This window comes from Siphateles boraxobius, unplaced genomic scaffold, assembly GCF_051911475.1.
Source record: "Siphateles boraxobius isolate OS27281-9 unplaced genomic scaffold, OSU_SipBor_1 75, whole genome shotgun sequence".
NCBI lineage: Eukaryota > Metazoa > Chordata > Actinopteri > Cypriniformes > Leuciscidae > Siphateles > Siphateles boraxobius.
The window spans coordinates 688,326-760,000 of NW_027509203.1; the positions used below are offsets into that span (position 1 = coordinate 688,326).

The following is a 71,675-nucleotide window of genomic DNA, read 5'->3' on the forward strand; positions in this document are numbered from 1 at the left end:
GACGTATTGTCTGTGCGGACTAAGACGTGGTGGCCTCTGAGGTTCGACAGAAATGCCTTCAGGGCCAACCCAACTGCTTTCATCTCCAGACAGTTGATATGTAAGCTCTGCTCCGTGCTCGACCAGAGGCCGGATGCAGGCATGCCCTCATGCAGCGCTCCCCAACCCAGGTTGGACGCATCTGTAAGAACCACTTTCCTCCTGGAAATTGTTCTCATCTCGAGATGCATCCGCTCCGATGCATCTCGAACAAGCCATCAACAATAACGGACGTTGCAATACTATGGATGCTCATGGGTTTACAAAATACATCGGAGTCCAACGCGTTTGTGCAGCTCGCCGTAACTTACATAGACGGATATTTATAATCGAGCTGCTATTAGCTCGACTAGCTGCTATTTAAAAATGGCGGTCACAAGTTTCTATTCGTCTTGTTGGTCACGGTAACCCCGCCCCCAGCCCCTGACGCAAGTGGTTCTTACTTGGCTCTGTTCTAGACCAGCAATGATTTGGTGCTACTTAAGAACCACTTTTCCTGGTTCGGAGCTGGTGCTTTGCGTGTGGAAAACCAAAGAACCGAATTGAAACTAGGCTCTGGCTCCGAACCAGCACCAGCTCTGCCTTGGTGGAAAAGGGGTAATTGTCACCCCCTCGGGGTGCCAGTTCTGAGCCCGCCAGGGAATCAGGGTTCTTAAACAACCGTGATTCACCATAACGCGCAAGCTGCCTGACTGCCATGCATGAGTTGGCACACGGCGTTTCAGCCAATGCTGCATCGGGCGCATGCGCAGTAATCCCATCCGGAGTACTGGCGATGCTGCTGCCATGAGACCAAGGAGTTTCTGAAATTTCTTCAGTGGCGCGCGCTCGCGCAATCTGAAGGTGCCTGCGAGCGCTCGCACCGAGAGCGCGCGCTCTGTGTGAGTCGCACTGTCATAGCTCGACTCTAAAACTGTGCCCAGAAAGATCATGCTCTGGCTGGGGGTTAGTTTGCTTTTTGAAACATTGATTGTGAAACCCAGGCATTTTAGATGGCCGAGAATCAAATCCCTGTGAGCTAATAGCTCGATTCTCGACTGTGCCAGCACCAGCTAGTTGTCGAGATAATTTAACACGCGCACTCCCTGAAATCTCAGAGGAGAAAGCGCTGCCTCCACACACTTCGTGAATGTACGGGGTGCCAACGATAGACCGAACGGCAGAACGGTGTATTGATAAGCCCGGCCCTCGAAGGCGAATCTCAAGAATGGCCTGTGACGAGGATTTATTTGAATGTGAAAGTAAGCATCTTTCAGATCCATTGTGACAAACCAATCCCCCGGGCGCACTTGCGCGAGGATATGTTTTATAGTTAACAATTTGAACGGCCGTCTCATGAGAGCTTTGTTCAAATGTCTCAAATCTAGAACGGGTCTGAGACCGCCGTCTTTTTTCGGAATCAGAAAATACCGGCTGTAAAAACCCATATTTTTTAGCGCGGGGGGGGGGGGGGGGGGGGGGCTAATTCTATCGCCCCTTTTGCTAATAGATTTTGTACTTCGGTCCGAAGCACATGACCCAAGCTGCTTCTCACGGAAGTCACGAGAACCGACTGAAAATTTCGGGGTCTGCGAGCGAATTGGAGCGAGTAACCTCGCTTTATAGTGTTTATGACCCAACTCGACACATCGGGGATAGCTTGCCAGGCTAGAACCCGTGTGGCTAGGGCTTGACACACTGATTGGGGCTGGTCGCCTAACGTAGGGGGACCTGATACCCTTATATTGTGATTTGTGCACACATTGAGTATTGGACTGACTGTACAAGCATTTGCGTGTGGGGAAGTCAGTGTTACAACGGGGGAGGGGCCGCCTAGTCAAGGGGGACCGTGAACCCATATATTGTGATTTGTGCACACATTGAATGTTGGACTGACTGCACAAGCATTTGCGTGTGGGGAAGTCAGTGTTACAACAGGGGAGGGGCCGCCTAGTGAAGGGGGACCGTGAACCCATATATTGTGATTTGTGCACACTTTGAGTATTGGACTGACTGTACAAGCATTTGGGTGTGGGGAAGTCAGTGTTACAACGGGGGAGGGGCCTCCTGATAAAGGGGCACCGTGAACCCATGTGTTGTGCTTGTGAAACTGATAGCTAACATTTTGAACGGCCGTCTCATGAGAGCTTTGTTCAAATGTCTCAGATAGAATGGGTCTGAGCCCGCCGTCATTTTTCGGAATTAGAAAATAGCGGCTATAAAAACCCGTATGTTTAAGCACAGGGGGGACTAATTCTATCGCCTCTTTTGCTAATGAATTCTGTACATCGGTGCGAAGCATGTGACCCACGTTGCTTCTCACCGAAGTCTCGAGAACCGCCTGAAACTTTGGTGGTCTCCGAGCAAATTGGAGCGAGTAGCCTCGCTTTATAGTTTTCATAACCCAACTCGACACATCAGGGATAGCTTGCCAGGCTATAACCCGTGTGGCTAGGGCTTGACACACTGATTGGGACAGGCCGCCTAACATAGGGGGACCTGATGCCCTTATATTGTGATTTTTGCACACATTGAGTGTTGGACTGACTGTACAAGCATTTGCGTGTGGGGAAGTCAGTGTTACAACAGGGGAGGGGCCGCCTAGTGAAGGGGGACCGTGAACCCATGTGTTGTGCTCGTGTGCTTTATTTGGGTCGCCGGTCGCTGATCTCCCTCGAACGGGACCGGAGATGACTGAGCTGGAGTGAGTGAAGCACGCGCGGACGTGGCCGGCGTGCATTCACAAACGTCCGTGCTCTCTGGATGCCGTTGGCTGTGGCACTTCTTCTTCCTCGGCTGAAGTAGGGCAGGAGAAGGAAGCGCGGGTGACGCGGCGCCGCAGTCTCGAGAGAGAGCTAACGTTAGCCGAGTTCGCAGCACGGAGATAGGCATGCCAGCGCAGGCCGCACATCCGCCGACAGAGAGTGCATTCTCTGCGTGGTAGAGTCCCAGGCATGAAATGCAGCTCGCGTGTTCGTAGGCCTCGCTTAACACGAGGCATATGGAACAACGCTGATACAGATATAAACACATAACAAACAGATATTGAAAAGGATATCGCCGGATAGCCACAGGAGAGACGGCGTGAGGAGAAACACGGTTGAGATGTTTGGTTGCACAAATCATGACTAGATCATGTAGTAACACTTGAGTCATTACTAGTTAGTTCCCATGATCTTCACTTTAGAATACGGATCCAAAAAATTTGTAATTCCCATAGAAGTATGAAGTACCACTTTCATCTGTGCACTATTACTTCCTTATTCGTTAATCAGAGTTTCTTTTTAGTTAATAGTAGTTACTAGATTGTTAATACACTTTTTCAGTGGTTCTCTGGGAAGCATTAAAAAATAGTAGTTATTGATTAGTTAATAGTGAAGTACCACTTTCATCTGTGCGCTATTACTTACTAGTTCGTTAATCAGAGTTTCTTGTTAGTTAATGATAGTTACTAGATTGTTAATATTGTGTTACTCATTGGTTCTTGTGTAGTTATTCATTAACGAAGGAACCGTATTCTAAAGTGTTACCCTTTATTCTGAAAAAACAGAGTTTCTAATTATCAAAAAAAACAAAAACCTCCGCACGTAATAACATGGAATACTGTCTCGTTCCAATGAGAGCCCCAAACACTTCTGACGTATTCTGAAAAAGCCAATGGAATCGGTGTGTGAAATTTGCATGGCAGGCCACGCCCTCCGACAGGTGGGTATATAAGGTGAGCCGGCTGCACACATACTTAAGGTTTGTTCTGAGGAACTGAGACAGCATCTCAGACCCCTCATATGCAGTTCAAGTTTTGACAGGAGAAACAATGTCTCCGTTCCCTCCGTCAGGGAATGAGGGTTACTTCAATAACTGAGATGTTCCTTTTAAGTCGGTCACTTCCGACATTGTGTCGAAATACCGACACTAGGGGTCCCTATACTAAAAACAGCATGAACTGTGTCACAAGGCACGGCTGTGCAAATGCGGGCAAGCCTTCATGTGCCAACTGAGCAACTGCGCAAGTGCAACTACACTAACTTGTGACCGACCAATGCCCAGGGTAAGGACCTCAGGTCTTCCAACCAAAAGGATCATCTCACCTCTTCTAGGGAGAGGTCACTCAATCCATAGGCCTCTTCTGATGTTCCTCAAGAAAAGTTTTATTTTATGATGAGTAAACCTCGTGGTTATGGTTGGGAAGCATTCTCCTACAAAGACCCCAACCTACCCGTTGAGGGAGGTTAGCATGTGGAAAATACATACTATGGACTCACCAGAGGGAGTGCTACATAGGAAAGAGTTTCTGTGGTGGGCTCCACTTTAGGAGGGACAGACTAGCGGCTGCACAGCGACTGATGACAGAGCTTGCTCCTTCCAGGGGAAGACATTGGGTTTACAGACAAGGAAACTGAAAATACTGAAATAGTTCCTCACGTAATAACCTAGAATACTGTCGAACACTTGATGGCTGCTCTGTCAAGTCTTCGTCGTCGGTTAGGAACCTGTGTGTGTGTGTGTGTGTGTGTGTGTGTGTGTGTGTGTGTGTGTGTGTGTGTGTGTGTGTGTGTGTGTGTGTGTGTGTGTGTGTGTGTGTGTGTGTGTGTGTGTGTGTGCTCTTTGATACCAATCTTTCATTTGAAAGTCACGTGTCTAGTATCTGTAAAATCGCATTTTTCCATCTTAAAAATATATCTAAATTACGTCATATGCTCTCAATGACAAATGCAGAACAATTAGTTCATGCGTTCATGACATCAAGGCTAGATTATTGTAATTCTATTATGGATGGTTGCCCTGCACGCTTAATAAATAATACCTTGAATATAAAAATTGACTGCTGGCTAGGGATGGCCCGATTACTGGCATCGGGGATCGGGTCGATACTGTCCTCATATACTCGTACTCGTACTCATAAAAATTCGCCGATACCACGCCCCGATAACACGTACATTTTGCGAAACGAAACTGGCCGCCGCGAGTGCTTTGTCGAGGTGAACTGAGGCATAGGGACGTGCACTCCCAACGCAAAAGAGTGCGGCGCGGCACTAGATCTGATGGCCGAGCGCGAGCGCGGGCGCGGGCGGTAATGCACTCACTCTGTGTGTGCGGGTTCCGGGAGAATAAAACAATTCGCGGGACTCCCGCAAACTAGAAATATCTATGAATACAACATATTAAAACTAATAGATTTTCATTCATCTGTTGCAGAAAAGCAAGAAGAACAACTAAAACAAAATAGAAACGATTTACAGGCCAGAGTTTCTATTCATAACATGTTTGCAGCGTTGAGCGATGTAGCCAATCACAGACATGTGTGTTGATTTCTTGAACGCAATGGCTAATCAGAAGCATTTAAGATAGACTCCCCTCACTGCTCAAAACTTTTTTGTTCAGTGCTGAATTCTGTATGCTGGCAAATCCTCTAATTATAACAAACAAAGTGTGGATATTATGAAAGATTCATTGTGCAGTCAGCTTCATTGATAATAACAGATGTGTGAGATCACGATGAACTGTCAGCTTTTTAGGAATTAGACTATTAAGGGAGCGCACTTTGGGCGCATTCAGTCATGTCAGACCATGCACGCAGTAACTGCTTGCTTTTATGTTAAATTAACAGTGGTTTGTGTGTTAATACATTTATTATTTTACTCATTATTATTTATTTTTAGACTTGTTAAAACAAGCAGAGAAGAAAATAAAAACAGTCTTCTAACCTGTGTTCTAAAATAGTCTTCTGTCTTCTTTTCTGGGAGCCTATAGTTACTTTTGCGGTAGAAATATCGGTATCGGTACTGGATATCGGCAAGTACACAAATGTAAATACTCGTACTCGTATCGGTTTGAAAAAAAATGGTATCGGGCCATCCCTACTGCTGGCAGTAGATCCTTTTCCTATTTAGCACCAAAACTCTGCTTAACATTGTCCGGGAAGCAGACACAGTCTGTCAGTTCAAATCTAAACTAAAAACACATCTCTTTAACGTGGCATAGACAGAAAATTATACATTCCTGTTATTAGAATCAGTTAAATGATTATAAGGCTGCATAAATAAGGTCAGCCGGATCCAGGAACACTTACTATAACACCTACTGTACTCGCTAAATCATAAGAAGAATGGCATCTATGCTAATGTTAGTCTTTCTGTTTATTCCGAGGTTAACTGTAATCAGCCGGACCCGGGCCATATCCCGATCAGATGGTGGATCTGCGTCTAGACACGACCACATCGCATGATGTAGTCAGCCGTATCTGGGCCGTATCCAGATCAGATGGTGGACCTGTGCCTGGACACGACCACAAATCATGATGTAGTCAGTCGTATCCGGGCCGTATCTAGATCAGATGGAGGACCTGCGCTAAGACACAACCACATCGCATGATGTAGTCAGCCTAATCCGGGGCGTATCCAGATCATATGGTGGACCTGCGCCTAGACACGACCACAACGCATGATGTAGTCAGCCGTATCCGGGCCGTATCCAGATCAGATGGTGGACCTGCGCCTGGACACGACCACAACGCATGATGTAGTCAGCCGGATCAGTGCCGTATCCAGATCCGATGGAGGATCTGCCCCTATACATGACCACAGTGCATGATGTAGTCAGCCGGATCCGGGCCATATCCAGATCAGATGGTGGACCTGTGCCTGGACACGACCACAACGCATGATGTAGTCAGCCGTATCCAGGCCATATCCAGATCAGATGGAGGACCTGCGCCTAGACACGACCACAACGCATGATGTAGTCAGCCGTATCCCGGCCGTATCCAGATCAGATGGAGGACCTGCGTCTGGACAGAACCACAACGCATGATGTAGTCAGCCGGATCCGGGCCGTATCCAGATCAGATGGAGGACCTGCACCTAGACACGACCACAACGCATGATGTAGTCAGCCGTATCCGGGCCGTATCCAGATCAGATGGTGGACCTGTGCCTAGACACAACCAAAACGCATGATGTAGTCAGCCGGATCCGGGCCGTATCCAGATCAGATGGAGGACCTGCGGCTAGACACGACCACAACGCATGATGTAGTCAGCCAGATACGGGCCGTATCCTGATAAGATGGTGGACCTGCGCCTGGACACGACCACAACGCATGATGTAGTCAGCCGTATCCGAGCCGTATTCCAGATCAGATGGTGGACCTGCGCCTGGACACGACCACAACGCATGATGTAGTCAGCCGTATCCGGGCCGTATCCAGATCAGATGGAGGACCTGCGCCAAGACACGACCACATCGCATGATGTAGTCAGCCGTATCCGGGCCGTATCCAGATCAGATGGAGGACCTTCGCCTAGACACGACCACATCGCATGATGCAGTCAGCCTAATCCGGGCCGTATCCACATCAGATGGAGGACCTGCGCCTAGACACGACCACAACGCATGATGTAGTCAGCCAGATCCGGGCCGTATCAAGATCAGATGGAGGACCTGCGCCTAGACACGATCACAACGCATGATGTAGTCAACCAGATCCGGGCCGTATCCAGATCAGATGGAGGATCTGCGCCTAGACACGACCACAATGCATTATGTAGTCAGCCGTATCCGGGCCGTATCCAGATCAGATGGTGGACCTGCGTCTGGACACGACCACAACGCATGATGTAGTCAGCCGGATCAGCACCGTATCCAGATCAGATGGAGGATCTGCCCCTAGACATGACCACAGTGCATGATGTAGTCAGCCGGATCCGGGCCATATCCAGATCAGATGGTGGACCTGTGCCTGGACACGACCACAACGCATGATGTAGTCAGCCGTATCCAGGCCATATCCAGATCAGATGGAGGACCTGCGCCTAGACACGACCACAATGCATGATGTAGTCAGCCGTATCCCGGCCGTATCCAGATCAGATGGAGGACCTGCGCCTAGACGCGACCACAACGCATGATGTAGTGAGCCGGATCCAGGCCGTATCAAGATCAGATGGAGGACCTGCGCCTAGACACGACCACATCGCATGATGTAGTCAGCCTAATCCGGGCCGTATCCAGATCAGATGGTGGACCTGCGCCTGGACACGACCACAACGCATGATGGAGTCAGCCGTATCCGGGCCGTATTCCAGATCAGAAGGAGGACCTGCGCCTAGACACAACCACAACGCATGATGTAGTCAGTCGTATCCGGGCCGTATCCAGATCAGATGGAGGACCTGCGCTAAGACACGACCACATCGCATGATGTAGTCAGCCTAATCCGGACCGTATCCAGATCAGATGTTGGACCTGCGCCTAGACACGACCACAGCGCATGATGTAGTCAGCCGTATCCGGGCCATATCCAGATCAGATGGTGGACCTGCGCCTGGACACGACCACAACGCATGATGTAGTCAGCCGTATCCGGGCCGTATCGAGATCAGATGGAGGACCTGCGCCTAGACACGACCAAATCGCATGATGTAGTCAGCCTAATCCGGGCCGTATCCAGATCAGATGGAGGACCTGCACCTAGACACGACCACAACGCATGATGTAGTCAGCCAGATCTGGGCCGTATCCAGATCAGATGGAGGACCTGCGCCTAGACACGACAACAACGCATGATCTAGTCAGCCGTATCCGGGCCGTATCCAGATCAGATGGAGGACCTGCGCCTGGACACGACCACAACGCATGATGTAGTCAGCCGTATCCCGGCCGTATCCAGATCAGATGGAGGATCCGCCCCTAGACACGACCACAGCGCATGATGTAGTCAGCCGGATCCGGGCCGTATCCAGATCAGATGGAGGACATGCCCCTAGACACGACCACAACGCATGATGTAGTCAGCCGGATCCGGGCCGTATCCAGATCAGATGGTGGACCGCGCCTGGACACGACCACAACGCATGATGTAGTCGGCCGGATCCGGGCCGTATCCAGATCAGATGGTGGACCTGCACCTAGACACGACCACAACGCATGATGTAGTCAGCCGGATCCAGGCCGTATCCAGATCAGATGGTGGACCTGCACCTAGACACGACCACATCGGCTCTGATCCTCAAACTCGTCTCCATACGCACATGACTCCGATCTTCAACCAGATGAACTGCATAATAAAATGATCGTTCCAAACCAATCTGCCTGAATCATAATCATACACTGTTCTTCCGTTGGCCAGAGGAGAACTGAGCGACTGAGTCTGGTTTCTCCCAAGGTTTTTTTCTCCATTCTGTCACTGATGGAGTTTTAGTCCCTTACCACTGTCGCCTTTTACCACCTTTGTTGCCATTGGCTTGGCTTGCTTAGTTGGGGACATTAAATTTAACGTTTAATTTAATATTCAACAATATTATTGATCTGCCTGCATTTACACTATTATACAAGAACTGAACTCAGCTGGACGATGACATCATGGTTTACTCCAGAGCGGCTATATTTATATATATAAATGAACTAAATTAATAACCTTTTTAAAACAAAAATTAACCATCACTGAAGTAACTTAAAGGTGCTCTCAGAATCAGAATCAGAAATCAGAAAGAGCTTTATTGCCAAGTGTGCTTGCACACACAAGGAATTTGTTTTGGTACTGAGGCTTCCAGTGGACATATGCAAATACAACATGAAACATAATACTACAAATTATAAGAATAAAAAATAAAAATATAAATATATGAGAGTAAAACTATCACAGTTGGGTTTAGTCAGAATAGACATTTTCAGATTTACAGATTATGAACCTATTTACAGTGTTTTGAATATTATAAATAAATAAATCTACATATAAGTATCACCTGAGTTGTGGGATATTGCACTAAACAGTGGGAGTATTGCACTTACAGGCATATGCCTTGGGAGGAGTGTTAACTGTTCAGGAGGGAAATGGCCTGTGGGAAGAAACTGTTCCTGTGCCGAGATGTTCTTGTGGCCAGTGATCTGAGTCTCCGTCTTGACGGTAACAGTTCAAACAGGTGGTGTCCAGGGAGAGTGAGAGTCTGTGATGATTTTACCTGCTCTCTTCCTCACTCTGGAAGAGTACAGGTCCTGGAGGTTTGGCAGGGGGGCACCAATAATCCTCTCCGCAGTCCGGACTGTCCGTTGTAGTCTCCTGATGTCTGATTTGGTAGCTGAACCAAACCAGACAGTGATGGAAGCGCACAAGACAGACTCAATGACGGCTGAGTAGAACTGAATCAGCAGATCCTGTGGCAGGTTGAACTTCCTCAGCTGGCGAAGGAAGTACAGTCTCTGCTGGGCCTTTTTCACAGTGGAGTCAATGTGATTGTCCCACTTCAGGTCCTGAGAGATGATAGTGCCCAGGAACCTGAATGACTCCACTGCTTCCACAGTGCTGTTCATGATGGTGAGTGGGAGGAGTGCTGAGCTGTTCCTCCTGAAGTCCACGATCATCTCCAATGTTTTGAGCGTGTTCAGCTCAAGGTTGTTATAACTGCACCAGGCAGCCAGCTGTTCAACCTCCAGTCTGTAAGCAGACTCGTCACCGTTTCGGATGAGACCGATGACAGTGGTGTCGTCTGCAAATTTCAGGAGCTTGACAGTGGGGTCTTTAGAAGTGCAGTCATTAGTGTACAGGGAGAAGAGCAGTGGGGAGAGAACGCACCCTTGGGGAGCACCAGTGCTGATTGTGAGTGTCTTGGATGTGTGTTTCCCCAGTCTCACTCGCTCCTGCCGCTCCGTCAGGAAGCTGGTGATCCACTGACAGATCGAGGATGGTATGGAGAGCTGGGTCAGTTTGGCTGTGAGAAGACCAGGCATGATGGTATTGAAGGCCGAACTGAAGTCCACAAAGAGGATCCTTGCATAAGTCCCTGGTCTGTCGAGATGTTGCAGGATATAATGCAGTCCCATGTTGACTGCATCATCCACAGACCTGTTTGCTCTGTAAGCAAACTGAAAGGGATCCAGCAGGGGTCCAGTGATGTCCTTCAGGTGGGCCAGCACCAGTCTTTCAAACGACTTCATGACCACAGACGTGAGAGCGACAGGTCTGTAGTCATTAAGTCCAGTGATTTTGGGTTTTTTGGGGACAGGAATGATAGTGGAGCGTTTGAAGCAGCAGGGAACTTCACACTGCTCCAATGATCTGTTGAAGATCTGCGTGAAGACCGGGGCCAGTTGGTCAGCGCAGGCTTTTAAACAAGCAGATGAGATGCCGTCTGGGCCTGAGGCTTTCCTAGTCTTCTGTTTTTTGAAGACTCGGCTCACGTCCTCCACACAGACCTTAAGCTCAGGTTGGATGGCAGGAGGGGGGAGTGATAATTGGAGAACAGGAGGTGATGCTGAATGTGTGAAGTGCAGATCAGACCGGGTGTGTGGTGTGAATGAGGGCTTTTCAAACCGGCAGTAAAATGAATTTAAATCGTCAGCCAGGTGTTGATTGTCCACAGATCGAGGGGATGGTGACTTGTAGTTGGTAATGTTCCTCAGGCCATTCCAGACTGATGATGGGTCGTTGGATGAAAACTGGTTTTTCAGTTTATCAGAGTAGTTCCTTTTAGCAACTCTGATCTCCTTTGTCAATCTGTTCCTGGCCTGGTTATACAAGATTTTATCCCCACTTCTGTAAGCATCCTCTTTGCCATGACGAAGGTGTTTGAGTTTCCCAGTAAACCATGGTTTATCATTAGTGAATGATAAGAATGTCCTGGTAGGAATGCATGTATCCTCACAGAAACTTATATATGATGTTACAGTATCTGTGAGCTCATCCAGATCATTGGTAGCAGCTTCAAAAACAGTCCAATCAGTGCAATCAAAGCAGGCCTGTAGATTCTGCTCTGCTTCATTAGTCCATCTTTTCACAGTCCTTATTCCAGGTTTAGCTGATTTCAGTTTCTGCCTGTAGGTCGGTATGAGATGAACCAAACAGTGATCAGAGAGCCCCAAAGCTGCCCGTGGGACGGAGTGATACGCATTTCTTATTGTGGTGTAACAGTGGTCCAGTATATTACTGTCTCTGGTGGGACATGTAACGTGCTGTCTGTATTTTGGTAGTTCACGGGAAAGATTTGCTTTGTTAAAATCCCCAAGAATGATTAAAAGAGAGTCTGGGTACCTTTGTTCCGTTTCAGATATTTGTTCAGCCAGCTGTTGTAGCGCCGCGCTCGCACACGCGTCTGGAGGGATGTAAACATTCACGAGAATGAAAGAGGAAAATTCCCGAGGCGAGTAGAAGGGTTTACAGTTTATGAAATGTGCCTCTAAATTAGGAGAGCACATCTTCTTCAGTGTTGTTACATCTGAACACCAACTTTCGTTAATGTAGAAACACAATCCACCACCTCTCGTTTTCCCCGTTAGCTCCGCGATGCGATCCGCTCGGAACAGCTGGAAGCCCGGCAGATGTATTGCGTTGTCCGGTATGGCTTCACTCAGCCAGGTTTCAGTGAAGCACAAAGCAGCAGAGTTTAAAAAATCCTTGTTAGTGTGGGTGAGGAGAAGAAGTTCATCCGTTTTGTTAGGAAGGGATCGGAGATTCGCGAGATGAATGCTGGGGAGTGCAGTGCGCAGGCCGCGCTCGCGGAGTTTAACCAGCGCGCCGGCTCGCTTCCCGCGTTTGCGTCTGAACGCGCGTTTGAACAACAACGCTGCACCTCCGACGAGAATGTCCAGCCAAACCTCCGAATAATCAAAAACTGTAGAAAAGGTCTCTGGTGTGTGTTTCCTAATGTCCAGTAGTTCGTCTTTGGTGAAACTGATAGGAAAAGAATGACTAAACGCAGAACAAACGAACAAAAACAACACAATAGCTGGAGAGCTCCACACCGAGGCAGCCATCCGCGGCGCCATCTTGGATTGGATTGCTCTAAGCAGTGTCACATGTTTTTTAGGCCAAAATTTTTTTTGTCACATACAGCAAACATCTCCTCACTATCCGCTAGCTGCCTGTCCCCTGAACACACTGTAAAAACACGCGGTCTCTGCAGACACCCCAGGCTACACACACTGCAACAAAAACAAACTGAGCTAACCCGCACCACGAAACATAACAAACTGTTCCAGCCAATAACTGACAAGAAGGATTTGGGGGGTTAGTGCGCGGATGAGGAGGAGGTAGGGTCTAGCTACTGAAAGAGAGTCATAGATCCTCTTCTTAACATCATTAATTCGTCTTTGTCTCTAGGATACGTACCAAAAACCTTTAAGCTGGCTATGATTAAACCGCTTGTAAAAAAATGCAACTTGATCCTACAGAATTAGGCAATTACAGGCCGATCTCAAATCTACCTTTTCTGTCAAAGATACTAGAAAAGGCAGTATCCTCACAACTGTGTTCCTTTCTTGAAGGAAATGCTATCTGCGAGGATTTTCAGTCAGGATTTAGACCATGTCATGGCACTGAGACTGCTCTCATTAGAGTCACAAATGATTTGCTCTTATCATCCGATCGTGGTTGTATCTCTCTATTAGTGTTACTTGATCTTAGTGCTGCATTTGACACTATCGACCACAACATTCTCTTAAATAGACTAGAAAACGTCTCGGGTTATGACTATAACCCTTGTTCCCTGAGAAGTGAACGAGACACTGCGTCGAGAACTCGACACTTTGGGGACGCTCCCTTAGCGTGCGGCTCTGAAGTAAGAATGAAACTATTCCAATCCTGATTGGTGTTGCGTCCTGTAACATGTGACGGCATAACCGGAAGTATAAAGGTGACGCTGAAACACACACACACCAGCCTCGCGATGAAGCAAGATGCTCTAAGGCCTCGAGGGGCGTGGCAGAGCGACGCAGTGTCTCGTTCCCTAAAAGGGAACAAGGGTTATAGTCATAACCCGAGACGTTCCCTTTCGAGGGAACTCTACACTGCGTCGAGAACTCGACACTTTGGGGAACGAATGCCCACTAGGCCACGCACCGAAAAAAGGCCTGTCCTGGAGTGAAACTGATTCAGGCACTCAACTAGGACGAGAGCACGTGTACGCCAGGTGTACTAGGGAGGTGTAAACTGTAAAACCTAATAAAAGTGTGCGGGGTAGCCCAGCCGGCTGCCTCACAGATCTCCTGGAGGGGCACTTCCGAAAGGAGGGCCCTAGAGGAGGCCATGCCTCTAGTCGAATGAGCCCTAACGGCTAAAGGTGAAGGCAAGTCGCGCACCTTGTAAGCCGAGGTAATACCCTGAACAATCCAATTACTAATGGTTTGCTTGGATGCCGGGAGCCCCTTCTTAGGTGACCCAAAACACACCAATAATTGGTCCGACCTCCTCCAAGAACCAAGGACCTCTCGAGGTACACACTCAAAGCTCTGACGGGGCAGAGCAAATGAAGCTTCTCTTCTTCTGCCGACACATGAGGTGGAGGATGGAATGCCTGAAGGACCGTGGACCGAGCCGTACTCGTAGAAACCTTAGGCACGTAGCCCGGACTCGGGGGCAGAAAGGCCTTAACTCTGCCAGGGGCAAACTCCAAGCAAGCTGGAACCACTGCCAGGGCTTGCAGATCTCCCACCCTCTTAAGAGAGGTAATAGCTAAGACAAATGCCAATTTCAGCATAAGATCCCTAGGCGAAGCCGACTGAAGGGGTTCGAAGGGGGACAGGGATAACCCTTCGAGAACCACCGCCAGGTCGTCGGTCTCATCCTCCAAGTACCACGGAGAAAACGTATGACCAACTTCCAGCATGGAAGGGGAGAGACCCGCAGAGAAACGATCTTGCAAAAACTCCAGAACTGAAGCCACCGGGCAGTTTACTGGATCTAACTCCTGTTCTCTACACCAAGTGACGAACACATTCCACTTGAGGCCATATAATCTCCTAGTAGACGGAGCCCTAGAGCTAAGTATGGTTTCAACCACCCCAGCTGATAGACCATCATTTAGGTACTGAGCCCCCTCAGAGGCCAGACCCACAGTTTCCACAGCCTCGGGTGAGGGTGGAAGACTGCGCCCTCCGCCTGAGACAACAGATCCCTCCTCAGAGGAATCTGCCATGGCGGAGCTATCAGGAGTGTTATCATGTCTGAAAACCACACTCGGGTCAGCCACATTGGGGCAACCAGAAGTAGACTGATGCCCTCTTGACGGACCCTCTCCAGGACTTCCGGAAGCAGAGCGATCGGGGGAAAAGCGTACAGGCGAAGCCTCGGCCAGGCCTGTACCATGGCATCCAACCCCAGCGGGGCTGGATGTGAGAGGGAGAACCAAAGTGGGCAGTGGGACGTCTCTCAAAACGCAAAAAGATCCACTTCCATTGGTCCAAACCTCTCCCATATCAACTTCACCACATCTGGATGAAGTCTCCATTCCCCGGGCCTCAGCCCCTGCCTCGACAGGATGTCTGCTCCCTGATTCTAAACCCCCGGAATATACATTGCTCTGATAGACAGTATTTTCCCCTGGGACCAAAGGATAATCTTATGCGCCAGTCTGCACAGAGGGCGCGATCTGAGACCCCCTTGTCGGTTCAGATAAGCCACCACTGATGTATTGTCTGATCGTACTAAGACGTGGTAACCTCTGATGTCTGGAAGGAAGCTCCTCAAAGCCCTGAACACAGCCATCATCTCTAGACAGTTTATGTGCCAAGAATGATGATGGTCCTGCCACAGACCCCTGGCAAAGCGGCCGTCCATGACCGCGCCCCAGCCAGTGAGGGAGGCGTCTGTCGAAACGGATTTCCGGCGACATGACGCTCCCAACACTGGCCCTTGGGACAGGAACCAAGGTTTCTTCCATATTTGTAGAGAACAAAGGCATCTGCGCGTTACTCTGATCATACGAAACGGATTCCCCTTGGGAGAAAACCCCTTGGTTTTTAGCCAACACTGAAGGGGCCTCATATATAGAAGGCCCAAAGGTAAAATGTTGGATGCCGCTGCCATGAGGCCCAGCAATCTTTGAAATTGCTTCACAGTGATGGCCCGACCTAGCTTTACTCCTGAAACCATATTTAGGATGGACTGGACACGTGCGGGAGACATGTGTGCCCGCATCGTAATCGAATTCCATACCACACCCAGAAACGTTGTTTCCTGGGCTGGTTCCAACACGCTCTTTTTCAAGTCTCAACCCCAAATTCTGAATGTGGCCAAGGACGACATCTCGATGCCGAACCGCCATTTCCCGAGACTGAGCCAATATAAGCCAGTCGTCGATATAATTTAGTATACGAATGCCCTGGAGTCTGAGAGGAGCCAGAGCGGCATCCATACACTTCGTGAACGTGCGGGGAGAGAGTGCTAGGCCGAACGGAAGAACTCGATATTGATATGCTTCGCCCCCGAAAGGAAACCTTAGGTACCTCCTGTGACATGGAAGGATGGAGACATGAAAATAGGCGTCTTTTAGGTCTATTGTGACAAACCAGTCCTCGGACCTGATTTGGTTCACAATGATGGGTATAGTTAGCATCTTGAACCTGAACCTCCTCAGAGACTGATTCAAGTACCTCAAGTCCAAAATCGGCCTGAGCCCGCCATCCTTCTTTGGAACTATAAAGTATCGGCTGTAAAACCCTGACTCTCTGTCTGGTAGGGGAACACATTCTATGGCCCCTTTGACCAGCAGAGCCTGTACTTCTTGTTCCATAACCTGAGCCTGTTCTGGGACCACTGTAGTTGGTAACACCCCTGCAAACCTGGGAGGTTGGTGACCGAACTCCAGTCTCCTTTTCTATTATATTCAGGACCCATATAGAAATATTTGGAAGAAGGCACCACCGCTCCACAAAATTTACTAAGGGAACCAGCCTCTCGAGGCTGGCCTCGGGTGTTTCTCGAGCACTGTTCTCGACCTTCTGAAGCAGCGAACTGGCAGGAAGCGGACGAGAATGATTTTTTGACCATAGGTGGTGCTCTTTTGCAAGCTTTTGGGGCGAGCGCCACGGTGTGCGTTCGCTGAAATTTGATGCGACCCGAAGCGTCAGTGACGGCGGGACAGCATCTTTTTCCGAAGGGCTCCGCTGGGAAAACAACCTCGGTTGCCTCACTGCGGGGGGGACAGCCCTTAGAGGTCCTATCACTGTGGCTAGGACCTCTTTCCTGAAGCTCTCTTAGCCTGAATGACGGCCCTCAAGTCACCGTTCTGGCCAGCAGATTTAGAATGAGAGCGTTGCCAAGCTCCCGTAGGAGGGGCTCGAGAGTAAACGCTCTCCTTTTGCTCCACACGGGGCATCCTGCCATACCCCGCCTCTCTCGCACCCACAACGTTAGAATAATCACAGGATGTGCTGTGTGAGATGCGAGATGAGTGGGGCTTTTCCCAGGATCTAACTATCTCTTTATGGAGATCTGGGAAAAAAGGCTGAGGTTGTAAACGGTGCTGCAGGAATCTCTTGTCTAATTTACTGTGACGAGATTCTTCCTGCTCATTTTGTGGCCAGCTTATGTTGAGTCTGGCCACAGCACGCGTTACAACCTCGACCAGTTCCTCATAAGCGGGAACATGAGCCGGCGAGTGTGACTCATGTCCCGCGCTCCCGACGCTGAGCACATCCACTTCCTCGGAAGCAGATAGCTCAAGCACCGGGCACTCGTCACGGGCAGAAGAAGCCGCAGCGCGGGCTTCTGCACCATGAACGAGCGTTATAGAATCCGCAGATGACGAACGAGAAAGTGCCTCAGCAGTCTCGTTCTCATCTGCTAGATCCTTCTGCGATCCCCACGATCTAAGCCTCCGCGCTGCCTCAACAGACGCGGGACCTGAACCGCAAGGATCGCGAGCCTGGCCATCTTGGGAAAAAATAGCCAAGCGGGAGCGCAGCACTCTTAATGGGAGTGCTTCATAGTGTTCACAGGGCTCACAAGCAGCTCCCTCAGGAGCTGCCTGTGCATGCTGCACTCCCAAACAATTTACACATAACTGATGCGTGTCCCTGCCCGTAATAAATCTAGGAAAGGGGTGCACACATCTAGTAAATCGTTCACTCGCCATATCAAGGACAGACAACAATAAATAGGACAGACAGTTTCAACATAGAGCGCTTGCTGAAGAGCGATAGCTGGTGTGTGTGTGTTTCAGCGTCACCTTTATACTTCCGGTTATGCCGTCACATGTTACGTCAGGACGCAACACATATCAGGATTGGAATAGTTTCATTCTTACTTCAGAGGCGCACGCTAAGGGAGAGTCCCCAAAGTGTCGAGTTCTCGACGCAGTGTTGAGTTCCCTCGAAAGGGAACTATGTTGGCATTAGTGGAATTGCATTAGCATGGTTTAAATCATATTTATCTGACCGTTATCAGTTTGTAGCAGTAAATGAAGAGATGTCTTATCGATCACAAGTTCAGTATGGCGTACCACAAGGCTCAGTACTAGGACCGCTGCTGTTCACTCTGTACATGCTACCTTTAGGAGATATCATTAGGAAACATGGAATTAGCTTTCACTGTTATGCTGATGATACTCAGATCTATATTTCTTCCAAACTAACGAAACTCACCAATTCACAAAATTATCGGAATGCATAGTTGATATCAAAAATTGGATCACTAGTAATTTCCTACTACTAAATTCTGAAAAGAAAGAGATTCTAATTATTGGACAAAAAACTTCCACACGTAATAACCTAGAATACTGTCTAACACTTGATGGCTGCTCTGTTTAGTCTTCGTCGTCAGTTAGGAACCTGGGTGTGCTCTTTGATACCAATCTTTCATTTAAAAGTCACGTGTCTAGTGTCTGTAAAACCGCTTTTTTCCATCTTAAAAATATATCTAAATTACGTCATATGCTCTCATTGACAAATGCGGAACAACTAGTTCATGCGTTCATGACATCAAGGCTAGATTATTGTAATGCTCTACTGGGTGGTTGCCCTGCACGCTTAATAAACAAACTACAGCTGGTCCAAAACGCAGCCGCTAGAGTTCTTACCAGAACCAGGAAGTACGACCATATTAGCCCGGTTCTGTCAACACTGCATTGGCTCCCTATTAAACGTTGTATAAATTTTAAAATATTGCTGATTACTTACAAAGCACTAAATGGTTTAGCTCCCCAGTACTTGAGCGAGCTCTTAACGCATTATAGTTCTTCACGTCTATTGCGATCTCAAAATTCTGGCCAGTTGATAATACCTAGAATATATAAATCGACTGCTGGCGGTAGATCCTTTTCCTATTTAGCACCAAAACTTTGGAACAATCTTCCTAACATTGTTCGGGAAGCAGACACAGTCTGTCAGTTCAAAGCTAGACTAAAAACACATCTCTTTGACCTAGCATTCACATAACACTCTATAGACTTCTATAATTCAATATTAGGCTTCTTAGATTAGGTCAGCCGGAACTGGGAACACTTCCCTTAAATCCTGATGTACCCGTTACATCATAAGAAGAATGGCATCTACGCTAATTTTAGTGTCTTTGTTTATCCCGAGGTTTTCCCGCAGCTTGCCGGATCCAGGCCGTATCCAGATCTGACGAAGGACTTTCGCCTGGACCTGATGACAATGCAGTGCTGAAGTGCCAACTAGCCTCTCCCTATGGAGGATCCCTATACCACTCTACAGATAAAGCCTTGTGGAATTTTTTGGTTCGCGTACCTACCCAAAGTGATGAGATAAAATAAAATTCTGCATCAAAATTTATAGACAAGACAAGTAGTTTGTTTAGGCATGGTTTGTAAGGAATTACAAACCTGCACACATATATTCAAACGAACATAACTATAGAATACATTCTTAATGCACATGTGAACGCCATCAGCGTCTATCACAGGTTCACGTTTAAAGTCTGTTTAGAGAGAACGGTGTCGTCTTAGCGGCCCCTAATTTAATAACAAATGATCATTTATACGGAAGTGAATCAATCAAAACTAACTTTAGCTGGAAAAAACATTTTTCAAGAACCACTATAAAACCAAACCAATCTCTGTTACCTTAAATTATATGTTTATCTCTGTAAAGCTGCTTTGAAACAATCTACATTGTTAAAAGTGCTATATAAATGAGGATGACCGGACTTGACTTGACTAGCTAGCCTCCATTTTGTTTGACAATACTTCGACTGCAACAAGAAGTGACGTCCCCCGACATCGCTTAGAGCACCTTTAAGCTGGACTGTGACGCTATTTTCTTCTGAAAGCAAACTTTTTTTGCATTAATTTCCTGCTATCTCTGTAAAGCTGCTTTGAAACACGCTGTATTGTAAAAAGCGCTATATACATAAATGTGACTTGACACACACACACACACACACATCGCTCGAGTTCATGAGGAACTGTGTGTGTTAGTGAATCTGATATAGGCCATAGATTTGATTTTTTTTCATCATTTTTGAAATGTAAGAAAAGTAAGAAACTTTAAAAATGAATTATGGAGTTCCTGCACACTAAAGGGTTTATTATCGTTAACTAAACTTAAATGGGCCCAGGACGCTAGGGGGCCCCAAATCACGATTTTGGATTTATTTTGTGTGTGTGTGTGTGTGTGTGTGAGTGTGTGTGTGTTTAATACACAAACAAGTTAACTAATAATATTGTAGTAAAATAAATGTAAAATCTGTGAATTATAGAAAGTAAGAAGTGAACGTGAGCACCCTCTCGTCACTTTAAAATACAGCGCATTACGAGTCACAAAAAAGAACACAATGGATGGAAAGAAGCACATGTGAGGAGTACATGCGAAAACGTAAAAAAAAAACAGGGAAGACAGAGATGAAGAGGTTAAGGATGGAACTTTACCATAGGTCAATAATTACACATCTGAATAAACAAAATATTGGAAATGATTGTTGGACGAGTCTGCAGTGCAAGGGTTTTTTGTGTAGGTGCAAATATGCAATTGAAAAACGTACTATAACTTTATTCTGCAGAGAAACCTTGAATCATTATTCCAGAATTTGGTTCTGTGGGCAGGGTATCTACAATTCTGTAGGTGCTCTATATTCTATATGGACTGTATATTCTATAGAGGCTGTATATTCTATAGGGGTTGTATATTCTAGGGGCTCTATCCTCTATAGGGGCTGTATATTTCTATAGGGGCTGTATATCCTATAGGGGCTGTATATTCTGTAGGGGCTGTATATTCTGTAGGGGCTGTATATTCTACGGGCTCTATCCTCTATAGGGGCTGTATATTTATATAGGGGCTGTATATTCTATAGGGGCTGAATATTCTATAGGGGCTGTATATTCTGTAGGGCCTGTATATTTCTATAGCGGCTGTATATCCTATAGGGGCTGTATATTCTATAGGGGCTGTATATTCTGTAGGGGCTCTACATTCTATAGGGGCTGTATATTCTAGGGGCTCTATATTCTATAGGGGCTGTATATTCTAGGGGCTCTATATTCTATAAGGGCTGTATATTCTAAGGGCTCTATATTCTAGGGCAGTGTTTCTAAACCCTGCTCCTGAAAGACCCCCAACACTGCACGTTTTCTTTGTCTCCCTAATCAAACACACCTGATTCAACTCATCAGCTCATTATCACATGGGTATATATCTGATAGTGAGCTGGTGAGTTGAATATTCTATAGGGGCTGTATATTCTAGCAGATATTCTAGCAGCTGTATATGCTAGGGGCAGTATATTCTAGGGGCTGTATATTCTAGAAGCTGTATATTCTGCAGGGGTTGTATATTCTAGGAGCTGTATATTCTAGGGCGGGGGTTTTCAAATTGGGTGAATGTGAGCCTCCACTTAGAGTAGGTAAGGACAGACGAACCAACCCCCCTCCCCCTCCCCAAAATCCCGTCCCCCTGCCCTAACCCACACACACCTCTAAAGTAAATGCCATCTTTTGTGTGTTCCAGGCAATAATGAGTTTCAATAAAAACTGATAAAATGTAAATATTTTTTAATATTGTATTTGAAGACATTTTATTTCCACAAATTTTTTAAAAGTGCATTCAGAAACAATTCTTGGCAACAACAAATAATTTCCAATTTCACGTCATTTGCGCTACAAGAGTGACATCAACCCTATGGCCTAACCAATTTATGCATTCAAGACAACACAACTTTGTGTTTCAATTTAATCGTCCATTTCAGTGGGAACAATGAGGCCGTGCTTTTGATGCACAGAGGTGTTCGATGCAGGGCTGCGGAAAACCTACACTCACACAAGTAGGTGGAGGTGAAGGGGATTAGGACTTTCATAGCCTTAGTGGAGATCTGGGTGAACTCACTCTCCACAGACAACCAGAAACGCGTGATCTGCATTTCTCCCAGTCTCTGCTTCAAGTCCATATTCAAGCTGAGCTTGACCAGGGCCTCCTCCTAGTGCAGACTCAGTCCATCAAAGGGTGTGGTGGGGATAGAGAACGGATTTCTCAACCACTGATATACCATTGCGTCCTCTCCAAAATACTCACCAAACTGGTCATACAACCCATTCAAATGTGCAGTGATGACCGGTTGGACAGAGTTAAGAGGCAGCCCTGTCTTCTCCGCAACATCCTCCAGGGTTGGGAACATTTCCACTGAACCTTTTTTCAACACAAGCACACCACAAGTCCAGCTTTATCCTGAACCCAGCCACTTGGTCGTGTGCCGAAAAGACGTGGCACTCTTTGCCCTGGAGAGAGGTGTTGAGGCAGTTGATCCTATCGAAGATGTCGGAGAGATAGGCCAACATAGCAAGCCAGTTCATTTCTGCCAGATGTTTTGCCAGTGGGGAGTTAATCTCGGTTTGGAGGAGGAGGACTTCCTCGTGCAAATCGCACAGCCTGGTGAGGACTTTGCCCCGAGAGAGCCATCTGAGAGATGGACTCTCAGAGTGCCCATCTCATTGCAGAGGATTGAGAACAGACGGGCATTTAAGGCACGTGATTTGATTAGGTTCACAATTTTGACAGCCTCATCAAGAACGGCATGCAATTCTTGGGGCATCCTTTTTGTTGCTAAAGCCTGGCGATGGATAATGCAGTGCTTCTAGATAACCGCAGGGGTAACTGCCTGCGCCTGTTTTACGAGACCGCTGTGACGGCCAGTCATTTCTCTTGCCCCATCAGTGCATATCCCACAACACCGGCCCCAGTCAAGGCAATTAGCCTGGTAAAAGTTATTAAAGGCCTTGAAAGGCCTTGCGGGCGGGTAGAGGAACGCAAAACTTCCTGCATACTGAGCTCTTTGATAAACCGAACGTACACCATCAATTGAGCACAGTGTCGTCAGTGGACTCATCCAGCTGAATGGCGTGAAAGGGGCTTTCATGAACACAGTCCAGGACCTGCTCTTTGACATCACAAGCCATGTCTGATATTCAACGCTGGATGGTATTGTCAGAGATAGGGATCGTGTCAAGTTTAGCAGCAGCTGCTTCTCCCAGCATCACTGAACACAAATCTCTAGCTGCAGGCAGTAGCAATGTTTCGCTGATGTTATGGGGTTTGCCTGCCTTCACTATACATAGTGCGGCACGATAAGATGCTTCTGTCGCCTTCATGTTAATAGTGAGTACTTTAAGTACTCAGGATAATATTTCCTACGTTTTTTGCTGGGTCCTGTCTCCTCCCTTAAAGCTGACTTTTGTTGCTCTATATTCTATAGTGGCTGTATATTCTGTATACCTCTATCCTCTGTAGGGGCTGTATATTCTATAGGGGCTGTATATTCTATAGGGGCTCTATATTCTATAGGGGCTGTATATTCTGTAGGGGCTCTATATTCTATAGGGGCTGTATATTCTATAGGGGCTCTATATTCTATAGGGGCTGTATATTCTGTAGGGGCTCTATATTCTATAGGGGCACTATATTCTATAGGGGCTCTATATTCTATAGGGGCTGTATATTCTGTAGGGGCTGTATATTCTATAGGGTCTCTATATTCTATAGGGGCTGTATATTCTGTAGGGGCTCTATTTTCTAGGGGTTCTATATTCTAGGGGCTCTATCCTCTATAAGGGCTGTATATTCTATAGGGGCTCTATCCTCTATAAGGGCTGTATATTCTATAGGGGCTGTATTTTCTAGGGGCTCTATCCTCTATAAGGGCTGTATATTCTATAGGGGCTGTATTTTCTAGGGGCTCTATCCTCTATAAGGGCTGTATATTCTATAGGGGCTGTATTTTCTAGGGGCTCTATATTCTAGCCCCCAGCTTAAGTTTTCTTAGGTGACCGTTATTTTGGTGATGCGTTATGCAGCCACACAGACACATATGTATCCGTTTATTTCTTGTCCCTTTTTCATTGTAAATATTCAAAAACTTGTAAAATATATAATGAATTGTATGACTATGCTAACCACGCTTGTAAAATATGTGGAAGTGAATGCATTGTGTCGTTTAAACATATAGCCATGGTCATCTTTTACTCTCTCATGTGGTTCCATCATGATTAAAACAGAACAAAAGCATCATAAAAGTATTATAGAATAGCACTATATTCCTACGACTCCACAGCAACGAATCATTTCAATAAATCAGTTGATCCAGTTCACAAGTCAGTCAGATTTAATGAACTTTAAATGTAATAGGCTACTTTCATTATTTTTTTGGAAGCTTCAACAAAGAAATACAGTAGTTTGGGTTTAGAGAGTAAACAATGACAGAATGTTCATTCTTATGGATTAACAGGTTCACGTATACAGTATGGCAGTGTTGTAGCGTCTGGACCAATCACACACAAATTATTCATATTTAATGAATAGTCCGGCAAACTCACTCTCCCAACTAAGACATGTGGCCAACTTCCCCTGAAACTAACACCACTGGCAGAACTCAGTGTCCGGTTACATTGGTAAGAATTTTATGACCCTGGAATTCCTGAGAGATGTGACTCTTAAATCTTACTGAGAAGGAGATTAAAGCCTTGTTAATCCTATATATTCTAAATACAGTATATAACCACTTGAGAAAGGTATAAACATGTATCTAATTTTCCCATCTCATGATTTCCCTTTTGTTGTTTCCTTGTAAACTCTAATGGGTTAATGTTTCAGACTTTGCAACAATGGTTAACCAAAATCAGATGTGTGGCATGTTTAATCTCTATAACTTGGTACTTTGAAGATAGAAATGACTGTGTACATGATTTGTCGATAACAACAACATATTAGTATTACAAGAATCTTTCACAGTTCTTCACAGCTACCAGCCATCAAGGGTGCACATGCAAATGAACACGCTTAAAACAAAGAGCCATAAACCAAATTCTTCTACCTGGAACGTCCACCATTCTTATTGGCTGAGCCAACCCTGAGGGGTGGGACAAGCCTAAGGCTTTATATTGCATCTACACCCAGCTTTTGCTCTCTTGGCCTTCTCTCGTACGTTCAGGTTGCTGTCCTGCGGGGCCCCACCAGGCCCCAGGCCCCAGGGCAGCAGGCTTTGACTCACAACCAGTCATGTGCTCATTTCAAGAAGAGATGACTCTCTCAACCACAACAGCATCAAGGACAACCTCAGGAGTTTGGCTAACGTCTTCATTCAACGCAGGAGAAGTCCATCGCAACTCCCACCATTTGCTCTGCATGTCCTCTCCGGCCCAGGGCCAGCAGGCCACGACCTGCATGTGCTCAGCCATGTGCTTTACGGAGAGAGAGAAAACCTTCATCCAGAACAGAGTTGAACTACCCATGCAAGTTCATCTTATCTTCATCCAATGGAGAAGAATACGATTGCAACTTCAATGTTTGACATTCAAAGGAAACATAATCTTCATCCTTTTCCACGTTCTTCAAGAAATATGTCCGCTGCAAATGCCATGCAAGTATATACATTTAATGAGGTACTTTGAAAATGATAAACTGATGGTTCTTTTCATAGTTACATGGATCTTCTCCATAGCTCCATTTCCGGTTTCCAATTACCTCCTGTCACTCACCTATTTATGTATACATGTATGTATGTTTGTTTGTTTAGTTTAGTTATGTTTGTGATTTAGTTAATAAAACTTGTGCACAATATGTATTTGGTTCGACTTCAATGCTTGCAAAACAAAGTCTCTTATATGATTTATGATCTTGTTACATGCTCAAAGCGCTGTACATGCTAAGAAATAATTATTCTTCCATGGCCATACCCTTTTCTTAGAATAAATGAATAATCAAAAGAGTTCGTTAGACGAACTGATTCATTGATTGTAATATTAAGTTAGCTACATCAAGTTAATACCATTAACTGACCCAAATATTCATAATTAATCATAACCAGTTATTATTGATTATTAATATTTCCCCTCCGAGCTGACTCGTTGCAGTGTATTTGATTTCCTTTACTGGCAATATTGAAATGAAGACGAAGCAAAGCTCTTCGGTGTTGTGCAGATTATTCCAGCCCATACAAGAGTTAATCATTCAAATCAATACTCAGGAGACTCATAATTTAATCATTTTATTATTTTTGATTTAAAAGACCATTAATTGTAGTGATTTTACATATATTTCCAAACTTTTAAACAGTGTTTTATTATATTATTTTTCTTATTCTATTTTAATCTAATTTTAAAAAAGTGTTTCAAACCCATGATACAGTATAAAGAAAATAATCAGTTATTTGCACAGATGCTCGATTCCTATCATTAGTGTTTTATTCACTCGTCATAAGTCTGTAATGATGATGATGATGTGGAAATATATGATTTTCATTAAGATCAAGATCACATTTGGTCAATTCACCTCAAAATCAAAAGTATGAACAGCCACTGATCATTAAACACATTTCAGGACCATTAAAGTACTGAGCTGCACTGTAATATTTAAAAAATATGATATACCATCAAATAATTATTGTACATGATTTAGTTAACATTAGTGTTGTTCATTGATATCAGATGAAACATTGTAAACCGTTACCCTATGCGCTTTAATGTTTTACAGGAACGAGAAGCTAATAAGACTCAACTTTGAGAATAATGAGAATTCAATAAAAAGACTTTGAGAGTAAAATGTCAACTAATCTGTGTGGCCCAAAAACAAGCTTCATATTCTTATTCTGAGGAGAAAAAAACAATATGATGCCAATTCAGCAACTCTCCGTCTTAAAGGAATAGTTCACTTAAAAGTGAAATTCTGTCATCATTTACTCGCCCTCAAGTTGTTTCAAACCTGTATGAGTTTCTTTCTTCTGCTGAACACAAAATAAGTTATTTTGAAGAACGTCGGTAACAGTTGATGGACTCCATTGAGTTCTATATTGAGTGCCTTTTGGTCTCATTAGATTTTAATTATGTATAGTCGTTTTATATCTGTGTTTCTTTGATTCCTTGTAAAGCACTTTGGTCAACTTCGGTTGTGTTTTAAATGTGCTCTATAAATAAATGGATTGATTGATTGATTGATTGATTGATTGATTCTATAGTAGGAAAAAAATACAATGGAAGTCAATGGGGTCCATCAACTGTCTGGTTACCCACATTCTTCAAAATAACTTATTTTGTGTTCAGCAGAAGAAAGAAACTCCTACAGGGTTGAAACAACTTGAAGGCGAGTAAATGATGACCGAATTTTCATTTTTTAAGTGAACTATTCCTTTAATATTCATCTGAATGTAGGATGTATTGATCTCAGGACAAAGCCAAGCTAGGTCCTTGCACACGAGTCCAAAATTATAATCGTATGCATTTTTTTCGTATTCGTCATTCGGTGGCTGTGAATTGTCAAAACGCAACGCATCTCAAATTACTTGCTATGGATGCGAAAAAGGAAGAAAATCGAACCCGATCCAAATTTTTTTATGACGGATGTTTTGGAGGAGGTGTAAACGTGATTGACACAACTGAGGTATTTATTTTTTAACGTGCAAAAATTGGATGTTATTGGTCTGATGATGTCATCTCTGCGTGTGGATGTTATTGGTCTGATGATGTCATCTCTGCGTGTGGATGTTATTGGTCTGATGATGTCATCTCTGCGAGTGGATGTTATTGGTCTGATGATGTCATCTCTGCGTGTGGATGTTATTGGTCTGATGATGTCATCTCTGCGCATGGATGTTATTGGTCTGATGATGTCATCTCTGCACGTGGATGTTATTGGTCTGATGATGTCATCTCTGCGCGTGGATGTTATTGGTCTGATGATGTCATCTCTGCACGTGGATGTTATTGGTCTGATGATGTCATCTCTGCGAGTGGATGTTATTGGTCTGATGATGTCATCTCTGCGAGTGGATGTTATTGGTCTGATGATGTCATCTCTGCGCGTGGATGTTATTGGTCTGATGATGTCATCTCTGCGAGTGGATGTTATTGGTCTGATGATGTCATCTCTGCGAGTGGATGTTATTGGTCTGATGATGTCATCTCTGCACGTGGATGTTATTGGTCTGATGATGTCATCTCTGCGCGTGGATGTTATTGGTCTGATGATGTCATCTCTGCGAGTGGATGTTATTGGTCTGATGATGTCATCTCTGCGAGTGGATGTTATTGGTCTGATGATGTCATCTCTGCGCGTGGATGTTATTGGTCTGATGATGTCATCTCTGCGCGTGGATGTTATTGGTCTGATGATGTCATCTCTGCGAGTGGATGTTATTGGTCTGATGATGTCATCTCTGCGAGTGGATGTTATTGGTCTGATGATGTCATCTCTGCACGTGGATGTTATTGGTCTGATGATGTCATCTCTGCGAGTGGATGTTATTGGTCTGATGATGTCATCTCTGCGCGTGGATGTTATTGGTCTGATGATGTCATCTCTGCGCGTGGATGTTATTGGTCTGATGATGTCATCTCTGCGAGTGGATGTTATTGGTCTGATGATGTCATCTCTGCGAGTGGATGTTATTGGTCTGATGATGTCATCTCTGCGAGTGGATGTTATTGGTCTGATGATGTCATCTCTGCACGTGGATGTTATTGGTCTGATGATGTCATCTCTGCGAGTGGATGTTATTGGTCTGATGATGTCATCTCTGCACGTGGATGTTATTGGTCTGATGATGTCATCTCTGCGCGTGGATGTTATTGGTCTGATGATGTCATCTCTGCGAGTGGATGTTATTGGTCTGATGATGTCATCTCTGCGAGTGGATGTTATTGGTCTGATGATGTCATCTCTGCGAGTGGATGTTATTGGTCTGATGATGTCATCTCTGCGAGTGGATGTTATTGGTCTGATGATGTCATCTCTGCGCGTGGATGTTATTGGTCTGATGATGTCATCTCTGCGAGTGGATGTTATTGGTCTGATGATGTCATCTCTGCACGTGGATGTTATTGGTCTGATGATGTCATCTCTGCGCGTGGATGTTATTGGTCTGATGATGTCATCTCTGCGAGTGGATGTTATTGGTCTGATGATGTCATCGCTGCGCGTGGATGTTATTGGTCTGATGATGTCATCTCTGCGCGTGGATGTTATTGGTCTGATGATGTCATCTCTGCGCGTGGATGTTATTGGTCTGATGATGTCATCTCTGCGCGTGGATGTTATTGGTCTGATGATGTCATCTCTGCACGTGGATGTTATTGGTCTGATGATGTCATCTCTGCGCGTGGATGTTATTGGTCTGATGATGTCATCTCTGCGCGTGGAGACTGGCGGGCTGGTACATGGGAACCCCCAGGTCGTGAAGCGAGGGAAGGCCTTTAATGGCGTCCGCCGCCTTCTCCGCGATCATGATGGTGGGGGCGTTGAGGTTCCCGCTGACAATACTGGGAATGACGGAGGCGTCCACCACCCGAAGGCCCTGGACCCCGTGCACCCGCAGGTCCGGCCCCACCACCGCCCCCCCGTCCCCCGGGGCGCCCATCTTACAGGTGCAGGACGGGTGGTAGGCGCTGTCTGCTTTACGCCGCACGAACGCGTCGATCTCAGCGTCGGACTGGACCTCGGGGCCCGGCAGAACCTCGGGGCCCCGGAACACATCGAAGGCCTCCTGAGCGAAGATTTCCCGCGTCAGCTTAACGCTTTCTCTGAACTCCCACACGTCAGTGTCTGTTGGACGGAGAACGTTTATTAGTATTTGGGGATTTGTAGGGGTGTAACAATATATCGCAATAAAAAAATGCAACAATATGTATCGTAAAGTGACAATATTTATGGTGTAATTCACCCAAAATAAAAACGACTGTGTGAGAAAAAAATTCAAGTTTTCAGAGTTTTAGTGTCAGTACTACATAATGTTGAATATAATGTACAACGCTTTCTCTGAACTCCCACACGTCAGCAACTGTGGGACGGAGAACGCTTAGTATTTGGTGATGTGTAACTTGGGTGTGATCATGAGGATGTTTCCAGTCCAAATATTTATATATAATATAAAATTCTAAAATCAAGTAGCATTTACTACAGAGGTAAAATAACATAAGAAATGAATCTTGTTTTCTGAATTTTTTTTTTTAAATTAAAACTAAGTGAGTTATTTAGCCTGACGTTGTCATACTCAGATTCCAGTCGGAATGAGTCTGATACTGCTCCATTGGGCTGTGATTATGGGATGTTTCAACCGAAATAGGAAAGAAAATGCCTCTGCACTCAATTGGATCGACAAATGCCTTGATCGCGGTTCTCTGATCCTCTTTTAAAATGAATGCGCTGTCTACATCTTCTATAACAGAAGCGATGGCAGAATCTACACATCTAAATTATCCAGTGGCAGCCATTCTTTGTTGTAAACTAATTCAACCCAAGCACTCTTTGGTGACGTGGATAATTACCTTACGGTTGATCATCTGTCCATCATCTTATAAAGCCCGCCCTGACAATTTGATTGGTCCGAACAGCTCTGGTTTAGGCATACTTGCCTCACAACAGATCAAGTCCAGACCGAACTACCCATCCTCAGATGTTGTGGGCGGGGCTTAGATCAGCTGGCATACAGGCTATGAGTTTTTGCTTAAAACAACCAAAATGATCTGCCAATGGGCAAAGAAAAAAATCTTAATTCAAATGGAAAACAAGATTTTTTTTCTTACCCCACTGGCAGATAATTTAGCTTGTAAGCAAAACCTCAATTACATTTTTTTTTATCAGAAAACAAGATAGAATTTCTTATCTCATTTTACTTCTCTACTAAATGCTTTATATTTGGACTGGAAACAAGACAAAAATACTAAGTAAGAAAAGCATTTTTTGCAGTGTTCAGTTCACTTAAAAAAATTGAGGAAACCCGTTGCCATAAAATGATAAAGTAAATAAACGTAATGCTTAATTTAAAAAAAAAATTAGGTTATGTGAACTTGACAATTCCACGTTACTTAATTTTATTGATTAAGCGTGAAGTTTATTCACTAAATAATTTTAATGCAATGGGTTTCCTAAATTTACGTTAAGTCAGCTGATCACTTTTTAGAGTGAGGGGATGAAGAATGATACGATTCCCTGCCCTAATGGGCCGTTCCCACCAAGAACGATAACTATAAAGATAGCCATAACAATAACTATATTTGCATTCACACTAACAAATGATAACGGTCTGTTTATTCTAAGTCTAAACTTGCACGCTGTGGTTTCAAAGTGTGTACAACTCATTGAACATGTTTTTCCTGCTCTGGTTGCACTTACAGGCTTTAACCAGCAGATGTCCTCAGCATACTGTATTTCGAGTGAAACTAGTGTTATGATCTAATAATCTAACAGTGAATTTAGCTGACTTAGTTAATATAGTAGGATAAAAACAACACCTAGTCTTTTTCACCACAACTTCAGAGGAAGCAAGACAATGTTGTGGAAGCGAGCGCTGGACATCTGAGGTAAAACTTCTCACTGTTTATTCAGAGGGTATGAACGATTATTTTCCATATCCATTTTCTTGAAAAGGGGCTTGACTCGTCAAGCAGCGGTGAGTTTTTCTGGACCTCGGCGATTAAAGCGTCTGTCATTTTAAATGCGCTAGCCTTTTAAATTCGAGTGGATTCTGATTGGCTGTCAGTGTTTTATCGTTCAACAGCTGGAAAAAAATAGTTCCGTAATTGATCCCAATGATATCGTTCCTCAATATCGTTATAGCTGTGGAGTGAACTCTGCTAATCTTTAATATTGAGAATGATTTTTAGAACTATATCGTTATCGCCCTTGCTGTGAGCGGGCCTTAAGAGGGCCGGATGAGTAAACGCACCGGTGGAGAGGTAGTTCGGCTGGATGATAGGGTGAGCCTTCGGGTCTTTACTCTTCAGCTTGATCCAGCCGACACTCGTGCTCCTCATGGGTCCAACGTGAACCTACACACACACACACACACACACACACACACACACACACACACACACACACACACACACACACACACACACACACACTGTCAGGAGACGGCATCACTTCCTCAGCTGGGTTCACACATCACTGTTCATTTCCTCAACGAAATCTTTGACGGAAAATGTTTGTTGACGAGGCGGTAAAGTCATTAAACGATAACTGTGACTATATCAACATGCAATATCAGTGGCGAAAAAAAATACTAGTTTAAAAATACAGTTGCCAGATTTCATGAATTTAAATCCCCCAATCAGAGCTTTACTGTTAAAAGAACATGTTCTCTACCTGGTGTTTACTTATATTTGTAATCTGGCAACCCTGTGCTCTCTCTACACTGCGCTGATCATCTGAACACAGACAACCAAACTACAGTTCAGAGATCTCTGTTAGAGAACTTCTGTGGAAGCGGCGTTCAGTCTGTGTTCCTTCACAAGCCACTCATGCCGTTTACTGAGACTAAAGCCGTTAACTGAGACTAAAGCCGTTTACTGAGACTAAAGCCGTTTGCTGAGACTAAAGCCGTTAACTGAGACTAAAGCCGTTAACTGAGACTAAAGCAGTTCACTGAGACTAAAGCAGTTCACTGAGACTAAAGCGCTGTTTACTGAGACTAAAGCCGTTCACTGAGACTAAAGCCGTTAACTGAGACTAAAGCCGTTTACTGAGACTAAAGCCGTTCACTGAGACTAAAGCCGTTTACTGAGACTAAAGCAGTTCACTGAGACTAAAGCGCTGTTTACTGAGACTAAAGCCGTTAACTGAGACTAAAGCCGTTAACTGAGACTAAAGCCGTTTACTGAGACTAAAGCCGTTCACTGAGACTAAAGCCATTAACTGAGACTAAAGCCGTTTGCTGAGACTAAAGCCGTTTACTGAGACTAAAGCCGTTTACTGAGACTAAAGCAGTTCACTGAGACTAAAGCAGTTCACTGAGACTAAAGCGCTGTTTACTGAGACTAAAGCCGTTAACTGAGACTAAAGCCGTTAACTGAGACTAAAGCCGTTTACTGAGACTAAAGCCGTTCACTGAGACTAAAGCCATTAACTGAGACTAAAGCCGTTTGCTGAGACTAAAGCTGTTTACTGAGACTAAAGCCGTTTACTGAGACTAAAGCCGTTTGCTGAGACTAAAGCCGTTTGCTGAGACTAAAGCCGTTTGCTGAGACTAAAGCTGTTTACTGAGACTAAAGCTGTTTACTGAGACTAAAGCTCTGTTTACTGAGACTAAAGCCGTTTGCTGAGACTAAAGCCGTTTGCTGAGACTAAAGCCGTTTACTGAGACTAAAGCCGTTTGCTGAGACTAAAGCCGTTTACTGAGACTAAAGCTGTTTACTGAGACTAAAGCTCTGTTTACTGAGACTAAAGCTGTTTACTGAGACTAAAGCCGTTTACTGAGACTAAAGCCGTTCACTGAGACTAAAGCGCTGTTTACTGAGACTAAAGCCGTTTGCTGAGACTAAAGCTGTTCGCTGAGACTAAAGCCGTTTACTGAGACTAAAGCCGTTTAATGAGACTAAAGCCGTTCACTGAGACTAAAGCCGTTAACTGAGACTAAAGCGCTGTTTACTGAGACTAAAGCCGTTTGCTGAGACTAAAGCCGTTTGCTGAGACTAAAGCCGTTCACTGAGACTAAAGCCGTTCACTGAGACTAAAGCGCTGTTTACTGAGACTAAAGCTGTTTACTGAGACTAAAGCCGTTTACTGAGACTAAAGCCGTTTACTGAGACTAAAGCCGTTCACTGAGACTAAAGCCGTTAACTGAGACTAAAGCGCTGTTTACTGAGACTAAAGCCGTTTGCTGAGACTAAAGCCGTTCACTGAGACTAAAGCCGTTCACTGAGACTAAAGCGCTGTTTACTGAGACTAAAGCTGTTTGCTGAGACTAAAGCCGTTTGCTGAGACTAAAGCCGTTCACTGAGACTAAAGCGCTGTTTACTGAGAATAAAGCTGTTTTCTGAGACTAAAGCTGTTTTCTGAGACTAAAGCTGTTTACTGAGACTGTTCACTGAGACTAAAGCTGTTTAGTGAGACTAAAGCTGTTTACTGAGACTAAAGCTGTTTACTGAGAATAAAGCTGTTTTCTGAGACTAAAGCTGTTTTCTGAGACTAAAGCTGTTTACTGAGACTGTTCACTGAGAATAAAGCTGTTTACTGAGACTAAAGCCGTTCACTGAGACTAAAGCGCTGTTTACTGAGACTAAAGCCGTTTGCTGAGACTAAAGCTGTTCACTGAGACTAAAGCCGTTTACGGAGACTAAAGCTGTTTACTGAGAATAAAGCTGTTTTCTTAGACTAAAGCTGTTTACTGAGACTGTTCACTGAGACTAAAGCGCTGTTTACTGAGACTAAAGCCGTTCACTGAGACTAAAGCGCTGTTTACTGAGACTAAAGCCGTTCACTGAGACTAAAGCGCTGTTTACTGAGACTAAAGCCGTTTACTGAGACTAAAGCCGTTTGCTGAGACTAAAGCTGTTCACTGAGACTAAAGCTGTTTACTGAGACTAAAGCTGTTTACTGAGAATAAAGCTGTTTTCTGAGACTAAAGCTGTTTACTGAGACTAAAGCACTGTTTACTGAGACTAAAGCTGTTTACTGAGACTAAAGCTGTTTACTGAGACTAAAGCACTGTTTACTGAGACTAAAGCTGTTTACTGAGACTAAAGCACTGTTTACTGAGACTAAAGCTGTTTACTGAGACTAAAGCTGTTTACTGAGAATAAAGCTGTTTTCTGAGACTAAAGCTGTTTACTGAGACTAAAGCTGTTTACTGAGACTAAAGCTGTTTACTGAGAATAAAGCTGTTTTCTGAGAATAAAGCTGTTTACTGAGACTAAAGCCGTTCACTGAGACTAAAGCGCTGTTTACTGAGACTAAAGCCGTTTACTGAGACTAAAGCCGTTTGCTGAGACTAAAGCCGTTTGCTGAGACTAAAGCCGTTTACTGAGACTAAAGCCGTTTAATGAGACTAAAGCCGTTCACTGAGACTAAAGCCGTTAACTGAGACTAAAGCGCTGTTTACTGAGACTAAAGCCGTTTACTGAGACTAAACCCGTTTGCTGAGACTAAAGCCGTTCGCTGAGACTAAAGCCGTTCGCTGAGACTAAAGCCGTTCACTGAGACTAAAGCCGTTCACTGAGACTAAAGCCGTTCACTGAGACTAAAGCCGTTCACTGAGACTAAAGCGCTGTTTACTGAGACTAAAGCGCTGTTTACTGAGACTAAAGCTGTTTACTGAGACTAAAGCTGTTTACTGAGAATAAAGCTGTTTTCTGAGACTAAAGCTGTTTACTGAGACTGTTCACTGAGACTAAAGCTGTTTACTGAGACTAAAGCTGTTTACTGAGACTAAAGCGCCGTTTACTGAGACTAAAGCCGTTTACTGAGACTAAAGCCGTTCACTGAGACTAAAGCCGTTCACTGAGACTAAAGCGCTGTTTACTGAGACTAAAGCGCTGTTTACTGAGACTAAAGCTGTTTACTGAGACTAAAGCTGTTTACTGAGAATAAAGCTGTTTTCTGAGACTAAAGCTGTTTACTGAGACTGTTCACTGAGACTAAAGCTGTTTACTGAGACTAAAGCTGTTTACTGAGACTAAAGCGCTGTTTACGGAGACTAAAGCTGTTTACTGAGACTAAAGCGCTGTTTACTGAGACTAAAGTCGTTTACTGAGACTAAAGCCGTTTACTGAGACTAAAGCCGTTTACTGAGACTAAAGCCGTTTACTGAGACTAAAGCCGTTTACTGAGACTAAAGCCGTTTACTGAGACTAACTGAGACTAAAGCCGTTTACTGAGACTGAAGCCGTTTACTGAGACTGAAGCCGTTTACTGAGACTAAATCTGTTTACTGAGACTAAATCTGTTTACTGAGACTAAAGCGCTGTTTACTGAGACTAAAGCGCTGTTTACTGAGACTAGAGCCGTTTACTGAGACTAGAGCCGTTTACTGAGACTAAATCTATTTACTGAGACTTTTTACTGAGACTAAAGCTGTTTACTTAGACTAAAGCTGTTTAGTGAGACTAAAGCTGTTTAGTGAGACTAAAGCTGTTTACTGAGACTAAAGCTGTTTACTGAGACTGTTCACTGAGAATAAAGCTGTTTACTGAGACTGAAGCTGTTTACTGAGACTAAAGCCGTTTACTGAGACTAAAGCGCTGTTTACTGAGACTAAAGCTGTTTACTGAGACTAAAGCTGTTTACTGAGACTAAAGCGCTGTTTACTGAGACTAAAGCCGTTTACTGAGACTAAAGCCGTTTACTGAGACTAAAGCCGTTTACTGAGACTAAAGCCGTTTACTGAGACTAAAGCCGTTTACTGAGACTAAAGCCGTTTACTGAGACTGAAGCCGTTTACTGAGACTAATGCTCTGTTTACTGAGACTAAATCTGTTTACTGAGACTAAAGCGCTGTTTACTGAGACTAAAGCGCTGTTTACTGAGACTAAAGCGCTGTTTACTGAGACTAAAGCCGTTTACTGAGACTAATGCTCTGTTTACTGAGACTAAATCTGTTTACTGAGACTAAAGCGCTGTTTACTGAGACTAAAGCGCTGTTTACTGAGACTAAAGCGCTGTTTACTGAGACTAAAGCCGTTCACTGAGACTAAAGCCGTTTACTGAGACTAAAGCCGTTTACTGAGACTGAAGCCGTTTACTGAGACTAATGCTCTGTTTACTGAGACTAAATCTGTTTACTGAGACTAAAGCGCTGTTTACTGAGACTAAAGCGCTGTTTACTGAGACTAAAGCGCTGTTTACTGAGACTGAAGCCGTTTACTGAGACTAATGCTCTGTTTACTGAGACTAAATCTGTTTACTGAGACTAAAGCGCTGTTTACTGAGACTAAAGCGCTGTTTACTGAGACTAAAGCGCTGTTTACTGAGACTAAAGCCGTTCACTGAGACTAAAGCCGTTTACTGAGACTAAAGCCGTTCACTGAGACTAAAGCGCTGTTTACTGAGACTAAAGCCGTTTACTTAGACTAAAGCTGTTTAGTGAGACTAAAGCTGTTTACTGAGACTAAAGCTGTTTACTGAGACTAAAGCTGTTTACTGAGACTAAAGCTGTTTACTGAGACTAAAGCTGTTTACTGAGACTAAAGCTGTTTACTGAGACTAAAGCTGTTTACTGAGACTAAAGCTGTTTACTGAGACTGTTCACTGAGACTAACCCGGTTTACTGAGACTAAAGCGCTGTTTACTGAGACTAAAGCGCTGGTTACTGAGATTAAAGCGCTGTTTACTGAGACTAAAGCGCTGTTTACTGAGACTAAAGCGCTGTTTACAGAGACTGAAGCTGTTTACTGAGACTAAAGCGCTGTTTACTGAGACTAAAGCCGTTTACTGAGACTAAAGCCGTTCACTGAGACTAAAGCGCTGTTTACTGAGACTAAAACCGTTTACTGAGACTAATGCTCTGTTGACGGAGACTAAATCTGTTTACTGAGACTAAAGCACTGTTTACTGAGACTAAAGCTGTTTACTGAGACTAAAGCACTGTTTACTGAGACTAAAGCTGTTTACTGAGACTAAAGCTGTTTACTGAGACTAAAGCTGTTTACTGAGACTAAAGCACTGTTTACTGAGACTAAAGCTGTTTACTGAGACTAAAGCACTGTTTACTGAGACTAAAGCGCTGTTTACCGAGACTAAAGCCGTTTACTGAGATTAAAGCCGTTTACTGAGACTAAATCTGTTCACTGAGACTGTTCACTGAGAATAAAGCTGTTTACTGAGACTAAAGCTGTTTACTGAGACTAAAGCTGTTTACTGAGACTAAAGCTGATTACTGAGACTGTTCACTGAGAATAAAGCTGTCTACTGAGACTAAAGCTGTTTACTGAGACTAAAGCTGTTTACTGAGACTAAAGCTGTTTACTGAGACTAAAGCCGTTCACTGAGACTAAATCTGTTTACTGAGACTGTTCACTGAGACTAAAGATGTTTACTGAGACTAAAGCTGTATACTGAGACTAAAGCCGTTTACTGAGACTAAAGCCGTTTACTGAGACTAAAGCTGTTTACTGAGACTAAAGCCGTTTACTGAGACTAAAGCTCTTTTTACTGAGACTAAAGCTGTTTACTGAGACTAAAGCCGTTTACTGAGACTAAAGCCGTTTACTGAGACTAAAGCTCTTTTTACTGAGACTAAATCTGTTTACTGAGACTAAAGCTGTTTACTGAGACTAAAGCCGTTCACTGAGACTGTTCACTGAGAATAAAGCTGTTTACTGAGACTAAATCTGTTTACTGAGACTAAAGCTGTTTACTGAGACTAAAGCTGTTTACTGAGACTAAAGCTCTTTTTACTGAGACTAAAGCTGTTTACTGAGACTAAAGCTGTTTACTGAGACTAAAGCTGTTTACTGAGACTAAAGCCGTTTACTGAGACTAAAGCTCTTTTTACTGAGACTAAAGCTGTTTACTGAGACTAAAGCTGTTTACTGAGACTAAAGCTGTTTACTGAGACTAAAGCCGTTTACTGAGACTAAAGCTCTTTTTACTGAGACTAAATCTGTTTACTGAGACTAAAGCTGTTTACTGAGACTAAAGCCGTTCACTGAGAATAAAGCTGTTTACTGAGACTAAATCTGTTTACTGAGACTAAAGCTGTTTACTGAGACTAAAGCTGTTTACTGAGACTAAAGCTGTTTACTGAGACTTAAGCGCTGTTTACTGAGACTTAAGCGCTGTTTACTGAGACTTAAGCGCTGTTTACTGAGACTAAAGCTGTTTACTGAGACTAAAGCTGTTTACTGAGACTAAAGCTGTTTACTGAGACTAAAGCGCTGTTTACTGAGACTAAAGCTGTTTACTGAGACTAAAGCTGTTTACTGAGACTAAAGCCGTTCACTGAGACTAAAGCCGTTCACTGAGACTGTTCACTGAGACTAAATCTGTTTACTGAGACTAAATCTGTTTACTGAGACTAAAGCTGTTTACTGAGACTAAAGCTGTTTACTGAGACTAAAGCGCTGTTTACTGAGACTAAAGCGCTGTTTACTGAGACTAAAGCGCTGTTTACTGAGACTGTTCACTGAGACTAAAGCTGTTTACTGAGACTAAAGCTGTTTACTGAGACTAAAGCGCTGTTTACTTAGACTAAAGCGCTGGTTACTTAGACTAAAGCGCTGTTTACTGAGACTAAAGCGCTGTTTACTGAGACTAAAGCGCTGTTTACTGAGACTAAAGCGCTGTTTACTGAGACTAAAGCGCTGTTTACTGAGACTAAAGCGCTGTTTACTGAGACTAAATCTCTGTTTACTGAGACTAAAGCCGTTTACTGAGACTAAATCTCTGTTTACTGAGACTAAAGCCGTTTACTGAGACTAAATCTCTGTTTACTGAGACTAAAGCCGTTTACTGAGACTAAATCTCTGTTTACTGAGACTAAAACTGAGATCAAACCTAAAAATGATGAAATGTAATATATCCAAACATGAGTCTCGACAATATTAGCAATATTAGTTTTTGCTGAATAAATGCAGTTACGCAACCTCTGTGTGACGATACAGTACTTTTTGCTGTTGTTTTATTAGAAAAACTATGTAATTTGGAATTAGCGGATTACTAGGAATTTCACTGTTTTAGCTATATGACAAATAGCTTGTAATAAATCAGGAAACAAGATATGGTAAAATAAAACTTGCGTATGATTCAACATTCTCTTTATTTGTGTTTATAGGTAAAAGTGCAATCATTCTGATGAAAAGTAAAAAATATTCTCTTTATTATAATTTTTAGCAAAAAAATTGGGATTTAAGTTTTCATTGACAAAAACAGGACAAGGTTGACTAAACATGATAAAACTAAAAAGTATATTTTACACAAGATTAAGGGTCACACTTTAGATTATGGTCCAATTCACACTAACTATTAATTATGACTTTTGCCTCAGTAAAACTCCTAATTTCTGTTTATTAATAGTTGTTAAGTTTAGGATTAAGGATATGGTTGTGCTGAATGAGGCATTAATATGTGCTTTATAAATATTAATAAACAGCACATTTCTAGTAATATGCATGCTAATAAGAAACTAGTTCATGGTGAGATTTGGACCTTAAACTAAAGTGTATACCCGACTAATGGCGCTTTTCCACTACACAGTACCAGCTCGACTCGACTCCACTCGCCTTTGTTTGGTTTTCCACTGTGTAAAAGTCGTACCTGTACCTGCTTTCGGGTACTTTTTTTCGTATCACCTCCGGCGAGGTTCTGAGCGGGCTGAGGCGATACTAAAATGTGACGTGAAAACACTGCAGACTGCTGATTGGTCAGAGAGAATCGTCACTATTCACCGTGTCATCACTGCACATGCCAGACGGAGCTATTTTTTCAGCAGTGTTTTGTTTTGAAACCTGAAACAACTTTTGTATTGCTGTGAGAAATAGCCACATCCTGAGGATCAAAAACAGCATACACTCGATTTCCTCCATTGTCCTGTGTGTGTGTGGGTAGCGGGTGTGTGTCGCGTAGTTCCTGTGGCATCGCTAGAACGACCAGGTACTATTGAGGAGGTACTATCTGTAATGGAAAACGGAGCGAAAAGCGAGTCGAGGCGAGCCGAGTTGAGCTGATACTGGTAATGGAAAAGCGCCATAAGACTAAGACTAAATTAAAAAGTAGCTGACAAAATGAACACTATCACACATAAAGTCAAACCTCATTGCAAGGTGATCAAGTTCATGTTACTACCAGTCATTTATATGATTTTCTCTGCTCTCCACCTTTGGCTTGTTCAGTCTGGGTTTAAAAGACCCTTACTATTCAGTAATATTATTGATTTGAGCCGAATGACGGCACTATAGTCTTCTGTAGTGCGGTCTTCATAGTTGATTAGGTTTGCACCATTGAGTTTCCTGTTTATCACTGTGAATCAGCTATAAAAGCATCTGTACTGTAAAAATAAAGCTGGTTTAACTGGAAATCAGCAGCATTGTGAGTGAGTGACTAATAATCCTGCGGTTTATGTACAAACAGTCTGTTCTGCAGAATGTGAATGTTAGGTTACACCCGCTACACAAAGATACAGTCGTTTAATGAACACATCTTTAGGCCTGAGTATCAGTGTCACCGCAGGATTGTATGGAACAGACCTGGAAGGCCTCGATCTGGGAGTTAACGCGTCCGTGATCGATGACCTGAGAGGGGAGGAAATGGAACTGGATGTCAGGATGAGGAACGCCGGGACGACTGCGGATGAATCCGCCGCTCTCCAGATGAGCCGTAGCACCGTAACCTACAGCGAAACACAAGCCTGTTACCAGAAGACTTCAGCCAAAAGGGAAAACTTCCTGATTGTTTACTCACTCCAAGGCCATCCGAGATGCATATGACTTTCTATCCTCAGTCCATTAGAAATATATGTTTTTGATGCGCAAATTCTAGGATTTTTCTCCAACTAATGCAAGTGAATGGTGCTCAAGAAGCCCAACCGCCTCGTGAACGCTCTTCACAGAGCTGGACCAAGCCGAGCATTTATTGTTAAAACTATGTAATCTTTTATGTTATTCTGGTGGTTTTGCTAGAGCACATGTGCCCTTTAAATCTGCCGAACTATGGATTTGGGACCATCAAAAATGCTCTACGTTGAGCACCGTTCACTTTCATTAGATGGAGAAAAATCCTGGAATGTTTTCCTCCAAAACCTTCATTTCTCTTTGGCTGAAGAAAGAAAATCTTGTATGGCCATGGGGAGAGTAGACAATCATTATGCTTCCATTAGAACTGAACATACTGAAAACCTTCAGCATTAATTGAGTGAATCTCATGAAAACATGCTGAGGTCACAAAAGAAATCAGGAATGTTAATTGTTATTAGATCTTCCTGAGGTTTTATTCGTTTGGCATATGTTTGTATGCAAAGTGACTTGCATTGCATTGAAGACACACATTTGATCAGTTCATGCCTGGGAATTGAACCCAAGCCAATCTATTGTTTGAGCCAGGTTTATTTATACATGAATGGGTCAAACTTTACATGAGTTGTCTTTAACTACTACATACTTACAGTTGTAATCAAAATTATTCAACCCCCATTGCAAATCAGGTTTATTGGCAAAATGTACAGACTGTCGGCCGTTTGCAATGAACAAATCAAACAAAAGTAATTAAAATAGCTCAACTAATGTTTCCCAAAATTCAACTGAAAATGCAACTTTTAATGACTTCTGCAGTCTCAAAATTATTCAACCCACTTAGTAGAACAGCCTTTTGCTGTTATGAGCTGCTGGAACAAGATGTATAATCGACAGCAGCTTCTGGCAGCGTTATGGAATATTCTTACGTTTGTTTTCTGCAACCGCCTTCAAATCCCACCAGAGATTGTCTATGGGGTTCAGGTCAGGAGACTGTGATGCCACTGTATCTCCCAGGACTTCTTCTGTAACCCAGCCTGGGTGAGTCTGAGGAATGCTGGGATCGTTGTCCTGTTGAAGGTCAAGCTTCAGCTTCCTCACTGACGGAGTGATGTTCTCCCAGGATCTCCTGGTACTTCAGTGAATCATCTCTCCTTCCTCACGCTCCAGGTTTCCAGAGCCGGAGGATATAGATCAGCCGCAGAGCATCACTGACCCATCACTGACCCATCACTGACCCATCACTGATCACTGACCCATCACTGACCCATCATTGACCCATCACTGATCACTGACCCATCACGGATCCATCACGGATCCATCACTGACCAATCACTGACCCCTCACTGACCCATCACTGACCTATCACTGACCCATCGATGGCCCATCACTGACCCATCACTGACCCATCACTGACCCATCACTGATCACTGACCCATCACTGACCCATCACTGATCCATCACTGATCCATCACTGATCCATCACTGATCCATCACTGATCACTGACCCATCACGGATCCATCACTGACCCATCACTGACCCATCACTGACCCATCACTGACCCATCACTGACCCATCACTGACCCATCACTGATCCATCAGTGATCCACCACTAACCCATCACTGACCCATGACTGACCCATCACTGATCCATCACTGATCCATCACTGACCCATCACTGATCACTGACCCATCACGGATCCATCACTGACCAATCACTGACCCATCACTGACCCATCACTGATCCATCACTGATCCATCACTGACCCATCACTGACCCATCACTGACCCATCACTGACCCATCACTGACCCATCACTGACCCATCACTGACCCATCACTGACCCATCACTGATCCATCAGTGATCCACCACTAACCCATCACTGACCCATGACTGACCCATCACTGATCCATCACTGATCCATCACTGACCCATCACTGATCACTGACCCATCACGGATCCATCACTGACCAATCACTGACCCATCACTGACCCATCACTGACCCATCACTGACCCATCACTGATCCATCACTGATCCATCACTGATCCATCACTGACCCATCACTGACCCATCACTGACCCATCACTGACCCATCACTGATCCATCACTGACCCATCACTGACCCATCACTGATCCATCACTGACCCATCATGCTGAACTGTACACAGAGTTCTCATCAGCTGATGCTTCATTCTTCCTCAGACACACGGCTGATCCAGAGGGACGAGAAGATCCAGTTTTGTTTCATCACTTCACAGAATCCCAAAACTCACTTTTCTTGTGCTTTGGGTCAGTAGAGGTGTAGTCCTGGAGTTCTGGCTTGTGTTTAGCATGTGCTTTACTGTGCAGCCGTTGATCGCTTCCTTTGTCTGCCCGTCCAGGGAGTGTATCCACTGTTCCTCTAACTGTGAACTTGCAAACTAGGCTACCAACGGTGTCTCGAAAAACATTTAGTGTCTTCTCTATCTTTCTGTATCCTGTTCCTTGTCTGTGAAGGGCGATGATATCTTCTCTTAACTTTTTGGACCATTCTTTTGACTTAGCCATATTTCTAACATGCAGTCAAATTGACACTCAACAAACCTCGCCAGTTCAGACATTTCGTGTGTTCTAGCTCAAGCACACCTGGTGCAGCTAATGAACCCCTTGATTAGTGAGAAAACACCTGCTGTTTTGAGGAATTCTATTCAGGGGGTTGAATAATTTTGAGACTGCAGAAGTCAATAAAAGTTGCATTTTCAGTTGAATTTGGGGAAACATTTGTTGAGTTATTTCAATTACTTTTGTTTGATTTGTTCATTGCAGACAGCTGAAAGTTTTTATTATGCAAATAAACCTGTTTTGCAATGGGGGTTGGATAATTTTGATTACAACTGTACGATAAATAAATTAATATTTAAGTACACAGTGTGCTTATGTGTTGATGTTGTTTTGTAAAACACATGTGCTGCTATTGAGGGTGGATACGGGTCAGGTTAGGACAGGTTTGGTGGTTTAAGGGTGTGTCAACAGTGTAATTATAGATGGAATTACAGAAACACAGGTGTTTTTAAATATAAGAATGGTGTAAAAACATGCATGTACATGTCCTGTTCAACCTTTCTGACTCCCTGTTGCCTACAAGAAGATAGAAAGGCCCAATGATTATTCTAGTTGATTGTGATTTACTGGATTAAATGTATATTTATTATAAAAATGCCCATGAAGTTATAAGACTTGCATGACTTTTCCAGGTCGATTTTTAATAGTTTTTTATCTTATTTTCAAGTCTTTCTTTTGAGTGTTTTGTCTCATTGTTAATCATTCAAGTCAAATTGAGGCACCCGGTTGAGATAAACACAATTTGTGCATTGATTTAAATACATAGTAGTTAAAGACACCTAATATAAAAGTGACCCATTTATAAAAGCATTTAGAACTAAACACAATTTAATCTTAGTAATGAGAAGATTGTATTATGGTAATAAAAATGTCTCTTTTGTTATGGTGAGTGATGGGGGTAACTCATTACAAGTAACTTGAGTTAAGTAATCAGATTACTTTTTCAAGTAACTAGTAAAGTAATGCATTACTTTTAAAATTTACAACAAAATATCGGAGTTACTTTTTCAAATACGTAACGCAAGTTACTTTGTTTTCACATTTATTGACTGACAGTTCTCCTGTCCACATTGAGACAAATCAAAGTGTGTGTGTGTGTGTGTATATACATGATGATTATTGTATTTCTAGACTAAATGTGTGCATTTACTCATTTCACTTGCACAAAAAAAGATTAAATATTCCTCAAAATAAATAAAATCTGTGAAATGCAGGATCAGAATACTAACCAAACCTTCAATAACTAAATATGTTAAATAAAACAAAGTTTTATGCATTTAATCTCACTTTATTGACCAATGTACTTGCTTCTGACCTTCGATGTTTCAGTTAAACAATAAGCAAAAATAACTATAGATTTTTAGTTTTTTTTGGCAAAGTAAGTGTTAAACTTCTTTCTCCTGTATCCTATTGTTCTTTAATCCAGCATGGCAGCTGAAAGGTTTGAGCGGCGCCCTCTAATGTACAGGAGTGAATCTGCGTTCCCTTCAGCCTGAGACTTATTATTTCACTTTCGGTGAGAAAGGTTCTTTATATTTGGCCAAAATATAACTTTTTCGTTATAAAAAAACAATCCCAGCCCAGTCGGGAAAAAAGTAATGCAAAAGTAACATAACGGATTACCTTTCTATGAAAGTAACTAAACGCAATTAGTTACTTTTTAAGGGAGTAAGCCAATATTGTAATGCATAACTTTTCAAAGTAACTTTCCCCAACACTTGATATGAAACACAAATATGGGACGTTCAGATACCTGTGAATTTGAGCAGCCACTCCAGGCCGATCTTCAGCATGTGGAGGGGCTTCTGGGCTTTGTAGAGAGTGATGGGTTGAGTACAGCGATGCTGCACGTACAGCTCCAGGTGGTCCTGAAGATTACAGCCCACACCTGGACACACACCACAAGACCATGAACTCACCTGAGATCCCAACATCACTAGAGGTCATGGCCAGAAACCCCCGCCAAAGCCAGCATGGACTCACATTTGGAGCATAAAGAGTGATCTGTGGAGAGGGGAAATCTTGGAGGACATAAAGGAGGAAATGAGGTCACCTGGGAGATGCTGCGTCACCGGGATATCGTGTTTGCGAAGCTCATCTGCGTTTCCCACTCCAGACAGCAGGAGGAGCTGTGGAGAGTTTATGGCTCCGCCGCTGAGAATGACCTCCTTATCAGCGAACACCTGAAGCAAACATGAGAGACGTTCACGCCTCAACCATAGACTGTGAAAAACATAGGCATAGTGTCTGTGACGTCACCCGTAGTGTTTCAGAAGAGCATTACTGAAGCCCAAAGTGGGCGGAGCCGGACGTCGCCATCTTGGCAGCGTCACTCCCGGATAAATGAGAATGGGCAGCGAGGCGGATTTGCTGAGGTGACGCTAATGCTAGAAGACAAACGGCTAGCAGTGACATCAGTGGCAATCTACCTGTCATTCAAGTGGCCACACCCTTAATTATGCAGAACTTTAAGGCTTAATGTAATTTAAACGGATGAGTTATGAAAAAATTCACCCACCTCACAGTTGTCATGAAGAGCCAAATTAGATATAAAGACCAAAACCACTTTTTGCACCAGACTGTAAACATGTGTTTTTCTGCTGTAAAGTTGGGCATTTTTACATGAGGGTCTATGGGATTGACTCTCTTCTGCAGCCTCTAGTGGGCAGTGGATGAACTGCAGTTTAAGTCACTTCTGTGTTGGATTCAAGAGAGATAGGAAGGTTGCCGCTCACGCCTCAACAAACTTCTTCATATATAACATCAGAAGAAATGAGTGAGAGTGAAAGAGTGATGACTGAAGATAAGCCACAGGAAGAGGAACAGACGTCAACACAATCTCTTATCAGCAGTCTGTCATTTCCAGAGCGGATGGGGAAAAGACCCAAAACTGCACCTGTGACCTATTATATAGGTTGATCAGATTAATCCGATCACAGATTAAACAGGCGGCCTGCTGAAGCTTTCTCTCAGTCACGAGATGATTCTGATTCTTCAGCTGCTGAAGGTGAACTGAATGATCCAGGACAAAGGTTAGAGAGAAAACTAAAGCACCATGGTACAACAGTGCTACGCATGTTATCAAGAGAGAAACTCGTAACTTAGAGCGTAAATGGAAACAAACTAATTTAGAGGTCTTTAGAATCGCGTGGAAAGACAGTATGTCACGTTATAAAAAGGCTCTAAAAGCAGCCAGGGCTGAGCATCTCCGCAAACTAATAGAAAATAACCAAAATAATCCAAGGTTTTTATTTAACACCGTGGCTAGACTAACAAATAAACAAACATCACCAGAGCAAAATATTCCGTTACAGTATAGTAGTAATGATTTTATGAATTTCTTCACTGAGAAAATAGAAAGCATCAGAAACACAATTGTAAATATAAAATCTTCTATGATGTCTTATAATTCAGCCTCAATTATGGCCCCTCTAGAACAACTACACCGCTTTACAACTATAGGACAGGAAGAGCTAAATAAACTTATCATTGCATCGAAACCAACAACATGTTTATTAGATCCAATACCCACTAAACTACTGAAAGAAGTGTTACCTGTAGTGGAAGAGCCTCTTCTCAATATTATTAACTCGTCTTTATTTTTAGGTCATGTTCCAAAAATATTCAAACTGGCAGTAATAAAACCTCTCATTAAGAAACCGCAATTAGATCCAAATAACCTAGCAAATTACAGACCCATTTCAAATCTTCCATTTATGTCTAAAATACTAGAAAAAGTTGTGTCCGCTAAATTGTGCTCTTTCCTGCAAGAAAATGAGATATATGAAAAATTCCAGTCGGGATTCAGACCGCATCATAGCACAGAAACTGCGCTAGTTAAAATTACAAATGATTTACTTTTAGCTTCTGACCAAGGCTGTATCTCAATACTAGTTCTTCTCGATCTAAGCGCTGCGTTCGACACTATAGATCATAAAATACTCCTGGATCGACTACAAAACTACACTGGTGTTCAGGGACAGGCATTAAGCTGGTTTAGATCGTACTTATCAGACCGTTACCATTTTGTCTGTTTAAATGGGGAAAAATCAAAGATAACGTCAGTAGACTATGGAGTGCCGCAAGGATCGGTGTTAGGCCCTCTGCTATTCTCAATATATATGCTGCCACTTGGTAATATTATAAGAAAACATGGAATTAATTTCCACTGTTATGCTGATGACACTCAATTATATATCTCATCACGACCAGATGAAAACACTAACTCATCTAAATTGACAAATTTCTTCTTTCTTTCTTAAATTGACAGTGTCTTAAAGATATAAAATGCTGGATGACATGTAATTTCCTGCTATTAAATTCAGATAAAACGGAGGTATTACTTATTGGTCCAAAAAACTACCCACAAAACCTTGTACAATACAACTTTAATTTAGAAGGATGTCCTGTTATTTTATCCACTACAGTAAAAGACCTGGGTGTTATACTAGACCGCAACTTGACTTTCGAAAATCATATTTCATATATTACAAGAACAGCCTTTTTCCACCTTAGCACATTGCTAAGCGACGTAACATGCTATCTGTTTCTGATGCAGAAAAGTTAGTTCATGCATTCATGACCTCGAGACTAGATTACTGTAATGCTTTATTAGCTGGCTGTCCTGCATCCTCAATAAACAAGCTACAGTTAGTGCAAAATGCAGCTGCTAGAGTTCTTACTAGATCAAGAAAATATGATCATATAACACCAATTTCATCATCTCTACACTGGTTACCTATTAAGTTACGTATCAATTACAAAGTACTACTACTGACCTATAAAGCCCTAAATGGTTTAGCTCCTGTGTATTTAACAGACCTTCTATCGCCATACAATCCATCGCGTTCTTTAAGATCACTAAATTCGAGGCTTCTGGTCATTCCTAGGATATCTAAGTCCACTAAAGGAGGGAGGGCGTTCTCACATTTAGCTCCAAAACTCTGGAATAGCCTTCCTGATATTGTTCGAGGCTCTGACTCGCTGTCCCAGTTTAAAACTAGATTAAAGACGCATCTCTTTAGCCAAGCATTTACATAATGCTTACCTTTTATACCACTGTTGAATCAGATCGAATGCATTAATATTATGAACAGCATTTATGCTAATTATCTCCCATCTCCTCTTCTGCTGTTATCTCGAGACTAGCGTCCCGAGGTAAATGGCGTTCGTCAGCTCCAGTTTGTATCCAGCCTCTCACGGAGACTTCAGATGACCCAACACCTGCGATGAGATGACCCAACACCTGCGATGAGATGACTAAACACCTGTGAAGAGACGACTCAACGCCGGCGATATGTTATGCCCTAAATTACTACATGATTAACTAACTGTATTTTTCTATGTACATTTCTGAAATGCACCTTCTGTAAAGCTGCTTTGAAACAATATGTATTGTGAAAAGCGCTATACAAATAAATTTAAATTGAATTGAACAATGAAGCGTTCACAGCCAGAACACTTTTAAAATATCTATTCTTTATCTGAGTGATTTTCTTTTGGGAAACTTTTACTTTTACATCACTACATTTCAAAGCATAATATCGTACTTTTTACTCCACTACATTTAATTGAAACGTATAGCTCCTTGTTATTTTGACCTGAAGAAATCGTCACCTGGTACCCAAGCCGAGACGCGACAGCGGTTTCTGATTCATGAATGAGTCGATTCTTTCCAATGAACCTGTTGAATTGGTTCACAAATCACACTGAAAGATTCATTGATGAATCGGACTGATCTGATATCAGGCTTGTTCGACTTGAACCGGCGCTGCAAAGACCGATCGGTTGATGACATCATAAGTACCGCGAGAGCGATTCAAAAGCATAAGGAGCCGTCTGCTCTCTAATCGCCCGCGCGGTACTTATGATGTCATCAACCGATCGGTCTGTGCAGCGCCGGTTCAAGTCGAACAAGCCTAGCAGCTCTGGAGTCAGCGACTCACTGATTCAATGATCCGGTCAAAACCAACCGGGATATTCCCGGATCTTAATGGAGTGAAAAGTAAGTTATCAATGCCAAATATTAGCATTGATTATAGTAAATGAAAATCATAATTAGATCAGTTATTTGTAAACTAAATCTACTGTAAAATGATATAATAAGTATAATGTACAACAAGTTTTAGTTAAGAATGAAAGGTTTGCTTATTTGCAGACAATCGCACTCATCGTTCTTATAACTGCAGATAAGAAAAGTTAATTAAAAATCAATCACTTTTGTACTTTTACTCAAGTGTTTGATTAATGTACTTGGTCCAGCACTGCCGTCTACTGAGGGTCCTCCATTACAGATGCCTGACACTATCCCACAGTCTCGTTTGAGGGCTTTCTGAAAGCTTGAAGGAGTGAAACAGCAAAAACTAGTCTGTTAAGTCATGGCAAGACTGGGCAGCGGAGAAAACACCTGTTTGAAATATTTAAACAAATTTAAATTCACCATGAAATCAAATTGGAATATTGCAGTGTTTGTGTGTTTATCGTAAATGATGGGATTATGGGTGCACCATCATTATTTGTTTTAATAATCTTACAGCATCTCTTCTCTTCTCTGATGATGTGGGCGGGGCAACCTGTCACTCACATGAGATCAGCCAATAGCAAACCACAACCATCCAATCAGTTCCCCACAGACACAATCAAGCCCCGCCCACATTTGTTCTTCTTCCAGAAGCGTTTCACTCGGATATACGACACAATAGACAAGAAAAGACCAGCTCAACTTCAGTTTCATGATGATTATAAAGGTAACAAGTGATACAGCTCAACACTACAAACAAGACTTTACTACTTAAAAACAAACCCATCCATATCCACCTTCTACAATACGTGTAAATCACTCACATATGCAACTAAAGTGCGCTAAATAACGTCTGCTAAAACTGAGTTGTACAAACATTAAACTGCACATAAGGCAGTTTTTATATCAACTTTTTAATATCAGAATTGTTTCTACTCTAGTTTGTTGGTGACGTATAAACCTTTAATAAACTGTATTAACTGAGATTTATACAAAAATACATTACATAATGAAAACATCACTAACAGGTTCAGTAAAAAAATAATGAATATGTAATATAGTGCATATATGTATCAGTACGCTCGTCTCTAGAGTTATCTTTTTTAGCGGACTATTGAGTTTATGGTCACTGAATGAGGTAAATGTGACATTTTTCTCATATTGAGGTGTTTTTGTGGTCGAAACACTGATTGATGGATTTCATGAGACATGATTGATTTCAGTTGTTCTGTATCTTTCAAGATTCCTTCTGATGTTCATGATGTTTATTTGCTGCTGTAACTACCAGTAAAGAGAAAGAGATGATCGGTTCATCTGTCACACAGATTAAACACACATTTATTGACTGATTCAGTGGCAGAATTTGGAAGCTGAGTGTTTGTTTTATATCAGAAGTAACAAACACAAAGATAATTTGGATTTATTGAATGGGAGGCAACGCTACAAAGTTTTGTTCATTGATTAACTGAAAACCGCACAGACTATAAGATCGATTCTTGGGACTTAAGAATCGATACGGGTTCGTAAAATGAGAATCGATAAATTTTTTTTTTTTTTTTAAAAATCAAGAAATCTATATTTTTTACCCAGCTCTACTAAGCGACACTCAGACTGAAGCCAGCCAGGAACAAAGTATGTCCTAAACATTAGTGCAGTGTGAAGATCATTTGACATGTTTTTACCTGTTTGGTGTGTCCGTTCTGCTGGTACTCGACCCCTCGCGCGCGGGTCCCGTCGAACAGGACTCGGGTCACCATACAGTGCACTTCTGTGCTCAGGTTGGGTCTGGCCAGCGCGGGCCGAAGATAAGCGCTAGCTGTGCTCCATCGCTTCCCTGTGCCAGGACACACAGGAGCTTCATCAGACTCCAGCACAGGATTAGTGCTATACTCAAGTACTAACCCTTAAACTCACAGCTCAGGTCTTAGTGACCCGGGTCATTCACTACCCTCATCCTCATTCAAGGTTACAGTTAAACATTAACCTTCTTAGTATTGCTCAATTTATTCAATATAACAAAAAATATATATATAAAATAATGTCTGTTTTGTAATACATTTTTTGGTAAAAAGAGTACACAGAAAGTGTAGTGACCCGAGGAATGTTAAAGTGCAAGTATATTTTTTCTGCGCAACAATAATTCATTCTCGCAGTCAAGGTTGCGATGTCTGATACATTATGATGACGTGATATTCAAGTTCCAAACAGAAACGAAATATGTTTTTTTTTGTTCTTTTGTAATTGTTATTAAAATATCAGGAGAGTTTTATACTATTGCGGCAGTTAGAGATCTGTTCGTGTTAGATATAGATCAGGGTCTCTAAAGACCCGAACATGTAATAATGTTTAATGAATCATTCATCCATTAAAGGGGTTAAACTGCTTCAGACATGATTATTCCTCAGATCATGTGTCGGGGAACGGTGTGCTAATGCTCTGCTAAGGGACTAGTTCTGCGCAGAATGATGATATGTATTGTGGCATGAAATAAAGTGTCTATCGTCATATCCACGTAGCACAGTATTACTTACAGTTATTGACACTTTTTACTGATAAAGAAACATTCCTGAATGAGAATACTAAAAACAGGATGTCTATGATGTTAAAAAGTTAAAATTAAAGATAAAAACAGTTATTAAGCACAATAAGCCATGAAAAACGAATTCAACGATTGACTCGTGCGCTGACTGACAGACACCCGATCCGCACAGCAATCAAGAAATCAGTTCTCTTTCACGGCTCATTGCATCTGAATGGCCAAATATACACACGATCATGTGGAGTATTCATGTAAACGGTCTGTTAGGTCTAAACTGCACGTAAACCGCTGGATGAAAACCGGATGTATCAGTATATTGGATCCGTGCATTAAGTTTTAAAGGGACAGCAGCCTAATAAACCTGTCATTAATGCGAATCGAACAATAAAAGACCACTCACTGCTCCTGACTGAAAGACTATTTTTAATAAGAATCAATTTATAATAAATTCATACAGTGAAGACTATGCAGTGTATTATTTTTACATTTGATTATTCAATGTGTAGTATTTCTTATCAAAAGTTAAATAAACCTACAATACCTGAAATTTTTTTATTTAATTTGCATCTTTGTTGTGTTGTATTTGTCCTCTTGTTTGCGATTAGCTTTGCTCTTAAGTGACCAGACTTTCGTTCTTCTCCTGGCAGATGCTTAAAAATCGAGCTTCAATCTACCATATTCGAGTGCTCTACTATATGCAGGTGATGTGATCAGTGCTTGTATGTGAATAAAACCCCAAACTAAACTATATAAAGTACGGATGCTCGATATATCGGCAATCGTATCGGTATCGGCCGATTTATGTCCATTTTTAATGTTATCGTTATCGGCCAGATAAGAGAATTTTGGCTGATATATTAAAGCCGATAAATGTATTATTTCCTTCAGATGCGCACTGTTCAACATGATGGGTTTGAGTTGCTTGAAATATGATTGGAATCACTTCAGAAAAGGAGATTACAGTTCAGTGCAACATGTGCAGTGTAAGTCTGTCATATCAGCTACATAAAACTATAATGAGAACATCATAATTGTGTGCTTGGGAAGTGGCTTTTTTGTAATCAGACGCTCAAAAATTACACACAATTTTGGATTTAGATTTATCGGCCAATATATCGGTTATCGGCTCTCAAATATAAAGAATTATCGGTATCGGCCAAAATGTTCATATCGGTGCATCCCTAATATAGAGCAATCATGTCTGTTTAGAAGACTTGGATTAAACAGCTCGATTCATTTGGATTTATTTTATGATGTCTTAATGAACGTTTTGAAGAAACTCTCAATGGAGGGACAGAAATCGCTCAGATTTCATTAAAACTGTTTTGAAGATGAACGAAAGTCTTATAGGTTTGGAAGGACGTAAGGGTGAGTAAATGACTTTTTTTGTACATTTTTGGGTGACCTAATTCCCACGGTCGTAACGTTTACCTCTGTGTATGGTCATGTCCATCCAGCCCACTCCCTCCTGCTGGAAACCGTTCATGTCCTCGGTGAAGGGGTATCCGGCCTGCTGGCCCGCGGAGATGAACGCGTGGTGTAGAGGGTGATCCGTCTTCCCTCGGGACACATGCAGCGGGCCGTCTCCCCCCCGGTACCGGTCCGGCCCGAGCTCGTGAGTCTGAGCCTTACGGAAGTACGGCAGACAGTGGTCGTAGTCCCAGCCCTCGGCTCCCTCGCTCTGCCAGCGGTTATAGTCCTCGGCGTGGCCCCGGATGTACACCATGGCATTGAGCGAGGACGACCCGCCCCAAACCCGACCCCGGGGCCAGTACATCACCCGGTCCTCCATGTGTGCCTGAGGTAGCGTGTGGTAAAACCAGTTGTACCTGTCGTCGCAGAGGTTATAGGTCAGAGCGGCGGGCATGTGGATCTTCCAGGACAGGCGAGTGCTTCCCAGACGCTTGTCTTTGGGTCCGGCTTCCAGAAGCAGCACCGACTCCGACGGGCTCTCCGACAGACGGTTGGCCAGAACACAGCCGGCGGACCCGGCTCCGACGATCACATAACTGTAGGACTCGGTGCTCTTCTTCACTGTCGTGCTGCTGGACCTGTGCTGACGGACGAGGGCTTGTTTCAGCGCTGCACGTGTGTGTGTGACGCCGATGCTCCTGCGAAGAGACCCGAGCCTCGTAGACGACGAGGAACACCACATACTGACGGAGATCACAGATCACGGATGCTCATCGGCAGCTTGAGGAGCAAAGGCAGAGAACACTGTTAAACACACACAAGGGGATACAGTTAAAAAACATGTATAAACATTATAATATATAATTATTATTAAATATTTATATATGTGACCCTGGACCACAAAACCAGTCACATCTCGCACGGATATATATGTGACAATAGCCAACAATACGTTGCATGGGTCAAAATTATAGATTTTTCTTTTATGACAAAAATCATTAGGATTTTAATTAAAGATCAAGTTCCATGAAGATATGTTGTAAATTTCCTACCGTAAATATATAAAACATTTATTTTTGTGAGTGAATGCAGCATAATCGCGAACATAAATGGACAACTTTAAAGGCAATGTTTCGATTTTTTTTACACTTTAGGTTCCAGATTTTCATTGTTGTATCTCGGCCAAATACTGTCCTATCATAACAAACCATACATCAATTGAAAGCTTATTTATTCAGCTTTCGGGTTATGTATAAATACCAATTTTAAAAAATTTACCCATGTGACTGGTTTTGTGGTCCAGGGTCAACATTTATTCAGACACCTTCAACATTTTTCACATTATTATTCGCTATACTTTAGAAAATGTTATAAAATATGCCAAGAACTCAGTTGATATTTCACTGGTTTTGTCCATCTTTCTAGGGGTGTCAAACTCAGTTCCTGGAGGGCCACAACCCTGCAGTGTTTAGCTTCAACCCTAATTAAACACACCTGATCCAGCTAATCAAGGTCTTCAGCATTACTAGAAACGCTGCAGGACACTGGTCCTCCAGGAACAGAGATTGACACCCCAAATTAATTAGGTTGACTATCTGTCAGCTGTTAAATTTAAGTATAGAGTGCATTTATACTGCTTGCTGTTGAGTTCCCACTCTTTCCTTTCATTATTACAGGATAAGGATTTATTAAAAAACATGTATATCAAGTCAACTTTATTTCTAGTGCACTTTCAAAAACCACAATGGGTACAAAAGTGCTTTACATGAGAATAAGAAAAATAAACTATAGGATCTGCTACAGAAAAAAGCTGTATCACCTCTACATTTCAAGCGCGATCGAGGAACCGTCCGACACAGCTGATCATTGGAGCGAGGAGATCTCAAAGGTTGATGTAAACTAATTAAATCAGAGAAATAATCTGGAGCTAAGCCACAGAGAGATTAAAAAAAAACACATTTTAGATATAGCGTCAGAAAGATTGTTTTTACACATAAATTTGGACTTTTTTTGTGCAAAAAACTTTATTAGCATTATAATTGAACCTCAAGGAACATATTAAAATAATTGTAAAAATCCATTTCAAGACCCCTTTAAACTATGCTCAAAATAGGAGTTGCCTGACAACTGATTCCTTCTAGTCGGTAACTTGTCAAATCAATATCAAAGTTATTCAGCAGAACTGTCAGTTTCTGCCCACGGAATACATCATCGCCGTTTACAATCACACAAGCCGTCTATTGCTGTTGATTTTCCCTTATAACTGATTGCTCCAAAAGCTACCATCAGTAAACCAATATGATGGCCGATGTAATTGTATAACTCCGCTTGTCTATGTTTGTTAGAGGTGGGTTGTTATTAAAGCCCCTATATTCCATAATTTCATCCCTTAAAACTCATCTTTGGTCATCAAAATTATATATTTAAAAAAAATATATATTTCTGCCTGAAAATATCTTGAATGTAACAATGTAAATGCCTCATTTAGTATGCGCTGTTTTATGAATATGCAAATGAGCCCTGAACCCCGCCTCCACTCACTCACTCACTCACTCGCTCAGAGATCCACTCGTTGACGATCACACGTTGATCTGATTGGTTACAAGGTAGTTTGTGACGTCAGAAACACCAGCGATTTCAAAGCGTGTTTTTGAGACTGTCTTTGGTTCACTGCAGTTTTAAGGAGAAAATACTCAGCAATGCTGTCGACTTATGAATTTACACATGGTTTGTCTTAAAGCATATTAAAAACACCACATAGACACATAAACAACATTACAATTCTGGATTTTCACCACATGGGGACTTTAAATGACTCTTTCTGCAGGTTACATTGTTATGGCAGATGGTGTATTTATAGGCCAACGCTGAGAGTCACCAAATTCGATCGGTGAAAACAAGTTCCGAACGAGATATTCGACAAAACACCATGAAGTGTCTGCTGCTGTCTGTCCAACGCTATCTCACGACCAATTCGTACGAGTGAGTAAAATGTGGCTGATTGGTACGAATTTGTACGATTGGTCTAAGCCCCAGTGACGGTTAGGTTTAGGGGCGGGGTCAGGGGTTGGTCATTCGTACAAATTGGACAACTTGTAAAATATGTACGATTTATCAAAAATCTTACACATTCGTACGAGTGAGGTCGTATGAATTCACACGAATTAGCCACATCGTAAAATTTGTACGAATTGCCGTGAGATCGGGTTGGTCTGTCAGAGCGGTGGGAACTGGATCATTCATTCAACCATTTAGTTCAGAAACAAATGAAAAAGAGCGTGAGCGGAAAGCCCTTATATGGAGATGTTTCAGCGTGTTTTATGCAAATGACTTGTACACGTGTCCGCTCATTCCCTAATTTAACATTAACGAGGTGGTGAACAAATTCATGTGCGGACGAATTAAGCGGATAGTTTCTCCTGTGCGAAAAAATACACGCAATTATTAATGAAGAGACCCATTGTTTCTAAAATGTCAGTTTCTTAATATTAACTCCATTGAACTGTTGTATAAAAGTTATATAACAATAACACATTCGTGTTGTTGCTCTGAATATCAGAGCAGCTGCATGTACTTACGATCCAATCAAGTCGTGCTAATATTCAGAACAGCGTGATTGTGTGATATTAATTAATTATGAAACACATAGTTGTGGTTTCTGATTTGACAATGCAATGTTCAGTATATCTCTGCACAGCTCCCGTAGTGTTTATGCAGATGCTCCTACATTCAAAACAGCACACATGATATAATGATTACTATAATCAGGATCAATAATAGTTAATTTAGGCAAGGCTAACGCAAGCAAACTTTTAGTATTTGAATGAGAACCAGAACACAAGAACAGAAGAATGTAGTGTAGAAGGTTAATGATTTATTCCGAAAGGTTTAATGTGAAAGAGTAATGTGACTGTTCTGAACTGATAATGTTGAGAACCAGTTAAACAAACATTGACCCTAAAATCATTATAAGAATAAGATTGCACCAGATACATTCTTAAAATTAAATTTAACAAATGCACATCAAAATTTCCATTAGATAGGCTATTGTAATGTTCATCAGAAAACGACTTTTAGGCCTACAAACAAACAAACAACAAACAAACCCAGCCTTTGTTGTGTGTGTGCGACTCTATCCTTCAGGACTTGATGAGATTCCAACAGCGATCCTGTTCAAGGATTGTTTGACTTGTTGAAATCTGTCATCAATGATTCACAAGACAAGTCCAGGCATTCACTCACTCTAAATAGCTTGTATTTGCAAATGTTCTGCTTTTTGTCGATGGTTTTGAGTTGTGTTTTTTGGTGTTCTCTCACTAAAAAAAGAGATTCCACGCGTGAGAGTGAAAACATTAGTTTCAATAGGCGTTGATTCGCAACATTTCCCTTTAAAACACAGACTTTGAACTGATAATCCAGCGAGACTGCTTTGTAAGCGAGGCATGCACAGTTAAAAACATGAAGTTACAAGTAACTAGACAAAAAAAACGGCTTACCGTGCAGTCAGTGCTCTCTCCACACACACACACACACAAACAGCTGACCTGCAGCGAAAGTGAAGGACTCCGACTGAAGCCCCGCCCACTCAGTGGCACCGCTCGCGCTGTGGGCGGAGTCTGCGCGTGATGGGCGTGTAGCCCCTCCCACACTCGGCTGTCCTCCTCAGTGCGGTCATCCATCAAACTCATGTATTGTCGAACACAAACAAGCTGGTCTGTATGGAAGCTTGTTTCTGCCACAGAATGAAAAATAAAAAAGGTAATTGCGACTTTTTATCTCACAATTCTTACTTTATTTCTCAGAATTGCGAGATATAAAGTCACAATTGCGTGTTATAAAGTCAGAATTGCGAGATATAAAGTCACAATTGCGTGTTATAAAGTCAGAATTGCGTGTTATAAAGCCAGAATTGTGAGATATAAAGTCAGAATTGTCAGATATAAAGTCAGAATTGCATGTTATAAAATCAGAGTTGCGAGATATAAAGTCACAATTGCGTGTTATAAAGTCAGAATTGCGTGTTATAAAGCCAGAATTGCGAGATATAAAGTCAGAATTGGGAGATATAAAGTCAGAATTGCGTGTTATAAAGTCAGAATTGTGTGATTTAAAGTCAGAATTGCGTGATATAAAGTCAGAATTGAGTTATATAAAGTCAGAATTGAGTGATATAAAGTCAGAATTGAGTTATATAAAGTCAGAATTGAGTTATATAAAGTCAGAATTGAGTTATATAAAGTCGCAATTGCGTGTTATAAAGTCAGAATTGCGAGATATAAAGTCAGAATTGTGAGATATAAAGTCAGAATTGCGTGATATAAAGTCAGAATTGTGTGATATAAAGTCAGAATTGTGTGATATAAAGTCAGAATTGCGTGATATAAAGTCGCAATTGCGTGATATAAAGTCAGAATTGTGAGATATTGTAAACTATTCTGAAGGAAAAAAAGCCCCCCCCCCCCATAGAATTGGACTTTATAACTCGCAAATGCGACTTTATATCTCACAATTCTGACTTTATATCTCACAATTCTGACTTTATATCACGCAATTCTGACTTTATATCACGCAATTCTGACTTTATATCACGCAATTCTGACTTTATATCACGCAATTCTGACTTTATATCTCGCAATTCTGACTTTATATCACGCAATTCTGACTTTATATCTCGCAATTCTGACTTTATATCTCGCAATTCTGACTTTATATCACGCAATTCTGACTTTATATCTCGCAATTCTGACTTTATATCACGCAATTCTGACTTTATATCTCACAATTCTGACTTTATATCACACAATTCTGACTTTATATCACGCAATTCTGACTTTATATCTCGCAACTCTGATTTTATAACATGCAATTCTGACTTTATATCTCACAATTCTGACTTTATATCTCACAATTCTGACTTTATATCACGCAATTCTGACTTTATATCACGCAATTCTGACTTTATATCTCACAATTCTGACTTTATATCACGCAATTCTGACTTTATATCACGCAATTCTGACTTTATATCTCACAATTCTGACTTTATAACACGCAATTGCGACTTTATTTCATGCAGTTCTGACTTAATATCTCACAATTCTAACTTTATATCTCACAATTCTGACTTTATATCTCACAATTCTAACTTTATATCACGCAATTCTGACTTTATATCTCACAATTCTGACTTTATATCACGCAATTCTGACTTTATATCACGCAATTCTGACTTTATATCTCGCAACTCTGATTTTATAACATGCAATTCTGACTTTATATCACGCAATTCTGACTTTATCTCACAATTCTGACTTTATATCACGCAATTCTGACTTTATATCACGCAATTCTGACTTTATATCTCACAATTCTGACTGTATATCACGCAATTCTGACTTTATATCTCACAATTCTGACTTTATATCTCACAATTCTGACTGTATATCACGCAATTCTGACTTTATATCTCACAATTCTGACTTTATATCTCACAATTCTGACTTTATATCACGCAATTCTGACTTTATATCTCACAATTCTGACTGTATATCACGCAATTCTGACTTTATATCACGCAATTCTGACTTTATATCTCGCAACTCTGATTTTATAACATGCAATTCTGACTTTATATCACGCAATTCTGACTTTATATAACGCAATTCTGACTTTATATCACGCAATTCTGACTTTATATCACGCAATTCTGACTTTATATCACGCAATTCTGACTTTATATCTCACAATTCTGACTTTATATCACGCAATTCTGACTTTATATCACGCAATTCTGACTTTATATCTCGCAACTCTGATTTTATAACACGCAATTCTGACTTTATATCACGCAATTCTGACTTTATATCTCGCAATTCTGACTTTATATCACGCAATTCTGACTTTATATCACGCAATTCTGACTTTATATCTCACAATTCTGACTTTATAACACGCAATTGCGACTTTATTTCATGCAGTTCTGACTTAATATCTCACAATTCTAACTTTATATCTCACAAATGTGATATATGAAGTCAGAATTGTGAGAAAAAAAAGTCTGAATTGTGAGATAAAAAGTCGCAATTATTATTATTATTATTTATTTATTTAGTGGCGGAAACAAGCTTCCATATCCATAGGTCTGGAAATATGGTTGTTTAATTTGTTTTACCCACTGTTGTCCAAGAATTTCAGTCTTATAATACAAAAATGTATCCTGAAAATTAAACTTAAAACTTATGAGATTAAGTATGAAAATTAAACTCCAGTGAAACACATTCAAACTATTTCAGATGCAGTGTTAAGTGGAACCCAATTTACTTCAGCAAAGTCATTTTAAAAATAATAATAATGGAAAAAATAAGTATAAATATGAACTAAGTTTCTGTTTATGTCATAAAATCTGACAAATGTCTTATTATAAGAAATAAGTTCAACTTTTAAAAGACGCGTCTCGAGACCTTGCGCTTTTCCCCCTTTCCACTGCCTGTTGTGCAGGTAAGTGAGGACCCAAAAGCGGTTTAACAAAAACAGAGTCCTTTAATGTAAACACAGGGAAGACACGGATCCTCTTCAGATGTAGATAATGGAAAATAGACAACCCGCAGAGAGGGCGACAAAATGAAACAAAAAGTATTTATAATAAATACAAAAGAGCCTTCTTAGGAGCAGAGGAGAATAGCTGGGTTAGCGGCGACAGGCTGCAGGTCTCTCTGGGTAGGCGCGGGTCGTAGAGGAACAGTGGTACCTGATCTCTCGTAGCAGCAGATGAACTTGACACAGTACAAACGACAAGACAGTTAGCTGAGTACAGGATGCACTTGCCAGGCGGATTCCGACAGGACAGGATAGGACAAGGGTGAAGCAAACGAGACGATAGTTTGTTTCTAGCATGAGAAATTCAAACGAGAATCTGACAAAGAAAGAGGCAGGAACAGAGAGAGAAATAGACACCTAATCAGAGGGGAAAGGGAACAGGTGGGAAGAGGGTGAACGAGGTAGTTAGAGGAGATGAAAAACAACTGGAGGAGGAGAGAAAGAGAAGGTAACCTAATACGACCAGCAGAGGGAGACAGAGTGAAGAGAAAGAACAGGAACAAGACATAACATGGCAAGACATGACAGTACCCACCACTCAACGAGCGCCCCCAGGCGCACTCGAGGAGGAAACCTGGCGGCTACGGAGGAAATCATCGATCAGCGAACGGTCCAGCACGTCCCGAGAGGGAACCCAACTCCTCTCCTCAGGACCGTACCCCTCCCAATCCACTAGGAACTGATGACCACGGCCCCGAGGACGCATGTCCAAAATCTTACGGACCCTGTAGATAGGTGCGCCTTCGACAAGAATGGGGGGGGGGAGGAGGACGAGCAGGGGCGCGAAGAACGGGCTCAACACAGGAGACATGGAAGACCGGGTGGACGCGGCGAAGATATCACGGGAGAAGGAGTCGCACCGCGACAGGATTAATGATCTGAGAAATACGGAACGGACCAATGAACCGCGGGGTCAACTTGCGAGAAGCTGTCTTAAGGGGAAGGTTTTGAGTGGAGAGCCATACTCTCTGACCGCGACAATATCTAGGACTTTTAGTTCTACGCTTATTGGCGGCTCTCACAGTCTGCGCCCTATAACGGCAAAGTGCAGACCTGACCCCCTTCCAAGTGTGCTCACTACGTTGGACAAAAGCCTGAGCGGAGGGGACGCAGGACTCGGCCAGCTGAGACGAGAACAGCGGAGGTTGGTACTCGAGGCTACTCTGAAAAGGAGATAGACTGGTCGCGGACGAAGGAAGCGAGTTGTGGGCGTATTCTGCCCAGGGGAGCTGTTCTGACCAAGACGCAGGGTTACGAAAAGAAAGGCTGCGTAAGATGCGACCAACAGTCTGATTGGCCCGTTCGGCTTGACCGTTAGACTGAGGGTGGAAGCCGGACGAGAGACTGACGGAAGCCCCAATCAAACGGCAAAACTCCCTCCAAAACTGAGACGTGAACTGCGGACCCCTGTCTGAAACGACGTCTCACGGAAGGACATGAATGCTGAAAACATTTTCGATGATGATTTGTGCCGTTTCTTTAGCAGAAGGGAGCTTAGCGAGGGGAATAAAATGAGCCGCCTTAGAGAACCTATCGACAACCGTAAGAATAACTGTCTTCCCCGCTGACGAAGGCAGTCCGGTGTTAAAATCTAAGGCGATGTGAGACCACGGTCGAGAGGGAATAGGAAGCGGTCTGAGACAGCCGGCAGGAGGGGAGTTCCCGGACTTAGTCTGCAGAAAGACCGAACAAGCAGCCACGAAACGACGCGTGTCACGTTCCCGAGTGGGCCACCAAAAACGCTGACGAATGGAAGCAAGCGTACCCCGAACGCCGGGGTGGCCGGTTAACTTGGCAGAGTGAGCCCACTGAAGAACTGCCAGACGAGTAGGAACGGGAACGAAAAGAAGTTTCCTTGGGCAAGCGCGCGGCGACGGAGTGTGAGTGAGAGTTTGTTTTACCTGCCTGTCAACCCGACGTGTTGGGAGAATCCCCTCGGGGTTGGTGGAGACTACTGAAGAACTGAAGAGACGAGATAAAGCATCAGGCTTGGTGGTCTTAGAGCCCGGACGATAAGAAATTACAAACTCGAAACGAGCGAAAAACAGAGCCCAACAAGCCTGACGCGCATTAAGTCGTTTGGCAGAACGGTTAAGCCTATGGTCAGTCCAAACGACAAAAGGAACGGTCGCCCCCTCCAACCACTGTCGCCATTCGCCTAGGGCTAAGCGGATGGGGAGCAGTTCGCGGTTTCCCACATCATAGTTACGTTCCGACGGCGATAGGCGATGAGAAAAATACGCGCAAGGGTGGACCTTGTTGTCAGAGAGAGAGCGCTGAGAAAGAATGGCTCCACCTCTGACGCGTCAACCTCGACAACGAACTGTCTAAAGATGTCAGGTGTAACAAGGATAGGTGCGGATGTAAAACGATTCTTGAGAAGATCCGAAGCTCCCTGGGCGGAAACGGACCACTGAAAGCACGTCTTGACAGAAGTAAGGGCTGTTAGGGGAGCTGCCACCTGAGTGAAATTACGGATGAAACGACGATAGAAATTCGCGAAGCCGAGAAAGCGCTGCAGCTCGACGCGTGATTTAGGGACGGGCCAATCAATGACAGCTTGGACCTTAGCGGGATCCATCTTAATGCCTTCCCCGGAAATAACAGAACCGAGAAATGTGACGGAGGAGGCATGAAAAGTGAGCTTCTCAGCCTTCACATAAAGACAATTCTCTAAAAGGCGCTGGAGGTCGCGTCGAACGTGCTGAACATGAATCTGGAGTGACAGTGAAAAAATCAGAATATTGTCAATGTATTTATTAACATTTATTAACATAACATGGCAAGACATGACACTGCCCGTGTCCTTTTCCGTTTTTCAGAGCGAAACCGCTTTCTGAACCAGCTCTAAGACGCAGAACGGGCCAAATATGTATTTCCATCATGCACACCTTGTGCAAATACAGCTGTGCCTGAATTCCAGGTAAGATAACCATCTCATGCTAATCTAAACAAGATACCACACTCAGCAGAAAACGGAAAAAGCAAACAGCATAGCATGTCTAGCCCACGAATAGACACATTTGTGAGAGTAGAAGTAAACTAAATGTCTGGACTGAATAGAACACATGAAAATGAGTATGACTATGAGTATATGATATTAAAAGATACAATAGACAAAAGGCAAATGGATCAATACAAGAATAATATGTTTGAAAGGATTAATCATATAAATAACTATACAAGAATAATCATACGCATATTTTTTTCTTTTTCTATACACCACATGTTTAACAAGATTTAATATTTTTATAAGAATGAGTATGAATTAATAATTTTTACTAAAAAAGGATCGTGATTTTATTGGTAAAAGACTAGGGTTAGGTGCTACGGTATAAAACTATACACTGTGAATAACTGTAATAGATCTAACCATACATTTAATGTAATTTTACAATACCATTAAATTTACAGTTTTTGGATGTGAAAAAGAACAAGTCATTGTATAATTTACTGTGAAAAACCGTAAATTGACATTTCCACTGAGATTGACAATATCATTTATTTATTTAAATATCAGTCTAATGCAATAAGCTATTTTAGTGTTTCAGGATGTCCTCGAGGATGCGGTTCGTGACATTAGGCTTGTTAGAGATGCGCTTCTCCTGAACTAGTCGAAAGCAGGCGCCAGTGTTGCCAAGTCTGCTTATTATAAGCGACTTTGGGCTTGTTTTTCTGTTAAGTCGCTTACAAATATTGGTAGTCGCGTTTTTTTGGGGGGCTTGTTTCTAAAGTGTAGTTGCTTATTTGGGCTTGTTCCAAGCTCCATAACAAGTTTGTCAAGCAGATATTTTCTATATGTTATTTAAACGAGTTTGTCCCCTTTCCCCGTACACACAGGAGACAGCAGAGTTTTTTCCCACACACATCCTGCTTCTAATTGGCTCTGACCCAGATGGCAACGAGTACTAGCCAATCAGAGGCAGAGCAGGGCAATCTGTTTTTTTCTGGTTAGGCAAACGTCAAATGAAAATACGCGCGAGTCGCGACTGATGGAGACCGGCGCGAACACTTGCATTTTCCTTACTTGGATAGCGTCAGAATCTTGTGTTTATTTGTGATAATCTTAGCCCTGTATAATTATTGTTTGTATAACCTGTATTAAGACTTTTGTTCCTTTTTTGTATAAAAGCGTCTTCTAAATATGTAGCCTAAATGTAGTAACCTAATAATAATAATGATAATGATAATTATTATTATTATTATTTGCATTTATAACTATGAGTTCACTTAAGACAGTAATATGTTAATCATAAAATAATTTATGAATGTTTTATTTTTATATAACCTAAACTTGTGTTTGTGTTATATTTATTTATTTTTTATATGTGAAGTCTTTTTTTTCTTATTCTATTATACTGAGCTTTTTCCGCCCAAAAACTGGACTTTAAAGATACAGTAGCCTAAATGTCGTTTTTTAGAAAATTCAAGAAATTATCCATTTAACAAAATTTAGTTTAAACATAATGAAATACATCCCTAAACAGGAGGCCTGGTTGAATCATCCGGCACAGACTGGGGGAGGAGCCACAGATCCGTGAGTACAGTTTACAAACCCATGGGAAAGGACTGTGAAAGCGTGGGCACGGTTTATGAATTTGCGAGTACAGATTGCAAAAACTGAAGGCACGGTTTACAAATCTGAGAGCAGGGATTAGGAACTTGTGGGTACGGTTTATTAATCCGTGGGAACGATTTTTTAAACTGAGGGAACAGTTTAAGAATTCGTGAGTACAGTTTATAAACTGAGGGGATGGACTGCAAAACCACAGACATATACAGACATATGTGTTCTTTATTCAAATTACATTGCATAGCCCAAAAAGATTGCACTGTCGGAGAGTTTGGGAATATTCACACATAACCATGTACACATAAAACATGATATCAGAGTTTTAAAATCAAACATTTTAAAAGAGAACAATACATCACGGTTGTTTAAACCAATCAGCATTAAGCTGTGTCGTCAGCAAATCATTTCCCATCGTCGGTGGAGAGACACTGCAGAATCCGACACGGTTTGTTGACATACGTCAGCATGACATCAGAGCAAGGCGGACCGCACTCGACGCATTTCTGACCGGCATGCATCTCAAGGTGATCACAGCTGATCGGTTCTGCACAGATTTTGCTAATCTCAAACAAGCCTATTATCACGTACAATAGAAGTCCCATTTCATTGGCTAAAGGCAACCAATAAAACGGCTTGTTAATTTAGTTAATTTGAATTTCTGATCAAGTATTTCAATGTATAAATAAACTGTCCTTCAATTCCACCGTCCTCCTTTTCTTTCCTTGCAGTCTTGGAAACGAGTAAAGGAAGCGAGGAAAAGAAACGAGTAAAGGAAACGAGTAAAGGAAGCGAGTAAAGGAAGCAAGGAAAGGAAGTGAGGAAAGGCATAAGTAAAGGAAGCGAGGAAAGGAAGCGAGTAAAGGAAGCGAGTAAAGGAAGCGAGTACAGGAAGCAAGGAAAGGAAGCGAGTAAACGAAGCGAGGAAAGGAAGCAAGGAAAGGAAGCGAGTAAAGGAAGCGAGTAAAGGCAGCGAGTAAAGGAAGCAAGGAAAGGAAGTGAGGAAAGGCAGCGAGTAAAGGAAGCGAGGAAAGGAAGCGAGTAAACGAAGTGAGTAAAGGAAGCGAGTAAAGGAAGCGAGGAAAGGAAGCGAGTAAAGGAAGCGAGGAAAGGAAGCGAGGAAAGGAAGCGAGTAAACGAAGCGAGGAAAGGAAGCAAGGAAAGGAAGCGAGTAAAGGAAGCGAGTAAACGAAGCGAGGAAAGGAAGCAAGGAAAGGAAGCGAGTAAAGGAAGCGAGTAAAGGAAGCGAGTAAACGAAGTGAGTAAAGGAAGCGAGTAAAGGAAGCGAGGAAAGGAAGCGAGGAAAGGAAGCGAGTAAACGAAGCGAGGAAAGGAAGCAAGGAAAGGAAGCGAGTAAAGGAAGCGAGTAAAGGCAGCGAGTAAAGGAAGCAAGGAAAGGAAGTGAGGAAAGGAAGCGAGGAAAGGAAGCGAGGAAAGGAAGCGAGGAAAGGAAGCGAGTAAAGGAAGCGAGGAAAGGAAGCGAGTAAACGAAGCGAGGAAAGGAAGCAAGGAAAGGAAGCGAGTAAAGGAAGCGAATAAAGGCAGCGAGTAAAGGAAGTGAGTAAAGGAAGCGAGGAAAGGAAGCGAGGAAAGGAAGCGAGTAAAGGAAGCGAGTAAAGGAAGCGAGTAAAGGAAGCGAGGAAAGGAAGCGAGTAAAGGAAGCTAGGAAAGGAAGCAAGGAAAGGAAGCGAGTAAAGGAAGCGAATAAAGGCAGCGAGTAAAGGAAGTGAGTAAAGGAAGCGAGGAAAGGAAGCGAGGAAAGGAAGCGAGTAAAGGAAGCGAGTAAAGGAAGCGAGTAAAGGAAGCGAGTAAAGGAAGCGAGGAAAGGAAGCGAGGAAAGGAAGCGAGTAAAGGAAGCAAGGAAAGGAAGCAAGGAAAGGAAGCGAGTAAAGGAAGCGAGTAAAGGAAGCAAAGAAAGGAAGCGAGTAAAGGAAGCGACTAAAGGAAGCGAGGAAAGGAAGCGAGTAAAGGAAGCGAGTAAAGGAAACGAGTAAAGGAAGCGAGGAAAGGAAGCGAGTAAAGGAAGCGAGTAAAGGAAACGAGTAAAGGAAGCGAGTAAAGGAAGCAAAGAAAGGAAGCGAGTAAAGGAAGCGAGTAAAGGAAGCGAGGAAAGGAAGCGAGTAAAGGAAGCGAGTAAAGGAAACGAGTAAAGGAAGCGAGTAAAGGAAGCAAGGAAAGGAAGTGAGGAAAGGCAGCGAGTAAAGGAAGCGAGGAAAGGAAGCGAGTAAAGGAAGCGAGTAAAGGAAGCGAGTAAAGGAAGCAAGGAAAGGAAGCGAGGAAAGGAAGCGAGTAAAGGAAGCGAGTAAAGGAAGCGAGTAAAGGAAGCGAGTAAAGGAAGCGAGGAAAGGAAGCGAGGAAAGGAAGCGAGTAAAGGAAGCAAGGAAAGGAAGCAAGGAAAGGAAGCGAGAAAAGCAGGTAAAGGAAGCGAGTAAAGGAAGCGAGTAAAGGAAGCGAGTAAAGGAAGCGAGTAAAGGAAGCGAGGAAAGGAAGCGAGGAAAGGAAGCGAGTAAAGGAAGCAAGGAAAGGAAGCAAGGAAAGGAAGCGAGAAAAGCAGGTAAAGGAAGCAAGGAATGGAAGCGAGTAAAGGAAGCGAGTAAAGGAAGCGAGTAAAGGAAGCGAGGAAAGGAAGCGAGTAAAGGAAGCGAGTAAAGGAAGCAAAGAAAGGAAGCGAGTAAAGGAAGCGAGTAAAGGAAGCGAGTAAAGGAAGCGAGTAAAGGAAGCGAGTAAAGGAAGCGAGTAAAGGAAGCGAGTAAAGGAAGCAAGGAAAGGAAGCGAGGAAAGGAAGCGAGTAAAGCAGGTAAAGGAAGCGAGGAACGGAAGCGAGTAAAGGAAGCGAGGAAAGGAAGCGAGTAAAGGAAGCGAGTAAAGGAAGCGAGTAAAGGAAGCGAGTAAAGGAAGCGAGTAAAGGAAGCAAGGAAAGGAAGCGAGGAAAGGAAGCGAGTAAAGCAGGTAAAGGAAGCGAGGAACGGAAGCGAGTAAAGGAAGCGAGTAAAGGAAGCAAGGAAAGGAAGCGAGTAAAGGAAGCGAGTAAAGGAAGCAAGGAAAGGAAGCGAGTAAAGGAAGCGAGGAAAGGAAGCGAGTAAAGGAAGCGAGGAAAGGAAGCGAGTAAAGGAAGCGAGGAAAGGAAGCGAGGAAAGGAAGCGAGTAAAGGAAGCAAGGAAAGGAAGCGAGTAAAGGAAGCGAGTAAAGGAAGCAAGGAAAGGAAGCGAGTAAAGGAAGCGAGGAAAGGAAGTGAGTAAAGCGAGTAAAGGAAGCGAGTAAAGGAAGCGAGGAAAGGAAGCGAGTAAAGCAAGCGAGGAAAGGAAGTGAGTAAAGCGAGTAAAGGAAGCGAGGAAAGGAAGCGAGTAAAGCGAGTAAAGGAAGCGAGTAAAGGATGCGAGGAAAGGAAGCGAGTAAAGCGAGTAAAGGAAGCAAGGAAAGGAAGCGAGGAAAGGAAGCGAGGAAAGGAAGCGAGGAAAGGAAGTGAGTAAAAGAAGTGAGTAAAGCGAGTAAAGGAAGCGAGGAAAGGAAGCGAGTAAAGCGAGTAAAGGAAGCAAAGATAGGAAGCGAGTAAAGCGAGTAAAGGAAGCGAGGAAAGGAAGCGAGGAAAGGAAGCGAGGAAAGGAAGCGAGGAAAGGAAGCGAGTAAAGGAAGCAAGGAAAGGAAGCGAGTAAAGGAAGCGAGGAAAGGAAGTGAGTAAAGCGAGTAAAGGAAGCGAGTAAAGGAAGCAAGGAAAGGAAGCGAGTAAAGGAAGCGAGGAAAGGAAGTGAGTAAAGCGAGTAAAGGAAGCGAGGAAAGGAAGCGAGTAAAGCGAGTAAAGGAAGCGAGTAAAGGATGCGAGGAAAGGAAGCGAGTAAAGCGAGTAAAGGAAGCGAGGAAAGGAAGCGAGGAAAGGAAGTGAGTAAAAGAAGTGAGTAAAGCGAGTAAAGGAAGCGAGGAAAGGAAGCGAGTAAAGCGAGTAAAGGAAGCAAGGAAAGGAAGCGAGTAAAGCGAGTAAAGGAAGCGAGGAAAGGAAGCGAGGAAAGGAAGTGAGTAAAGCGAGTAAAGGAACTGAGGAAAGGAAGCAAGGAAAGGAAGCGAGTAAAGGAAGCGAGGAAAGGAAGCGAGGAAAGGAAGCGAGGAAAGGAAGCGAGTAAAGCGAGTAAAGGAAGCGAGGAAAGGAAGCGAGTAAAGGAAGCGAGGAAAGGAAGCGAGTAAATGATGCGAGTAAAGGAAGCGAGTAAAGGAAGCGAGGAAAGGAAGCGAGGAAAGGAAGCGAGGAAAGGAAGCGAGGAAAGGAAGCGAGTAAAGGAAGCAAGGAAAGGAAGCGAGTAAAGGAAGCGAGTAAAGGAAGCGAGTAAAGGAAGCGAGGAAAGGAAGCGAGGAAAGGAAGCAAGTAAAGCGAGGAAAGGAAGCGAGGAAAGGAAGCGAGTAAAGGAAGCGAGGAAAGTAAGCGAGTAAAGACAGCGAGTAAAGTAAGCGAGTAAAGGAAGTGAGTAAAGGAAGCGACGAAATGAAGCGAGTAAAGGAAGCGAGTAAAGGCAGCGAGTAAAGGAAGTGAGTAAAGGAAGCGACGAAATGAAGCGAGTAAAGGAAGCGAGTAAAGGCAGCGAGTAAAGGAAGCAAGGAAAGGCAGCGTGTAAAGGAAGCGAGTAAAGGAAGCAAGGAAAGGAAGCGAGTAAAGCGAGTAAAGGAAGCGAGTAAAGGAAGCGATGAAAGGAAGCGAGGAAAGGAAGCGAGGAAAGGAAGCGAGTAAAGGCAGCGAGTAAAGGCAGCGAGTAAAGGAAGCAAGGAAAGGCAGCGAGTAAAGGAAGCGAGTAAAGGAAGCGAGGAAAGGAAGCGAGTAAAGGAACTGAGGAAAGGAAGCAAGGAAAGGAAGCGAGTAAAGGAAGCGAGGAAAGGAAGCGAGGAAAGGAAGCGAGGAAAGGAAGCGAGTAAAGCGAGTAAAGGAAGCGAGGAAAGGAAGCGAGTAAAGGAAGCGAGGAAAGGAAGCGAGTAAATGATGCGAGTAAAGGAAGCGAGTAAAGGAAGCGAGGAAAGGAAGCGAGGAAAGGAAGCGAGGAAAGGAAGCGAGGAAAGGAAGCGAGGAAAGGAAGCGAGTAAAGGAAGCAAGGAAAGGAAGCGAGTAAAGGAAGCGAGTAAAGGAAGCGAGTAAAGGAAGCGAGGAAAGGAAGCGAGGAAAGGAAGCAAGTAAAGCGAGGAAAGGAAGCGAGGAAAGGAAGCGAGTAAAGGAAGCGAGGAAAGTAAGCGAGTAAAGACAGCGAGTAAAGTAAGCGAGTAAAGGAAGTGAGTAAAGGAAGCGACGAAATGAAGCGAGTAAAGGAAGCGAGTAAAGGCAGCGAGTAAAGGAAGTGAGTAAAGGAAGCGACGAAATGAAGCGAGTAAAGGAAGCGAGTAAAGGAAGCAAGGAAAGGCAGCGTGTAAAGGAAGCGAGTAAAGGAAGCAAGGAAAGGAAGCGAGTAAAGCGAGTAAAGGAAGCGAGTAAAGGAAGCGATGAAAGGAAGCGAGGAAAGGAAGCGAGGAAAGGAAGCGAGTAAAGGCAGCGAGTAAAGGCAGCGAGTAAAGGAAGCAAGGAAAGGCAGCGAGTAAAGG

General features: G+C 42.9%; 1 protein-coding gene across 5 annotated transcripts; it reads right to left on the reverse strand.

Moving 5' to 3' along the window:
* Positions 1 to 26,201: 26,201 nt before the first annotated feature.
* chdh (choline dehydrogenase) lies at positions 26,202 to 58,546 on the reverse strand. 5 transcript variants are annotated; one of them, XM_077217639.1, is made up of 8 exons: positions 58,456 to 58,546; positions 53,978 to 54,763; positions 51,690 to 51,841; positions 46,042 to 46,171; positions 45,742 to 45,876; positions 41,123 to 41,265; positions 31,888 to 31,990; positions 26,202 to 29,765 (listed from the first exon to the last, which is right to left on the reverse strand). In XM_077217639.1, exons 2-8 carry the CDS (start codon positions 54,699 to 54,701, stop codon positions 29,347 to 29,349), a joined length of 1,806 nt encoding a protein of 601 aa, XP_077073754.1. In that variant the 5' UTR covers positions 54,702 to 54,763; positions 58,456 to 58,546; the 3' UTR covers positions 26,202 to 29,346. The 5 variants fall into 5 exon arrangements, with proteins under 5 accessions (XP_077073754.1, XP_077073756.1, XP_077073755.1 ...); XM_077217641.1 differs by having other exon boundaries at positions 53,978 to 54,739; positions 58,456 to 58,542; XM_077217640.1 differs by lacking the exon at positions 58,456 to 58,546 and adding an exon at positions 58,066 to 58,240.
* Between the last annotated feature and the right edge of the window lie 13,129 nt (positions 58,547 to 71,675).

What these genes read in the sequence shown, in the direction of transcription:
- chdh (XM_077217639.1), bottom strand. Translation starts at nt 54,701, where the DNA reads ATGTGGTGTTCCTCGTCGTCTACGAGGCTCGGGTCTCTTCGCAGGAGC. An exon ending in AGAACGGACACACCAAACAG is followed by an intron (nt 46,172 to 51,689) that starts GTAAAAACATGT and finishes TGTTTGCTTCAG; the next exon opens with GTGTTCGCTGATAAGGAGGT. An exon ending in GCCGAACTACCTCTCCACCG is followed by an intron (nt 29,766 to 31,887) that starts GTGCGTTTACTC and finishes TCCGTCCAACAG; the next exon opens with ACACTGACGTGTGGGAGTTC.